This window comes from Triticum aestivum, chromosome 7D (assembly GCF_018294505.1).
Source record: "Triticum aestivum cultivar Chinese Spring chromosome 7D, IWGSC CS RefSeq v2.1, whole genome shotgun sequence".
Classification (NCBI taxonomy): Eukaryota; Viridiplantae; Streptophyta; class Magnoliopsida; order Poales; family Poaceae; genus Triticum; species Triticum aestivum.
In genome coordinates this window covers 614728594-614800536 of record NC_057814.1, presented here as the reverse complement: position 1 = coordinate 614800536, position 71943 = coordinate 614728594, and the positions used below count along the sequence as shown (strand labels likewise).

At 44.5% G+C, this 71943-nt stretch overlaps 3 protein-coding genes across 5 annotated transcripts; all 3 read right to left on the bottom strand.

Annotated features, from left to right (window-relative positions):
* Positions 1 to 30521: 30521 nt before the first annotated feature.
* On the bottom strand, positions 30522 to 33270 carry LOC123170129 (MEIOTIC F-BOX protein MOF-like). The gene is made up of 4 exons (XM_044587972.1): positions 32281 to 33270; positions 31984 to 32184; positions 31626 to 31908; positions 30522 to 30789 (listed from the first exon to the last, which is right to left on the bottom strand). Exons 1-4 carry the CDS (start codon positions 33235 to 33237, stop codon positions 30752 to 30754), a joined length of 1479 nt encoding a protein of 492 aa, XP_044443907.1. The 5' UTR covers positions 33238 to 33270; the 3' UTR covers positions 30522 to 30751.
* A 4363-nt stretch (positions 33271 to 37633) lies between these two features.
* Positions 37634 to 41237, bottom strand: LOC123167134 (formamidopyrimidine-DNA glycosylase). Of its 3 annotated transcripts, none has more exons than XM_044584965.1 (10): positions 40888 to 41237; positions 40528 to 40579; positions 40370 to 40427; positions 39667 to 39735; positions 39425 to 39550; positions 39249 to 39299; positions 38785 to 38862; positions 38595 to 38694; positions 38350 to 38490; positions 37634 to 38269 (listed from the first exon to the last, which is right to left on the bottom strand). In XM_044584965.1, exons 1-9 carry the CDS (start codon positions 41117 to 41119, stop codon positions 38372 to 38374), a joined length of 885 nt encoding a protein of 294 aa, XP_044440900.1. In that variant the 5' UTR covers positions 41120 to 41237; the 3' UTR covers positions 37634 to 38269; positions 38350 to 38371. The 3 variants fall into 3 exon arrangements, with proteins under 3 accessions (XP_044440900.1, XP_044440901.1, XP_044440899.1); XM_044584966.1 differs by having other exon boundaries at positions 38350 to 38400; positions 40888 to 41236; XM_044584964.1 differs by having other exon boundaries at positions 38350 to 38384; positions 40888 to 41231.
* A 27892-nt stretch (positions 41238 to 69129) lies between these two features.
* On the bottom strand, positions 69130 to 71586 carry LOC123171426 (MEIOTIC F-BOX protein MOF-like). The gene is made up of 4 exons (XM_044588934.1): positions 70705 to 71586; positions 70415 to 70612; positions 70056 to 70332; positions 69130 to 69167 (listed from the first exon to the last, which is right to left on the bottom strand). Exons 1-4 carry the CDS (start codon positions 71584 to 71586, stop codon positions 69130 to 69132), a joined length of 1395 nt encoding a protein of 464 aa, XP_044444869.1.
* Positions 71587 to 71943: the final 357 nt, after the last annotated feature.

Genomic DNA, 71943 nt, shown 5'->3' with positions numbered 1-71943 from the left:
TAAAAACAGGGCATGTTCAGAATAATGCCACAGCATGTTCTAATTAGAATCTGTGATGTGTTAAGACATAATAAAGCATCAATGCCACACAGACCCACCATATAGCCTGTATCAATCTCCTCAAGCCGCAGACCAGGAAGTATATTAAATGGAAAAGGAGCATAATGCATCGTCTGGTCACAAGGCAACAATTTCGCATGTCCAAACACCCAATTATTGGGAGCAACACATCCACAAGCAAACACAGGAAAGTCATTTTTGAATAAAATACTGCACTAGTTTTCTTTCTTTTTCTTCTCTGGGGTGGGAAAAGACCACACTTTGCTGCACTAGACGGCAATACAATAGGCAAAATGATTACTATCTAATACACAGCTAGGAGTTTCAATGATGAGTGCAGCATGGCCTGGGAAAAGCATTGTCAAAGACCCACTTACATCAGGAGGTTATACATACTTTCCCTATGTCATAAATGAATTTCAAGACGAATCTATTCGCAATCATTTCTAAATGCAGTACTAAGCACATGAGGACCTGCAAACTACTAAACAAAAAGCATCTGAACTTAGACTGCACCTGACTATTATATTTATAAAAGCATGGGAGAAAAGCATTTGTACTTCAGCGCCACAGATTAGATTAAATTGATGACCATCCTCTGATCTCACTGCACTAAGCAGTAGCAACTCAGACTACAAGTGGATGCCCGTGGTGCCCACATCCAAGCCCGCAAAAATTGTCAGGGTAAGGTGCTAAAACGATGTGGGTTGTGGCTGTCCCATGGGTATCGGCCTGTTGGGGCTAGAAGACCATGTGCTTCTGATAGTTCAACTTGTTATGATCCAAACTGACAAAGGAACATGTGGACAGTGTTAGAAGATATTTCACTTCTATGGTTAATTTTGATGTTTTCATATTATACGAGAAAATGCAATATGGTTTTGCACAAACTACTGTGTTATCCGTATGAAGTTCATCCATGGTCAAAACTTTATACCAACTTATAGGAACACTTATGCAAGATGAGTTGTGGCAATTGCGGGAAGGATGTAGGCAAATTAACAATTACCTTTTTTGAATTAACTTGCTTATGACATGTGCAAGGTAGGATCACCATTAAGCACCTGACTTGCTACTGCTCAGGGATTCAGAAACTGAGAAGATTTCTATGTACAGTACACAAATACTGTTAGGATCGAGGGTGTATGCACATAAATTAATTTCAAATAGATATCATCTCTTTAAATGGAATATCTTGAAGCTATCCCTCCCCACTAAAAAACTGCATGAAATTTATCTCATGAATGTTCGCTTGTGATAACCAAGAGAAACTATCTGTGCATACAAGTGTTTTAGAAGCAACAATATAGTAGTGGCAAGCCAGGATATAGGTTCCATTCGTTTAATCCATCACTATACATTTAAATTTCCATGGTTTGACAGTATTAACCACAATTCACATGCAATACACTATGTAAAAACTGCAAATATACTTGGAATCATACTTGATTGAATCTTTACGACATATTTCTAGACTTATACCATGGAAATAAGTAATGGGGTGTATATTGTGTAGGGGCAGAGTACATATGATGCACTGTAACCCATATGACTCATGACCAACTGTTCTTTACGACATTCAGACAAAATTCTTTTGCAGAAATAATCCAAACCAACTCCAAACTGAATGAAAAAGGGTTTCATTAGCATCCATGTCAAGGACAACAAACATATACGAGTATGTTGGCAATATTAGATTAGTCATCCTGTACCAAATATTACAAAGTTTAGAGATGTACCGACATTTTTTCCTCATCACGCTTCTTTACAGCTTCCTCTCTGTGTTGCCGAATCAATCTGTGGATTTAAAAAGGATAGGTAAAATTGATTGTTTGCCAATAATCAAACAACTATGATCTAGTAATAGAAATTATTTTAATGAGGGTCTAGGAAGATGAGTGGTTCTACTGCAAACTGATGAACAGGGATCTGAGGGAATTAAGATAAACAAGACATGCCTACAGTTGCACATCAAAATTTGAAGCAAACGGGAAGGACTCACTGGTTAGAGGTACGGGTCGAACGGCGCAGCCGCTAGGAGAAAGGTGACGCAGTGGGCAGAGCGCCACCACCGGGTGGGACGCGTAGTCGCCAAGAGTGAACGACCAGAACGAGCCTCTACCTGGAGCGCGAGGGCAGGGGCGGCGGTCTGGCTGCAACAAAACAACATGGCAGTGTGGGCCGTCGCGTGCGGCGGTCGGGGGATGAACAAAACAGTGCGGTAGCCACCGGTGCCCGGCGCGTGGGACGGACGAAGGGATGGCAGATCTATGCCGTGTGGGCTGCTAGCGCACCATGCTGAGGATGCACGCGAGAGGGGCGCGCCCTCCATCTCGATGGCTAGACGCGCACAGACCGACGGCCGCGTACCATTTCCTCCACTTCGGGGTGGAGCTCGCTTGCTTCATGTGTGCAAATCGACGGGGTGATGAGGCCTTCCTCCACATCGGGGCGGCGAGACCTTCCTCTACATCTAGGCGGAGCTCGATCTGAGGAAGAGAAGTGGAGGAAGGCGATGGGAGCCGCCGCTCAGATCTGGAGAGAAAGAGATAAGGGGGACGGGTGGGATTGGGTGGGCTGCGGCCTATGGGGGCAAGAGGCAAAAATTCGGATTGCTCGCGTGCTAAGTTTGCCAAGCACGCACGTGGGGGGGGGGGGATATTTTGGGCGGCCGAGTTGGCGACCCACGGTCGGTCGGCATTATTTTCTGACCAACAGTTGGATGGTAGCGCAGTTTTTACCGACCGACAGTTTGATGCTATACATTTCAGCATTTCCGACCGACAGTTGGTCGTTACACATGAGTATTACCGACCAACGGTTCGATAGAAGTTTTCCCAACCAACAGTCGGTCCACGAAAAAGACTTTTGCCAACACACGTCCGTAGGGAATGCAGTGTCGTGGTGTAGTGCCACCATTAGTCATTAAATATCTAGGGACTCCAAACCTTGGGAAAAATAACTTCTTTAAGCATTTTAATGGAAGTGTTGTGATCAGCACTACTAGTTGGAATAGCTTCTACCCACTTAGTAACATAATCAACAACAACCAAAATACGACTATACCCATCAGAGGAAGGAAATGTCCCATATAATCGAAACCCCAAACATCAAATGGTTCAACAGCAAGTGAATAATTCATAGGCATTTCTTGACGCTTACCGATATTACCAATTCGTTGACATTCATCACAAGATAAAACAAACTTACGGGCATCTTTGAAGAGAGTAGGCCAATAAAAACCAGATTGCAATACCTTGTGAGCAGTTCTATCTCCTGCATGATGCCCTCCATAAGCTCTGGAGTGACATTTTCGTAGGATTTGTTCCTGTTCGTGCTCAGGTACAAAATGTCTAATAATACCATCTACTCCTTCTTTATAAAGATGTGGGTCATCCAAAAGTAATGTCTTAAATCAATTTTTTCTTTAGTTGGTATGTGAAACTAGGTGGTATGTATTTAGCAACAATATAATTAGCATAGTTAGCATACCAAGTAGTATTTTGAGAAACATTTATTGCAGCTAGTTGTTCATGAGGGAAGCTATATATCATTAATAGGTAGTGGGTCATCAAGAATATTTTCTAACCTAGACAAGTTATCAGCTATGGGGTTCTCAGCTCCCTTTCTATTAGTGATATGTAGATCAAATTCTTGTAGTAGGAGAACCCATCTAATGAGTCTAAGTTTAGCATCTTTCTTTCCCGTAAGATATTTAATAGCAGCATGATTAGTGTGAACAATTACTTTGGGATCGCCAATGTAGGATCTGAATTTATCACAAGCAAACACAACTTCTAAAAATTCTTTTTCACTAGTAGCATAATTTCTTTGGGCAATGTCTAGAGGTTTACTAGCATAATAGATAAAATTTAATTTCTTATCAACTCTTGTCCTAGAACAGCACCAACAACATAATCACTAGCATCACACATGATTTCAAAAGGCAAGTTCCAATCAGGTGGTTGAACAATAGGTGCAGAAATTAAGGCTTTATTAAGTGTTTCAAAGATTTGTAAGAGACCTAAAACTTTTAGAGAAGTCTTTAATAAATCTCCTATAGAAACTAGCATGACCAAGGAAACTACAAATACCTTTAATATCTATAGGACATGTCATTTTCTTGATTGCATCAACTTTAGCTTTATCCACCTCAATACCTTGTTCGGAAATTTTATGGCCCAAGACAATACCTTCATTAACTGTAGCAACCCGACCTCAAACGGTCAAGTCTCTGTGCTTCAGTGTCATCCCTGGATCGGTAATGCTGACACACACAGTACTCGAAGGATTTATAACAGAGTAGCAATCACACACTTATTACATCGAATGTCTCAGAAGAGAACTTATTACAATAAATATGGCTTAAGGACATTTAATACGATAACAACGGAAGACTTGGAAGATAACGTGAGTCCATAAACTCCAACGACATAGCTGAGCTGCACGGCAACGACCTAACGAAACTTACTCCTCGTCTGAAAAGTCTGCAACATAATACGTTGCAGCCCGAAAACGGGTCAGCACATGGAATATGCTGGCAATGTAACACGGTAGAGCAAGAACAGAAATAATTCTACCACTAGATGCATATTTGGCTGGTGGAAAGCTCTATGGTTATAGTTTTGCGAAAAGCCAATTTTTCCCTACAACAAAGGAATAAGTTTTAATTTAACTATCATGGTAGTTGAAACATCATTGAGAAGGTTCCTCCAACTCAATCCCAATTAAAAGTAATTATCAACCCAACAATATTAAATTAGAGTGATGAGATACTTAGGATAATCCAAGTACTAGATACTCAAGATGTCCATAACCGGGGACACGGCTAACCATGATTAGATTGTACACTCTGCAGAGGTTTGCGCACTTTTCCCCACAAGACTCGATCTCCTCCGCTGGATTTCTCGCACTACATGGTGTTTGAGAGACGGATGACCGAGACACAGTCTTTCAGAAACATTAACTCTTTACTCCGGGTAGACTATACCAACCTACATCCCTCTACATCTGCTAGTCCACCTCTTCAAGAGCTCACGCAACTTACTCAACTATGCTAGAGCCCATAATAGCTTGTGGCTGCACACGGAAGTTTCTAGCATGAAATATCTCAGTTCCCTTTGAGCCTGGGTGGCGGACCTTAGGATGATCACACGGGTACTCCGGGATATCCTAGGACAACACTGGATTCTCCTGGTGCCCGGCAAGAAATCCACCAAGATATGCATTTAAGTTGCCACCTTAAGTTGAACCATTAATTAACAATCTCACATCTGTCATGGATTCACTCACCCAAACTACGTCTACGAGCATAGCATAGCAATATAAGCAATACGTAGAAGTAACTCCCAAGGGTTTGAATATAACAGGGCAATCGGTTCTACCTCATCAACTACTTCCCAATACCCACAAGTTAATCACATCCACGCAGTGTTTGAGGATTGGAGCTGATGCATAAAACTGGGTATGAAAAGAGTATGATCAATGTGTTACTTGCGTTGCTGACGATCCGCAAAACCTAGGGACTCGTAGTAGCACGCTTCGCACTCCGGGAATTCCATCGCAAGCTAACAATAGCATACATAAGCAATCAATCACAGATGCACGGGCAAAACTCAAATAAGAAGAATCGACCAGAAAGTTCAACTTAAGAACTCCGGTTTGCAAAAAGAATCAAATCAAACGGAGCAACGAAACCCAAACTGCAAGAGAAACAAGATCCGTTTACTAATCTGAACTAAAGTAAAATTTTACAGTACCAAAATCTTGTTCAAGTTGGTTAAACAGAAAGAGGGTTTCGAGATGAAGATCTAGGCGCTTGAATCGCCTGATTCCGATAAACGATCGAAAAGATAAACTGAAACGAAAATCGGATCAGAAATCACGATCGTAAATAATCGCGAAAAACCCGAGGAAAAGAAAAACTGACGAACAAGCTAATGAACGAACGTTCGTTGTCTGTAACTAACGAGCGAAAACCGTTCGTTAAAACGAACGTATGGATGAACGTCCGCTAAATAACTAAACCGAGAAATCGGTGAACCGATCTAGAAAAAAAACAAAACTAGCGTTTTATAAAAAACCGACGGTTTTTACCTAAACTGAAAAAAAACCGAACGGCGAGATCGGATCGGATCGGCAGTGGCTCCGGCAGCTTCCGCGACGGCGCGGCGAGGCGGGGCAGCGCGGGGTGGCTCGCGACGGCGGCGGCTCCCGCTTGGGGCTCGAGGGGGGCCTCGGGTCGGCTTTTAAAGGGGGGTGGCGGTGGCTTGCGGGAGGGGGCAGGGGACGTGGCCGACTCGGCCACGGCGACGGCGGCGTTGTGGTCGCGGTCTCCGCGAGGGAGACGGCGGCGCGGGGCGGCTGGGCCAGCTGGGCCTCGGCCCAGTTCGGTCCGGCGGGGTTTTTTTTAACAGATTCCGATGAAAATAAATCCTAGAAAAATAAATAAATACTTAAAAATGCCAAAACTAATTTTCGCCTTCTAAATAAAATATTTAGAACATGATGAACATTTTCTTGGCCCGAAAATGCCATTTTGAAAACATGCCATTTTTTCTAATGCAAATAAAATAGCAATAAAATCTGAATAAAATCAAATATTTGATTTTAATATTTTTTCCTCCAATATTTCATTTATTTTGGAGAAGTCATATTATCTCCTCTTATATATTTTAATATGAAATATTTTCGGAGAGAAAAATAATTAAAACAAATAATCCTCGTTTCAATATTTGATAAGATTCAAATCTGAAAACAGTGAAATCCCCAACTCCCTCCGAGGGTCCTTGAGTTGCTTAGGATTTCGAGGATCGCGAAACAAAATGCAACAAGGATATGATATGCATGAATGATCTATGTATAACATTCCAAATTGAAAATTTGGGATGTTACAAACCTACCCCCTTAAGATGAATCTCGCCCTCGAGATTCGGGTTGGCTAGAAAATAGGTGTGGGTGGTCTTTGCGACGATCATCCTCTCGTTCCCAGGTGGCTTCATCCTCGGTATGGTGGCTCCACTGAACTTTGCAAAACTTGATAACCTTGCTGCGGGTGACTCGGCTGGCAAATTCAAGAATCCTGACTGGCTTCTCCTCATAGGTCAGATCACTGTCCAACTAAATTGCTTCCAAGGGCACTGTATCTCTTAGTGGTATATCGGCCATCTCAGCATGACACTTCTTCAACTGTGAAACATGAAACACATCATGAACTCCTGACAGTCCTTCAGGTAACTCCAACTTGTAGGCAACTTCTCCCATACGTTCCAAAACACGATACGGTCCTACAAATCTCGGGGCTAACTTTCCCTTAACTCCAAAACGTTTCACTCCTCGCAGAGGTGACACTCGCAGATATGCTCTGTCTCCAATTTCATAGGTTACCTCCTTGCATTTCGAATCTGCATAACTCTTCTGCTTGGACTGAGCTACCTTTAGTCTATCGCGAATCAACTTAACCTTCTCTTCAAACTCCTTGATCAAATCTGTTCCAAACAACTGTCGATCTCCAACTTCATCCCACATCAACGGTGTTCTGCACCTTCGTCCATACAGGGCTTCGAACGGTGCCATCTTCAAACTGGCCTGGTAGCTATTGTTGTATGAGAACTCTGCGTAGGGCAAATTGTCATCCCAACTAGATCCATAATCTAGCGCACAAGCTCTCAACATATCCTCCAGAATCTGGTTGACTTTTTTGGTCTGTCCATCTGTCTGCGGGTGAAAAGCTGCACTGAACTCCAGCCTTGTACCCAAGGTCTGGTGCAGCTGATGCCAAAACTTGGAAGTAAACTGTGTTCCTCTATCTGATACGATGGTCATCGGAACTCCATGCAGACATACAATCCTGGTCATGTATATCTTGGCCAACTTCGCACTTGTATAGGTGGTTTTCACTGGGATAAAGTGAGCCACTTTGGTCAATCGATCAACTACTACCCATATAGAATCATATCCAGATTTGGTCCTGGGCAATCTGGTGATAAAATCTGTGCCAAGTTTATCCCACTTCCATTCGGGTATCGGCATAGGCTGTAACAATCCTGCTGGCTTTTGATGCTCTGCCTTTACTCTCTGACATACATCACATACGGCTACATACTCGGCAATATCCTTCTTCATACCAGTCCACCAGAAACGTTCCTTCAAATCCAAATACATCTTGGTGTTTCCGGGGTGTATCGAGTATGGTGAGTCATGAGCCTCCTGAAGTATTAACTTCCTGATCTTTGTGTTATTGGGCACATAAACACGGTCCTCAAACCATAAGGTGTTGTGCTCATCCTCACGAAAACCTTTGGCCTTTCATTTGCTCATTCTCTCTTTTATCTCGGCAATCTCTTTGTCATCCTTCTGAGCTTCTCGAATCTTTCCTACCAATGTAGACTGAATCTCCATTGTTGCAACAAAACCTCTAGGAACAATCTCCAATTGAAGTTCCCTGAGATCCTCTGCTAACTCCTTTGGCAATCCCGTGCTTACTAGCGTGTTAGCATAATTCTTCTGACTCAAAGCATCTGCTATGACATTGGCCTTGCCTGGATGATAGTGAAGCTTCATGTCATAATCCTTTATAAGCTCCAACCATCTCCTCTGCCTAAGGTTCAGCTCCTTCTGTGTGAAAATGTACTTCAAACTCTTATGATCCGTGTACACATCACAACGGTTTCCAATAAGGTAATGTCTCCAAGTCTTGAGCGCATGCACTACAGCTGCTAACTCCAAATCATGCGTGGCATAATTCAATTCGTGCGGTTTTAGTTGTCGTGAGGCATACGAAACAACTCTTCCGTCCTGCATAAGCACACTTCCAAGTCCTAGGCGAGAGGCGTCGCAATACACTTGGAAATCCTTGCGTATATCCGGCAGAATCAGCACTGGGGCTGTAGTCAAACGTTTCTTTAACTCCTGAAAACTTGCCTCACATTCTTCTGTCCATTTAAATTTGGTATCCTTCTTCAATAACTCCGTCATTGGCTTCGCAATCTTGGAAAAATTCTCAATGAATCTCCGATAGTATCCTGCGAGTCCAAGAAAACTGCGGATCTCGCTAACTGAAGTGGGTGCCAACCATTCAGTGACTGACTGAACCTTGGTGGGATCTACTGCTATACCTTCTCCTGATATAACATGTCCAAGGAATCCAACTTCCTTCAACCAAAACTCACATTTGCTGAACTTGGCATACAACTGATGTTCCCTGAGTTTCTCGAGAACTAAACGCAAATGCTCCTTGTGCTCCTCCTCATTCTTCGAGTATACCATTATATCATCAATGAACACCACAACAAACTTATCCAAATATTCCATGAACACCTTGTTCATCATGCTCATGAAGTAAGCAGGGGCATTAGTCAGTCCAAATGACATGACCGTATAATCATACAACCCGTACCGTGTGGTGAATGCTGTCTTTGGTATATCCTTCTCTCGAATCTTCAGCTGATGATACCCTGATCGCAGATCGATCTTCGAAAACACCTTAGCTCCTTGCAACTGGTCAAACAAATCATTGATCATCGGCAGTGGGTATTTGTTCTTAATCGTCACTTCATTCAACGCCCGATAATCAACAACCATTCTCAATGATCCATCCTTCTTCTCGACCAAGAGCACCGGGGCTCCCCATGGTGATGAACTTCGTCGAATGTAACCTTTCTCCAATAACTCCTTGATCTGCTTCTTAATCTCCTCCAGATCATTTGCGGGCATCCGGTATGGTCTCTTCGATATAGGCCCGGTGCCTGGCAATAGTTCTATCAAAAACTCGATGTCTCGATCTGGCGGCATGCCTGGTAATTCCTCTGGAAATACATCCGGGTAATCCTTTACGACAGGCACTTCTTCTTGAACGACTCCTGAGAGGGAATTTACTTGGCTCCTCCTAGGCGCGTGCCTAGATACATACTTGATCCTTTTTCCCTCCGGGGTGGTGAGATAAATCGACTTACTAGCACAGTCAATGCTTCCTCCATACTTTGACATCTAGTCCATGCCTAATATCACATCCAATCCTTGTGACTCCAAAATTATTAGGTCTGACGGGAAAACATGGCTACCAATGGTTAAGGGTATCTGATCGCACCATCGGCTAGCCATATACTCTGCTCCAGGTGAACTCACTAACAGAGGGGTCCTAAGGGTTTGGGTTGGTAGTTTAAACTTATCCACGAATCCCCTTGATATGTATGAATGCGATGCACCAGTATCAAAAAGAACAAGGGCGGTAAAAGACTTAACCAAAAACTTACCGATAACCGCGTCTGGCTGCTCTTCAACCTCCTCCACGTTAACGTGGTTCACTTGTCCTTTGTTGAATGGATTGGGCTTCTTCCCAGCGCTCCTGTTACCGTTTCCATTCTTTGCTTCAGGGCACTCCGTGGCATAGTGTCCAGTCTTCCCGCACTTGAAGCAAGTAATGTGACTTAGGTCTCTCTTGGCGGGTGTGGCTGGATTGGAGCGGTTCTGATTGTTGCTTGTTCCGTTCCCGGTCCCATTCTTAGAACCATTGTGGTTATGCGAACTTCCTCCGGTGTGGTTATGACCTCCATGGTTATGAACAAGTCCTCCCGAGTTCGGGGTTAGACGAGGCTTCTGCTGAGCTCCTAAGTTGTATCTTCCTTGCCCATACTTCCTCTTACGGCTCTCAATCTGCTGCTGCTTCCCTTCAATCATAAGAGCCTTATCTACCAACTCCTGGTAGTTGTTGAATGTTGCCACCATCAACTGCATGCTCATCTCATCATTCAGCCTTCCATAAACTTCTCCTGCTTCGCGGCATCTGTGGCCACATCATCAGGGGCATAGCGAGATAACTTGCTAAACTCATCCACGTACTGAGCTACAGTACGGTTCCCCTGGCGTAAGTTGCGAAACTCACGCTTCTTCATATTCATAGCTCCAGTTGAGACATGGGCTGTGCGGAAAGCTTGCTGAAACTGATCCCAAGTGACGTTGGCTATGGGGAAAGTGGCCGTATAATTCTCCCACCATGAGGCTGCTAGTCCATCCAATTGATGTGCGGCAAAGCGCACCTTCTCAGCGTCTGTGCAACCTGCGATGGTCAACTCCCTTCCAATATGGCGTAGCCAATCATCAGCAACTATAGGCTCGGTGCTACTGGAAAACACCGGCGGCTGCAACCTCAGAAAGCGAGCTAAGTTGTCAACTGGAGGCGGGTTGTTGTTGTTGTTGCCTTGGTTCTGGACTAACAATTGCATCAAGGCATTCTGCTGCTGGATCAACTGAGTGAGCTCTGGCGGGAAGGCAAATCCGGTGTCACGTCTCGGAGGCATCTGATGGGTTTAGAGGGGAGAGATTAGAATAGAAAAGGGGTCTAGTGAGAAAGCACTACCCATATGCACATGAGACAAACACAATCATTTCACTCAATCAATCAAGCAAGGGCATACAAACGGTCTAGAACTATCGTTGAAAGTGCTCAACTACTACTATATACATGGGGGAATACTACTAATTATTTGGTGGTCATCTAGAAATTTTGATCGGTGGAAGACTCCATAATGTCTGCTCCAGCTTCGTCTTCAAAGTCATCTTCACTGGGGTCGGAGTCGGTGTCGTCGATGATGATGTAGTTCTCCGGGCAAGTGGAATCGTCGTCCTCTCCTCCTGGCGCGGGGTCTCCCATGAATACTCCGATCTTCTTTATCAGGTCGTCATTCTTCTCCAATAGTGTGGCAATTTCCTCCTCATATCCATCGCGTGTAGACTTAAGTTCTTCTTCCAGCTCGATGATCCTTGTCTTCGCCTTCTTCAAATCTATCATGTCTGCGCACATCTGATTCTCCTGGCCTTGAATGTGCTGGTTTAACTCCTGGATGAAAGCCGCAATGGATCGGTCCTTCTTGGTGCTGATCATCTCCCATTGCTCATCTCGGCGCCCACATATCTGATAGATAGTGTCCTTAAGATCCTTGTTGTAGACTTCTCCAATGCGTCCCATGGCAATGTGGGCTGCCATGCTCTTGCCTAGACTCCAGGTTGGTGCATCAAAAGAAAACTCTATGGGCTTAGTGGTTGGCGAGAACGTCCTTCCTGGAACTTGAACTTGAATCATCCAGCGCTCCTCTTCTGGTAAAGTGGCGTTGTAAGTCCCGGTGAAGCTTGGTATTCCGATGTTCAGGTACCTAGTGACTTCCTTCAAGTGGCGTCCAAAGGGGTGTCTTCATCCGGTTGTGCAAACTTGTTCCTCGAATCCGCCATCCTAAGAGTAGAAAATGGAGAGGAGTCAGAAATGAGTAGAGAAGAGTGACCTATGGCTTATCTTAGTGGTCGTGTCCTACACTCAGCGTGTGCTCTGATACCATCTTGTAGCGACCCGACCTCAAACGGTCAAGTCTCTGTGCTTCAGTGTCATCCCTGGATCGGTAATGCTGACACACACAGTACTCGAAGGATTTATAACAGAGTAGCAATCACACACTTATTACATCGAATGTCTCAGAAGAGAACTTATTACAATAAATATGGCTTAAGGCCATCTAATACGATAACAGCGGAAGGCTTGGAAGATAACGTGAGTCCATAAACTCCAACGACATAGCTGAGCTGCACGGCAACGACCTAACGAAACTTACTCCTCGTCTGAAAAGTCTGCAACATAATACGTTGCAGCCCGAAAACGGGTCAGCACATGGAATATGCTGGCAATGTAACACGGTAGAGCAAGAACAGAATAATGCTATCACTACATGCATATTTGGCTGGTGGAAAGCTCTATGGTTATAGTTTTGCGAAAAGCCAATTTTTCCTACAACAAAGGAATAAGTTTTAATTTAACTATCATGGTAGTTGAAACATCATTGAGAAGGTTCCTCCAACTCAATCCCAATTAAAAGTAATTATCAAGCCACCAATATTAAATTAGAGTGATGAGATACTTAGGATAATCCAAGTACTAGATACTCAAGATGTCCATAACCGGGGACACGGCTAACCATGATTAGATTGTACACTCTGCAGAGGTTTGCGCACTTTTCCCCACAAGACTCGATCTCCTCCGCTGGATTTCTCGCACTACATGGTGTTTGAGAGACGGATGACCGAGACACAGTCTTTCAGAAACATTAACTCTTTACTCCGGGTAGACTATACCAACCTACATCCCTCTACATCTGCTAGTCCACCTCTTCAAGAGCTCACGCAACTGACTCAACTATGCTAGAGCCCATAATAGCTTGTGGCTGCACACGGAAGTTTCTAGCATGAAATATCTCAGTTCCCTTTGAGCCTGGGTGGCGGACCTTAGGATGATCACACGGGTACTCCGGGATATCCTAGGACAACACTGGATTCTCCAGGTGCCCGACAAGCAATCCACCCAGATGTGCATTTAAGTTGCCACCTTAAGTTGAACCATTAATTAACAATCTCACATCTGTCATGGATTCACTCACCCAAACCACGTCTACGAGCATAGCATAGCAATATAAGCAATACGTAGAAGTAACTCCCAAGGGTTTGAATATAACAGGGCAATAGGTTCTACCTCATCAACAACTTCCCAATACCCACAAGTTAATCACATCCTAATCATGCAGTGTTTGAGGATTGGAGCTAATGCATAAAAACTGGGTATGAAAAGAGTATGATCAATGTGTTACTTGCCTTGCTGACGATCCGCAAAACCTAGGGACTCGTAGTAGCACGCTTCACACTCCGGGAATTCTATCGCAAGCAAACAATAGCATACATAAGCAATCAATCACAGATGCACGGGCAAAACTCAAATAAGAAGAATCGACCAAAAAGTTCAACTTAAGAACTCCGGTTTGCAAAAAGAATCAAATCAAACGGAGCAACGAAACTCAGACTTCGAGAGAAACGAGATCCGTTTACTAATCTGAACGAAAGTCAAATTTTACAGTACCAAAATCTTGTTCAAGTTGGTTAAACAGAAAGAGGGTTTCGAGACAAAGATCTAGGCGCTTGAATCTCCTAATTCCGATAAACGAGGGAAAAGATAAACTGAAACGAAAATCGGATCAGAAATCATGATCGTAAATAATCGTGAAAAACCCGAGAAAAAGAAAAACTGACGAACAGGCTAACGAACGAACGTTCGTTGTCTGTAACTAACGAGCGAAAACCGTTCATTAAAACGAACGCACGTACGAATGTCCGCTAAATAACTAAACCGAGAAAACCGGTGAACCGATCTAGAAAAGAAACGAAACTAGGGTTTTATAAAAAAACCAACGGTTTTTACCTAAACCGGAAAAAACAGAACAGCGAGATCGGATCGGATCGGCGGCGGTTCCGGCGGCTTGCACGGCGGCGCGGCGAGGCGGGGGCAGCGCGGGGCGGCGGCGCGGGGTGGCTTGCGGCGGCGGCGGCTCCGGCTTGGGGCTCCAGGGGGGCCCCCGGTCGGCTTTTAAAGGAGGGGGGTGGCGGTGGCTTGCGGGATGGGGCAGGGGGCGTGGCCGACTCAGCCACGGTGATGATGGCGTGGCGGTCGTGGTCTCCGCGAGGGAGACGGCGGCGTGGGGCGGCTGTGCCTCGGCCCAGTTCGGTCTGGCGGGGTTTTTTTTAAACAGATTCCGATGAAAATAAATCCTAGAAAAATAAATAAAAATCTAAAAATGCCAAAACAAATTTTCCCCATCTAAATAAAATATTTAGAACAAGCTGAACATTTTCTTGGCCCTAAAATCCAATTTTGAAAACATGCAATTTTTTCTAATGCAAATAAAATAGCAATAAAATCCGAATAAAATAAAATATTTGATTTTAATATTTTTCCTCCAATATTTCATTTATTTTGAGGAAGTCATATTATCTCCTCTCATATATTTTAATATGAAATATTTTCGGAGAGAAAAATAATTAAAACAAATAATCCTCGTTTCAATATTTGATAAGATTCAAATATGAAAACAGTGAAATCCCCAACTCTCTCCGAGGGTCCTTGAGTTGCTTAGGATTTCGAGGATTGCGAAACGAAATGCAACAAAGATATGATATGCATGAATGATCTATGTATAACATTCCAAATTGAAAATTTGGGATGTTACATTAACCATAAAGTGGCACTTCTCCCAATTCAAGACAAGATTTGTTTGCTCACATCTCTACAAAACTAGATCAAGGTTGCTCAAGTAATCATCAAAAGAAGTTCCATAAAAAGGAAAAATCGTCCATGAAAACCTCAACAATATTTTCACAAAAATCAGAGAATATAGCAGTCATACATCTTTGAAAGGTAGCAGGTGCATTTCATAAACCAAAAGGCATACGTCTATAAGCATAAGTTCCAAAAGGGCATGTAAAAGTGGTTTTTTCTTGATCAGGTTGTGAAACAGGTATTTGATAAAAGCCAGAATATCCATCAAGAAAGCAAAAGTGTGTGTGCTTAGATAGTTTTTCCAACATTTGATCAATAAAGGGCGGAGGGTGATGATCTTTTCTAGTTGCTTTATTTAATTTTCTAAAATCAATTACCATTCTATAGTTAGTAACAGTTCTTTGCGGAATGAGCTCATTTTTATCATTAGGAACAACAGTAATACCTCCCTTCTTAGGGACACAATGTACGGGACTTACCCATCGACTATCAGCTATTGGATAGATTATACCTCCTTCCACAAGTTTTAATATTTCAGTTCTTACCACTTCTTTCATCTTAGGATTCAAACGTTATTGATGATCAACAACGGGTCTAGCATCAGGTTCCATATTAATCTTGTGCGGACAGAGAGTGGGACTAATGCCTTTAAGATCATCAAGGGTATATCCAATAGCAGCTCGGTGCTTCTCCAAAATTTTCAATAATCTTTTTTCTTCATGTTCTTAAAGGTTAGCACTAATAATAACAGGATATATCTTTTTCTCATCAAGATAAGCATATTTCAAAGTGTCAGGCAGTTGTTTTAATTCAAACACAGGATCACCCTTAGGTGGAGGAGGACCTCCAAGAGTTTCAATATGCAAATTGTGTTTAAGCAGAGGCCGTTGTTCAAAGAATATTTTATCTATTTCATTTCATTCATGCATATGCATATCATTTTCATGGTCTAGCAAATATTGTTCTAGTGGATCAGTAGGAGGCATGGCAATAGAAGACAGACCAATTATTTGATCTTTGCTAGGCAATTCTTTCTTATGAGGTTGTCTATTAAACTTGCAGAAATTAAATTCATGAGACTCATCACCAAAGCCAACTCTGGCAGTTTGTTTATGACAATCTATAGTAGCATTGACAGTGTCGAAGAAAGGTCTATCAAAGATAATGGGACAGAAGTCATCTTGTGGGGAACCAAGAACTAGAAAATTAGTAGGGTATTTTATTTTAGAAAAAAGTCCATTTTTCTCCCTTGAATAAAATGGGTGGTTCATATAATCCCCCGAACTTTTTCGGTTCACTTAACCCCCTAATCCCAACCCGTTCAGAATTTTTCATTGGCGGGTTTGCATGGTGGTTTTAGTGACATGGACGAGGTCAAAGCGGTTTGTTGACCAGTGGGGCCCTCCTCTGCCCTCCATCCCACATCTTCAGCCACCTGAGAGGGCCCGAGCTTTGGTCGGCGGCCACCGTCATCGTGCACGTGGCCGGAGGAAGCACCAAGCCACGCAAAGATGTCCGCAACATCTGCCTCATGGCCCTCTTCAACTATGCCATATTCATTGTGTCGAGCCACCCCCAATCGACCCTGGCATCCTCGCCTTCCTCGCCGCTGCTAACGACCGCACCAACATTCACCATCACCGGCGTGCCCCCGAGCTCCACGACCCCTTCCTTGACCTGGGACCAGCTTGCACAACTTCTGGACAGCTTCTCGACGAGGCCCGTGACCCCAAGCCCCTTCCCCCATGAGCCTGCACTCTGCTCCCCGCCTTGAGCATCCATGGCATCGCTGCAGAGCACCCCAGTCTCCCTTCATGCCCTAGCACCCCCTAGGTGAGCCCCTGCTCCTCCAGAGCCTCTCTGTTCCATCTCTCATCTCTATAGCTTACTTGGTTCGTGCGCTGCCCATAGCCGCAGTGGGGGCTGAGCTTGGCCATGTGGGGAAACGTTCTCAAGGATGTGCGGCTCCAAATGGACGGGCTGGTCAACTTTAGAGGAGCAACACTGTGCTCAGAAAGTAGAGAAGGAATAGCGGGGTCGCCATAGGAAGAGATCGAGGCTGTGACGATCGATGCCGGAAGCGGGGAAGAAGACATAGGCGGCGGAGATTCACGCCGACTCGGACAAAGCCGTTTAGCAGGAACATATAGTAGAGGGAGGGGAAGCTCAAGGACATGGCTTTAAGGCGAGGGGGAGGTGTTGGCTGCGTGGGGGAAGAAAAAACTACAGCGTCGGCGGCGTAAACTGAGCGTCGACTATGCTCTCAACGTACAGGAGGGGAGTGGGGTTGCGGCAAGAGGGCCCCACTGGTCAAATACCAGCTTGACCGTGTCCAAGTAAAAAAATGAGCTCAGAAAAGCAGCTAGATATGATTTTTGAACAGTTTGAGATAGATGAGGGGGTTAAGTGAACCGAAAAGAAGTTCAGGGGATTATGTGAACCACCCATTTTATTCAAGGAAGTAAAATGGACTTTTTTCTTTATTTTACCACACAATACTTCAACATCTCTAACAATCACAAGTAGTTGTGATCGACGCGCTGATCACAACTTCGGGTTCGCGAAAGCGATCCCCCCTACCTGGCGTGCCAAAGATGTCGTGGGTGGACACTATCACCTATGGGATCACGGGCCCTTGTGGTTCGGCAGTGGGGAGATCACGTTGCACAAAGAGTGGAAGCCATGAGGCAACACGACGACAAGAATCTGGTGGTTTTTACCCAGGTTCAGGCCGCTGTGAAGCGTAAAACCCTACTCATGCTTTGGTGGATTGGCTAGAGGAACACGAAGACACGCAACGCCCAAACCCGGCAAGGTGTCCTTGGGGAGATCTGCAACGCGAGTACAAGTGTGAGAAGATCTGAATCCTTGTCTAGGTTGCCTTGGACCTCCTTTTATAGATCAAGGGTGACCACAATGGCAAAACAGACATTATCTTGCGATTAGATAGCCAACAGTGCTATCATACCTAACTCTGGCACTTAGGACAAAATTCCATAAATGCTACCTTAGGTGGCATGCGAGGATGCATCCCCGACAAGCTTATATCGCCGCTTAGCCAACTTCTGCTTATCATCTTGACACACCCTTGGACGGGTGTCAAACGGGTGTGATATGCCTCCCAACAAACCGCCACGTGCTTCGTGAGAGCCACTTAGTTGCTTGGGGGGCTCGACACCGCATCGACAAGTGACTGGCGTTGTGGTGCGGTGGTAACTGGCCTGCGCCTTCCAGGGCAAGGCTTGCCGGGCCTTCTTGGTGGGGTCCGTGCATTGGTCTTCGGCTGTCCCAGAAACACGGCTGGCGCGGCTTGATCTTGCTCTTGTTTATTGCATCGACCTTGCAGGCCTTGTCTGACCCACTAGTAGAAAACCGGGCTTTGGTCCAGGCCTGAAAAGCCCGTTAATCTCGGTTCACTCACGAGCTGGGACCAATGGGTGCATCGGTCCCGGTTCATGAGGCCAGGGCGCGGCCGGGCCTCGTGGGCCGTTGGTCTTGGTTCGTCTAACCCCTTTGGTCCCGGTTCCAGGCACGAACCGGGACCAATGGGCCTCGCTCCTGGCCCACAACCATTGGTCCCGGTTGGTGGCTGGAACCAGGACCAAATGTGGTCCTTTAGTCCCGGTTCTAGCCACCAACCGGGACTAAAGAGTGGCCTATATATACCCCGAGCCCTGCCCGCGAGCAGAGCCATCGCTCTATTTTCTTGGCCGGCCATGGGAGAGCTTTGTGGTGCTCTAGCTCACCTCCTATGCACATGAGGTGTTCGATGAAATGCCCGAGCCACACTTAAGCTTTCTCCTCTCAAAGCTCCTTGTCCAAGCTCCATTTTCCTCGAGATTTGTCTAAGTTTGGCGGTCCGTGTCCTGTCCCATCCCCGTCCTCACCGCCCTCGATCACCCGCGTCGAGCTCATCGCCGGCACCACCGTGGTGAGCCTCTTGTTCTTATCTTCTTTCTAAAATAAAAAAGCTCTTACTTGTATGATTAGATAGATACTTGTATAATTTTCTTACTTTTATTATTTTTTGTTATTATATAGTGCGATGGTTTTGGTATCTGCCTCCGTCGGCCCTCGTCCTGTCTATGATTCAGATGTGGTATATATTATCTTTTATAACTATTTGGTTCATTTAGTGTATATGACAATTATGCCGACCTACGTCACATGGATGTTTTTATCTAGGAGGTATGTGAACCGGAAATTCCAACCGACCCTATTATCGAGAGATTGAATTTAGTTGAAGAAGAAAACAATTACCTGAAGGAAAAATTGAAAAGAATTGAGGAGGAGAAGATGAGATTGGAGTTGCATGTTGCGGATGTCGTCGATGATCACAAGATCAAGATGGATGCAATGCGCTTGAAGACTAGAAAGATTAGAAAATATGCCATTCATACTGAGGCTTGGTATCATTAGGTCGTTGGATCAATTGTTACCTTAGTTGCGATTATGATCGCATTTGTTGTTGCATTGAAATGTTTTACATAGTTTCAATGTATGGTTTAATTAGATGCTCTAGAGAGCTATAAATATGTTGTTCAATGAGAACTATATATGTATGAACTTTTTTTTTAGTAATAACATTTGATCATTACTATACTTTGGTTTTAATGATGAACTTCTATTAATTTGGTCACTTCTGTATTCATGATGTTCTGTAATGGTTTTTGACACACTTAATTGTATATAATGCACACAGATGAACCGGCAATGGATGTATGGTGACAGACGCACCTACGAGTACATTAAGGGTGTGCATAATTTTCTCGAAGTGGCTGAGGCAAACAAGCAGAATGGTTTTATGTGTTGTCCATGCCCTATATGTGGGAATACGAAGTCTTACTCTGACCGAAAAATCCTTCACACCCACCTGCTTTATAAGGGTTTCATGCCACACTATATTGTTTGGACCACACGGAGAAAGAGGCTTTATGATGGAAGACAACAAAGAAGAAGAGGATGATGACAACTATGTGCCCCCTGAATATGGTGATGCTGCAATGGGGGAAGCTGAAGATCAAGAGGAACCAGACGATGTGCCCGATGATGATCTTCACCGGGTCATTGTTGATGCAAAGAGACAATGCGAAAGTGAAAAGGAGAAGTTGAAGTTCGATTGCATGTTAGAGGATCACAAAAAAGGGTTGTACCCCAATTGCGAAGATGGCAACACAAAGCTCTCGGTACCACACTGGAATTGATGTAGTGGAAGGCAGAGAATGGTGTACCTGACAAAGGATTTGATAAGCTACTGAAAATATTGAAGAAGAAGCTTCCAAAGGATAAGGAATTGCCCAGCAGTACGTATGCAGCAAAGAAGGTTGTATGCCCTCTAGGATTGGAGGTGCAGAAGATACATGCATGCCCTAATGACTACATCCTCTACCGCGATGCGTACGAGGATTTTAATGCATGCCCGGTATGTGGTGCATTGCGGTATAAGCTCAGACGAGATGATCCTGGTGATGTTGACGGCGAGCGCCCTAGGAAGAGGGTTCCTACCAAGGCAATTCAGATATGGTCCATCTCTCAAGCCTCTGGAAAAGTTACCATACGAGAGGACCGAGAAGGAAAACACAGAGATCTGTGCGGCCCAAGTGAGGGACTTTTTTGCAAAGAAACCTCCACCTTCGAAGGAGATGATAGATCCGGTGAAAGTGAATCGCACTATCGATGCACTGAAGCGACCACCACCACCTGCACCGGATTCCAACTATGTTTGCTGTCTTAAAAAGACATATGAAGATGTGCGGCGGTCGGGAAGTACTTCGAGTGATAAAAGGTTAGCAGAACGAAGAAGTGGGAAAAAATTCCTCAGCTCGGCGAACAGGCGAACCAATCGTGCCCCCCGCTCAAGGTGTCTAGCCATATCATCGCTAATCAGCCGGGGATGGTGCTCGGTACCAATCTTGCTGATTACCTGAGTGATGATATAGAGTTTGAAACAATGGAGGTGGAAGAATTCAGATACCAGCACGGGAAGCCTCTCATCAAACCTGGCCATCCTCCTTCAACAACGATGATGCGAAGATTCCATGAATGGTACATGGAAACCTGCAGCGAGTCTGGGAAGGATACTTTGGCGCTGAGAATTAAAGAGGAGCACGACCTCGTTGCAATGGATCTGTTGTCTATTGAATTTAACGAGTTATTCTAGTTATACAATCAAAAGGCCCTCGACAAAACACTCATGACTTGCTACTGTCTGAAAGTACTACTTCTGTAATTAAGTCTCTATATATAGCTCAACTCTTTCATTGCATGTGTATATATAATTATCCTCAGTATATTATGCAGATTGAAGATCGTCGAATGCAGAAAAGCACAAATCTATGACATTGGGTTCATTAACCCAAATATCATACATGAATGGACGGTTCAAAAGAATGTCACGGAAAACGAGGACAACTTGCTACAATTGTTGCTCAAAAATCAAAACAAATCTAAAATACTCTTTCCTTACAACTTCAAGTGAGTGTTACTGTCTTGTGCATATTCGGTTTCCCTTATTACTCGAGGTTATAGTAATGTAATTGATGAGTTATGCATGCGTGCACAGGTTCCACTTTATTCTCCTAGAGATTAAGCTTGACCGGGGAGTTGTAACCTTCTTAGACTCGAGACGAAAAGATCCCGAGGACTATGCGGACATGGCTGAAATGCTCGAGAAGTAAGTTCAATCGATCATTATCGCACCATATCGGCAACTTTGTTCATTTCCTGATATCAAGCAATTATTTTCTTTGTCTGGCAGGGTTTGGAAAGATTTCACCGTAATTGCCCCGGGACTGCCGAGGGAGCTGCGATTTACACGCCCGAAAGTAAGTACTACTACCTAGTTCCGCGTATCTCCCATTGATTCTAGCTAGTTTCATCAATACCATTTAGCATGCTTGCTTATCAGTTTGATTGACCTCTATTTCTTGTGAAGTGCTTGTGGCAGGAAGCCGGGAATGATTTTTGTGGATACTACATTTGCGAGTTCATCTACAACACGACGGCCTCTAAGCGGGGCTACTCTGAAAAACAATATGAAGTGTGTAAGCAAAAATAGTCACAATTTTATTTTATTACCATCATTTGTGTTGAGTTTCATTCATATACATGTATTGACCCCCTTCTTCAGATTAGATCTGCAGATGCGGGATGAACTCCCACCACATGATCGCATACGAGCAATTCAAGAGGAATTGGCGGGATTATTTCTTGACCACGTCATCAATAAAGCCGGAGAATACCATGTGGAAATTGACCTTAGATGTTAGGGATTGTAAGAGATCTTATATTCTATATATGTAGCTAGTAGCATCGGATAGATATACGAAAACTTGTTGTTCGACAAATCTCTCGGAGAAAGAGAGGTGCACTCCTCTATGTATATGTTCATGAAGATCTTGTGTAATTAATGGTTCCTTCATTTGCTTACTAGCTAGCGTGTCGAGTTCTCTCTATATGTATAGTAGCTAGCATCGACCAAGCACGGAGATAAGAGAGGTCACTTCTCTCTATTAGCTAGCTAACACAATATATGAAACCCCTAAATTAACCCTCCAAAACCCCCTAACCCCCCCCCCCCTTCAAAAAAAAACAAAAAACCCTGCTCCTGCCATCTGCTGACACATGGATGCCTTTTGGTCCCGGTTGGTGTTACCAACCGGGACTAAAGGTACTCGTGCCTGGGCGCCCCGCAGCGGCAACGTGGAGCCCCTTCTGTCCCGGTTCGCTTACGAACCGGGACTAAAGGTTTTGGGCTTTAGACCCGAGCCTTTAGTCTCAGTTCCTGAACCGGGGCTAAAGGGCCTCTGGAACCGGGAAAATGTGTCGTTTTCTACTAGTGACCAGCAAAGGACACTTCCCTTGGAATCGTTGTCTTGTATGTTGGCTTGGTCTTCTTGACGCGCTCCTTGATCTCATGAAGAGCAGCTTTTCTGGCTCGGCCTTGCGTTACACACTAGTGCTGGATGTATGAATGTCAGCACGCCTGTGTATGTGTAATATCCCAAAATTCTAAATTTTGGAACGTTATATTAAATAAATAGTTTTGATTGTTTGTTTGATTGTGGTGTGGTTGCATGTGTGAAATTGAGTGAAATTTGAAACTTTTGAAAGTTGAATGAGAGGGAATGAAATGACTTTCCCAAATTTTCACCTTGCATTTATGATCTCCATGAATTCAAATTTCATTTCATCACAAAACCCTAGAGAGAAGATGATATGACTTCTTCCATTTAATTAAATGAAAAAGGGGTTTTGAAAAAGGTTTGAATTCTATTTGAAAATATTACAAATTCAGAAACTTTATGCAACTCAATGATTTTCATGAGAGAAGATAAAATGACTTCATCAAATCATACGAAATATGAGTTGGAAGTTTAAAAGAATCAAATTTAAAGTCCCTTTGAAATTATTTTCAATCTGGAGTTATTTTGGTTTTATTCAAATTATTTTTCTCCGAAAATAAATTATATGGAAAATAGGGTAAAATGATTCCCTACAGTAGAAAAGTGGAGAAAAATGAGTTTGAAATCATGTTGGTATTTTAAAATATTTTATTTGGTTTTTAAATAAATCAGTAGCACTGTTTGTTTATTTTAAATTTGTGTGGATTTTATTTGATGATAGAAAAATGTTCATGATGTAGAAAATAATTTTCTGAAAATTTCGATATATTATATGTCTATGGTATATTTTTATTGTATTTTGGTTTCCTTTTATTTTCTGTAAAATTGTTTAAAAAAGGAAAAGCCCACCGACTGCGCCAGGCCAGGCCCCCGGCCCAGCCCAGCAGCGGCCTCCTCGCGCCCGAACCAGCTCCGCCTTGCCCGCCCGCTCTCTCCTTCGCGCGCACGCCGCCACGCTCAGCCACCGACAGGTGGGACCCACCTGTCGGGATCGTCCCCGTCCTCCAGCCGGAGTCGATCTCCAGCACGCAGTCGCCGGCCGACGCCGAGTCCTCTCGGGACTCTCCTCCCGCTTTTCCCCTTATATGCACGAAAGCCCGCATATAAATAGCCGAGGCCTCGGCCTCGTTTTGCCTCAAACCGCAGCGCCCGAGACCCTCCCCATGCCCCTCGCGAACTCGCCGGAGTTCGCGAGCTCCGCCGCCTTGTCCCGCGCTTCACCGCCGCCCACGACCGACGCCGCCACCGCCATCAGATTCCCCCCATCGCGCGGCACCTCCCCATCTACTCTGTCGTCGCCGCCGACCCCGGAGCAGCCGATGCCCTCGACGTCCGAGCCGCCGTCGCCAATTTCTCCGGCGACGTCGACACCCACCGCCGCAGTAAGCCCGCCTCCTCCCTCGTCTGTTAGATCTAGGATCAACGATTAGGATTAGGTCGCGTTATTATCATTATTTTTATTTTATTCAAAATGTTTTTGTTTAATTAGTGAACGTTCGTTAGCTTAGGCTCTGGAGCGAGCAAAGTTTGTCGGTTTAGGTTCTGTAGCGAACGTTCGTTCGGTAGTTTTCTCTTTTTATTTTAGTTTTCGGCCAGGGACCCTTATGTGATTACTTTTCTCTACATATTAGCCCCTGGTTTTCAATCGATCACAACTTTTTTCCCGCTTATCCAAATTCAATGAAACCAATGCCCACTTCTTCGTTACGATCCCCTCTATCCAGATAAACAACTTGAATATGTTTTTGAAAATTTAAAATTTGATTTAAAACAGATTTGAATTTGAATTTCTTTTGTTCATAACTCAAGTTTTATAACTCCGATTTAATTGATTCTTTTTGCAAATCGAAGCTCTTGACCTAAACTTTCTGATAAGGCCAAATTCACCCAATTTTTGTACTGTTGGAAATTGTTTTCTGTTGCAAGAGTTAATTGTTTGTTTTCGAAGTTTTCCGAGATCTTTTCTTCGATTCTTTTGCATGATTGCTTATGTGTGGTTACTATTGCTTGCTTACGATAGATTGAACAGAGTGTGACGAGTAGACCTATTAGGAGTTATGAGTGCGAATCATCTTCATCAACAGTACAAGGCAAGTTCACACTTTGATCATATCCCTTTGTTACCTACTTTTTATGCATTAGTTTCAACCCCTCAAACATTGCATGGTTAGGATTTGATAACACGTGGGTATTGGGAAGTAGTTGATGAGGTAGGAACCTATTGTCTTGCATTCAAACCCAGGGTGTTACTCCGTTATGCTTATACGGCTATGCTATGCTCGTAGACGTGGTTTGGTTTTGAGAGAATTCATGAAAGATGTGAGAGTTATTATATCAACTAAGGGAAACTTAAGGTGGCTATTTTAATACACATCTGGTTGGAATGGTTGGGGCACCCTGGAGCACCCAGTGGTTTGCCCGGGCACCTGGAGAACCTAGTGCTTGCCCAAGGGAATCCCGGAGTACCCGTGTGATCACTCTATGGAATGCCACCCCGGCTCAAAGGGATCATAAGATTATTCTTGCTAGAAACTTCCGTGTGCAGCCACAAGCCATTAAGGGCTCTGGCATAGTTGAGTAAGTTGTGGGAAACCTTTCCATGATAGGCTAGCAGATGTAGGGGATTGTAAGTGTACCGGCCTATCTATCGGTTAAGGGGACCTCTTCGGAAAGACTGTCTCGGTCATCCGTTTCTCAAACATCATGCAATGCGAGAAATACTACGGAGGAGATCGAGTCTTGTGGGGGAAAGTGCGCAAAACCTCTGCAGAGTGTACAAACTAATCATGATTAGCCGTGTCCCCGGTTATGGACATCTTGAGTATCTAGTACTTGAATTATTGATTTGATCTCATCACATTACTTAATGAATTTGTTGGGTTATAATTATTACTTTGGGGTTGAGTTGGAGGAACCTTCTCAATATTTCAACCAACTTTGTAGTTAAATAAAATCTATTCCTTTGTTGTACGGAAAAATTAGCTTTATGCAAAATTAAACTTAGAGCCTCCACCAGCCAAATATGCATGTAGTGATAGCCATTATTCAGCATTGCTCTACTGTGTGAAATTGCCAGTACATTCAATGTACTGACCTATATGGCTGCAACATCTCATGTTGCAGGAATCTTACGACGAGTAAGTGATACGTTAGGGTTACGATTTCTACACTCAACTTTGCCGTTGGTGTTGATGGGAATCCACAACCTTGTTACTTCCCCTATTTGGATTAAGGTAATAGTATTTACGTTACTTTATACATGTGATTTACATGTGTTATAAATCCTCGAGTACTGTGTGTGTCAGCATACCGATCCAGGGATGACACTTAAGCACATAGACTTGACCGTCTGAGGTCGGGTCACTACAATATGAGTCCGGTCATCAAACGCGGATGTTTGTTGCACCGACAGTGGAGGAGGGTGAGGCACTGGGGCAGGAGGCATCAGACACAGAGATGGTGGAGGAGGAAGGCGGTGCGGATCAGGCACCTTTATATGCGGAATCTACATGGGCGACGCGCTGGCCGAGTTTGAGGTGGCCCAAGCGGAGGAGGCAACAGAGAAGTAGGCCATCATCAACTCCTTCCGGTCAGAGCTCGCCGCTACCTCCGTCGGACGGACCAAATATGAAGGAAGTCTTTGTGGATCTGGACTCTGACAAGGAGACGGAGCTGTGGTCTGTCTGGCACTGCCGGCACGGAGGTCATTGACATCTCAGACAACAAATAGTAGTAGGGTTGTTTTATCTATGTAGTATGTAACTTTTTTGTTGCATGGTGTAGTATGAATTTAGGGTGTGATATTTGAGGTATGTGGTAGCAGTGGATGAAAAATGAGGGGTGACCGGGCCCTGTCCATGGACGCACCAAAATGCGGGCATATCACGGGTCAATTTTGGGTATGCGGATGTACGTGCTCCAAGGGCATTTCTAACTGATCGACTATCCGGCGTTAGAGGAGTAAAAAGTATATTTTACTCCTCTAACGCACACCTAACCGATCCCCAATCGGCCGTAAGGGAGTAAATATTATCCTCCCGTGCCAACTTTCTCCCTAAATATACTCGCCGTTATGGCTCTGAGTAAAAGTCGTGCCTCTCCCTCTCGTCGCCCCTGCCACCACATCTTCACTGGCGCGCCTCCCGGCAACCTCCCATCGGTGCTACTACTACCTCGTTGCCTTCCTTTGCCCCCGCCAACCTTCTGACCGACGTCGAGCCCGATCGGCCCCCACCGCCATCGCCGGAAATAAGGTGAAACGCCACCACCATCGCCATAGCTGATTCGTCGGATTGCTTCAAAACTTCTTCATTTTTTGTCGGCAGTCGCATCTCATCTTGCTTGCACACCGCTGCAGGTCATACGCACGCGTCGCCGCCAGCCGGGTTGGTCTAAACGACACCAGCCGGCCGATTCACCACTACCGCACTGCAAGTGTTCAACGAATTGCCTAGGTGAGTTTTTTTTGTGCTTTGCTTTTCGAACCAAGCCGTTTGGATTGAACCTAGCGGTTTGAATTGTAGATGAATAGGTTGAGTTAGATGGTCTTGGAGGACTCCATGATCGCACGTATTGATGGTTTCTTCTGCATGCAGCAGGGTCTCGTCAAATCAGGCGGTTGCCGAGGCAGCGTGGGGAAGCGGAGACGCCCACGTACAATCAGTCGCCACGCGTCGACCAAGGACGCGAGCGGTTGGGGCCCGCGGCGCTCCACACTTGCCCCTTGCCTTCGCCTTGAAGCCAAGTTCGAGCGCGCCTTGGGCCCGGGGGCTACTGTCGGCGTCTTGGGAACAGGGGTACCCAGACTTGCCTGCGTGCGGCCCAGGACGTGGCTCCCTCGACCGCCTGGTACGGCCCAACATCGACAACAACAGCTCAAGACCCTCACAAGGTGGACGACAACAAGACCTCCCTAGGGGCAGTCTCACTAGGCTGGCTCCCGAGGAGCGGAGATATCCATGCAAGGTGCACCTCGCGAGGTTCACGTGACGTGAGCCATGACGACCAAGGCCAGGCGGGCGCCAGCGGGCGCAGAGTACCCATTTCCCCTTTGGTGCCAAGGGGGCAAGCGCAAGCGCGGAGTCTCGAGGAATCAGGCAAAGATTTCCATATCGGTGCAACAAGACCAAGGACCGCTAGGACGGCAGGATGGAGGTCATCGTGGAGCCCCGTCCAGCGCCACCACCAGAGCCTTTGGCATGCGAAGACTACTTTTGTCAGGATAGCTTGTACTAGTTGTCCCCCTTCAAATCTGGTCGTTGTGGGATCCCTTCCCGCCTACATTTGGGAAGAGGACCAGGGCCTCTATAAATAGCACTAGCCACCACCATAGAGGGGAACAAATAGACAGATGGAGGGGGATATCTAACCTTGGACTGGATCCATTCCATCCGAACCCTCTCCAGCTCATCGAGCCCAAGAACGCCTCTCCTCCTGAGGCTGTTCATCCACTTTACTAGTTCATCCTCAGCCCTCAAGAGGCAATCCACCACCACACACTGGAGTAGGGTATTACACCACACGGTGGCCCGAACCAGTATAAACCCCCGTGTCCATTGTTCTTTGAGTTCGTTGAGCTAGGCCGTGGATCGTTGAGCGGGCGCGCGGGGGAGAGAGTGTTATTCGTGCGCACCCCAGAGTTCGAACCTCTCTAGGGTCTACGAAACCCGAAATGCGACAAAGACACCCAGAGGCTGATGACAGAGAGTGAAACAAGAGGATGGCCAAGGATGCTTGGATCACTTGACTGTATGCATTGGACATGGAAGAATTGTCCTGCGGGGTGAAAGGGTTAGTACAAAGGCCACTGCAATGAACCAATGATCATTGTTCAGGCAGTTGCAATGAATGATCTTTGGATATGGCATTCATTCTTTGGTTTTCTTGGCTCTCACAATGACTTGAATGTGCTATCGAGATCGCCACTGTTTTCTACGCTTATTACAGGAGATGCTCCTGCTTGCAACTACTCGGTCAACGGCCACAACTACTCAATGGGTTACTACCTTGCGGATGGCATCTATCCAACATGGGCCGCCTTGGTCAAAACAATTCCGCGCCCAAAAGGTAACAAAAGCATTCACTTTGCCCAATGTCAAGAAGCTGCTAGGAAAGATGTGGAAAGAGCCTTCGGTGTGCTTCAGAAGCGCTTTGCAATTGTTCGTGGCCCTGCCAAGTACTGGAGCTCCAAGGTTCTATGGCAGATCATGACTTGTTGCATCATATTGCATAACATGATCATTGAAGATGAGAGGGATATGCCTGAGAACTTTCAGTACGTCACCAACGGGACTCAGGTTGAGCCAGAGTATGATATGAACAGGATCCTGGCATTCCTTGAGGAGCATCGCAAGTTCGAGAACCAACAAGTTCATGCTCAACTCCAACAAGATCTTATTGAGCATCACTGGCAACGTCTTAGCGAGTCCTAGTTGAACTATCACATGCTAGTGGAGTAAATATACTCCACCGGGGTTTACTCGGCCAGATCCTCCACTATTTATTAGGGATCGGTTGGAAATGCCCTAAGCTAATCTAGCCAGGACCGTGAATTACCATGTGCAGAGAGGCATCACTACTGCACTTTTTTTTTCAGAATTACATTAGAGCTTCATTGCCTAATGATGTTCATAGGGATACACAAAGGATCTGGAGGATCCGAAAGCCATACTTGACGGATTCATCATGCTTCATGCCAAACATACGTTCACAAAGAGAGGCACAACCAGACTGCCCACAGCGTTACAGCCGCTCTGACGAACTCATCTTACCGTAGTTCCTCACTCAAGCCGAATATCCACGGCCATACATATCTCCCACTCCCTTCAAAAAAGAGAGCTACAGAATTTTACACGGCCTGATGGAGGAATCTTGGTCCTCTCCTTCCTGTCAACTTAAGCATGGGCCAACAGCATAGATTGAAATTCAGCTTCATGAATCGGTCGACGCCGAGTATGCCAGACTGCTGGCAATGGTGTTACAACCGCTTTGACGAACTCATCATGCTGCAGTTCCTCACTCAAGCCGAACAGCCAAGCCTTTGCCACCGGCGTTGTTTCAGCAATCAGAGCTTCTCGCATAGATTGCACTCAAGCAAGGAGTGTCGCCAGGAATCAACTATCACCCTGCATATCTCACACTAGCTCAGCCCCTGAGTCGCCGCAATGCTCCTGTTGCATCTACACAAGATGATACAGATTCTGCTAAAACAGAAGTGACACAGAGATGCGTCTTCAATCCATCATATAGGGTGCAATAGTTAGAAAAGAGAGGAAACAGAGGTTAATTCACAGAGCCGCTTGGTTCATCTAACCATAGCTATAAGCACAAAGAGCTGCAAGGTGATCATTTCACTCCCGCTGAAAACAAAGAGCTGTCGTCGTCACAATGAAACAGCTCAAAATAGGAACTGAAACCATAGGCTTAACATGATAGTCAGCTTCGAGTAATTGACTCACGATTCACGACATAGGTAGAGTGCATTAATTCAATAGTCAAATGTCACAGAAACCACACAAACATATAACTGTGCACCTTGTATATAGCTAGTACAGTACACTGGCAAAAGAACACGCCAGATGATCAGTTCAAGCAACAAAGCAAAGTCCCGAGACCCTGTCAATGCGCAGCGCGCGACGAATCCACAGACCAAAGGATGATCTTGTGAATGTGCACCACGGATCGACAGACCTAAGGTTGACAATCATGTCGAAGGGCAATTTTGGCTGCTGTACATTATCCCTGCAGACGAGACAAATTGAAACAAGCTCCGGTCAGTATGACAACAAGCAAATGTGGAGTAATATGTGTAGGAATGATGTCAAATAAAACACAATATGCTGAGAGCAGAAAGAAACCCGAAGGCCAATGAAATATTTAGATGAGACAACAAACTTTAGGTTATCTGGGCACTGTCTTTCTGCTACTGAATACAGATGCAAAACCGCAAATAAAACATAATACACACTGACAACAGAAAGGAACAGCAAAGTAATTGCTGCATAAAGTTTAACTGGAACCAAAATTTGTTCCAAACCCCAAGGCCGATGAATTCAGATGGGATAACCTCAGCTAACCAAGAAACTCGAATACAGATGCAAAACAAAATGGCAAGACCAATGAAGAAGATTGTGAAATGCAAAAGAGCAATTTAGGTAAGGAAGCCTGAGTAAAAATACTGAATTTTTCTTATCATCCAATCCACCATTCAGTTTCAGTTTCTATAAAAAATATGAGCGTCTGAGCACACAAATTCGACAGAAATATAACATGTTTAATTAGCTAATAAATTGGAGATGCACAACCAAACTATATAATTAGCATGTCAACGACACATATTCGACAAATCTTACACAATGATTAACAGTTATTCTCTCCGTCTCCCAAAAGAACGCCTACAATTTTATCTCAAGTCAAATGGTGCAAAATTTGAACAAACTTGCATAAGAAAAATTATCAACAACTACAATACAAAATGACTTAAGAGAAAATTTATAAGACTTCTTTTCGGAAACGGAGGGAGTATATCTGTGCTTCATTAAGAAGATACTAATAATGCATGCCAAATATGTACTCACCCGAGCTGTGATAAACATTACATTCCACAGAAGAAGATGCCTGCTTGAAGATGTTGACTATCTTTGCGCATCCATCATTACTTGCCGAGGTCTCCTCGGACAGCTTGACAATCATTCTTTTTAGCATCGGTGCACATCCAAGTATCAATTCCAATAAATCAAACTCATGATCCACTCCGTCGAATCCATTGAACTCCACTTCCTCGAGAGCATCCAAGGAGATAGTTTGGGACCTCCAGTTCGGAGACTCACAAGGACAGTGTGTCGGGCATACTTCTCTCAACTAAAACCAAAAATGTATATCTGAATAAAACCACACAATGTATTATTGGGGTATATAATAAGAGCAGAGAATTACCTCTGATCTATGTAGGACGACCTTAAGCCTCCGAGTAGCAGTACTAATTCGATCCATCCCAAGGAGATGATGAACCACAAACGCTCCGAAAGCATGCCCCTTGGCTGTGAGATGTAGCTCGAAAACGGAGAAGGCAGCAACCATGTGCCTCTGTATCTCCCGCCTAAAGTTGTGCACCTGAGCGCGAAAAGGAGACGGGTCCTGAAAAAACAATTTGCCAACAAGATATAGATATTGTCATTCGTAAAATTAATTCAGTCAGAGCTTGCAGCAGATTGAACAGTAGAGGGGACGCACGACGCAGGCATAAATGTACAGCGTCGTTGGCTCTCCTTGTCTCTCCGCCGACTGTAGCCGCAGTTTGCTCAGGCTCCAAAGACCAAACACAATATACGGCCCCAAGTAGCAGCACTGCCATGAAATCTTCTCCACCACTGGCGCCAAGACGGTGATGTTAACCGCCACCACCGATGTAAATGAGATGGTCAATTGCTTAAGCTCGGGAGCAACAATGACGACACGCTGTGTCAATCTGGCCTCGCATTCCACGACAAGCTCCTGCAGCAGAGGCGAGTTGACGACCCTAATGACGCAGTCAGGGAACACAGCCCTGCTGAGGCGGAGCGTGCGCAAGCGCGGGCAGCAGGAGAGCAAGCCGCCGAGGTCGGTGATGCATTCCGCCAGGGACAGCGTCTCGAGTGCGGGGAACTCGGCGCCGGCCGGCACGGCGGCGAGGGAGAAGAGGGAGGAAAAGTTGAGCGCGATGAAGGTGGCGCGGGGCAAGCAAGGCAGGTCGACAGCGAGGGCGCGCTCGCTTATGCCGGAGGGGATGCGGAAGTCGAGCTTCTCCGGCTCGAGCCGCGCGGCGGCGCGGAGCAGCGAGTTGATGGGGACGCCGGCGCTGTCTCTCCAGTGCTCCTTGTCCTTGGGGGCGGGTTGATGGGGACGCTGCTGCTTGATGGGGACGCGGATTTTGATGAGGGAAACCGCGGGCAGGGGAAGATCGACGCGGCCGAGCGCCGCCTCGAGCGACGGGAGGGCCACGCCGCGGAAGACGATCTGGCGGAGGCCGGCCCAGAGGCCGAGCCACCGGCGGGAGAGGACTTCGGTGCGGGCGGCGGCGGCGGCGCAGGGGAGGCGGGCGAGGACGTCGAGGAGCAGGTCGTCGGGGAGGGCGCTGAGGCGGTCCGCTCCGTCGCATGGGCCATCCGGCTCCTGGCTGGAACTCCGGCTAGGACCCGAGCTCGCCTCCATCGACGCCCGGATCTCACCTCTCCGACGGGAGAGAGTGACACAACCCTAGAATTATGGGTGGGGAGTGGGGACTGATGCAGTACACTGATGAGTGACCACCAGTCACCACTACTCTGAGTAAGTAGTACGAGGTTCCACCAACATTCCCCTTCCGGTCTTTTCTTATTGTTTCAAGCATAAACCCAGACCAGCGTTGATGTGTGGTATATGTAGTTTCAAATACACATAAGTTGTCATTTTTCTTATATCATAAAAAAAAACTATGAAGCTCGTGTCGCCGTCTTGACTTAGCGCGGCAACCAGTGTAGGTGAATGACAGAGGTGATGAGGGCAAAAGGTCGACACCGACGACCTGCGGGGGTGAGATTGCACAGGGTGGTAGACGGTTAATGAGTGTCGAGACGGCATTCGAAGAAGACCTTATTGGGATGCGACGCTAGTGGGTTCGAGGTCATTGGCAAATTCGGCGGCGGCGGAGGAGGTGGTGAGCTTGATGGGTGTGGGGTGGGGGAGGAGAAGCGTCAAGGAGTCTGGAGGAAGACGAAGAGCAGACGTGGCATCCTAAGGCTTGAGTTTGACATCACGCTGACGTGATGCCCTTAAATACGTGACCATTTTCTACACCTTTGGATCAACATCGAATGGCGATTTGCTGGGTTGACACCTAACTATCATTATCTCGATCCCACTCTGGGTATAAAAGGAAGACGGAAACAAGCAAAGGGGGATACAAGTGATTATACACACCTCACCTCCTCCCCCCCCAGCTCTCGTGACTGCATCGCCCCCGCGGGAGACTGGCTGTGCCCTGGCCCTTCTTCGTCCAGCTCTCCCTCACCCCTCCCTCCCCGCCGCCATCGCCGGTGCTCGTCGCCAGGCTTGGCCCGGGCGACGCTGGCGGCTGCGGCCCCTGGCCATTTCCCTCTCAGTTGTTCTTGGTGCGGGGCGGAGCAGCGCCTAGGGTTGTTCCTAGGCGGCAGCGGTCCGGTGTGGCGGCGTGGTGGCACGGCGGCGCCTACTCGGCCCAGATTTGGGCCCTCTGGGTCTGGGCGGGTTGGCAGCGTGGCTTCCGACAAGCGGGGGAGCAACGGCGCTGGTGCCGCTCTACTGCAGCGTGGCCGGCGCGGCTTAGTGGGCCCGATTCAGGCCTGGGGGGGCCAGGGGTGGCCTAGTATATGCCCTGTTGTCGCGTCCGGATGGCGACCGCGACTGTGCCGGTGGCACGGGCCTCCCGCACGACGGCGGTGGAGGTGGTTCCCTCCCGCGTGGCTACGGTGTTGCTGCTCCCGTCGCCCGACGCTTCTCTCCTCGTGCTCTTGGCCTCGTGGTGGTGTTCTCAGTGAGGCGGCGTGGGTGGCATTGCGACCCGCGGTGGCGCATGCTGGTGGGCGGCGAGTTGGCTAGTTGGCCCCTGTCCGAATTGGGCGGTGAGGTATGGAGGGCGGGTGAAATCCTTGCCGGTTCTTCCAGCTCCGATGCGGTGACGCCTGTGTGTGTCGCCGTTCCTTCCTGGAGGGTGTCGTTGGTCTTCATCCCCACTCCCCTTTGTCTGCCAAGGGAAACGCTAGGACAAGTCTAGGCAACGGCGTCATTGGCGTCGCATTCCTTCTTGGAGGTGTTGCTTGGTACGCGGCGAACCGTAGCCTTGTTTCGTGGTGGGTCGTTTCCGAAGGGCGCGGCGGTGGCGGGTCATCCGCGCTTTTGTCGAGCTGCCGTTGTTTTCATTTGTTTCTTCTTCTTTTTTTCCTTTTGGGCTTGATGTGATGCTCGCCACAGCATTTGCTTTGTGATTGATGTTGGTTGCTTTGGAATACAAAGCGGGGGAAACCCTTTCTCAGCAAACTAGCAACGATATATATTTTCTTAAATTGGAAATTTGCTCATTCCATTAACCAAGGAGCCCACCAGAATCGTTGGCAACCAAAGAGTGCACAAACAAGCGTCGCAAGGCCATACGGCTTGGGGTTCGACCAGATTTTTAAATAAACTCTAGTTAAACGTTTGCAGGATGAGCCAAAGCATTGGTATTGGAACCCTCCTATCCCCATCTGACAGGCTCGGTCGGTCGGCAGCAAGAGGAGCGGGACCCATCTATTTTTTTTATCTTCTCCTTAGGTTTTGTTCCCTAGGCGACGTTGATGAGGTGGTGGAGACGATGGCGTGTTGAAATAAGGTCTCTCTGGCATCTCCTACCTCGATGAAGTCTGATCCGGCCTTGAAGAAGGGTTTGTTAGAGTTCTTGTCGAAAGATCTGTTAGCTGTTGGTTCTCTTTGAATCTTGGCAGTTGGTGTGTCTATCAAGGAGTGCAATTGGCCATCTATTAGTGCGACGGCTTGGATATTTTCTTCCATGTTGTTCTGCGACATGGTCCGCCTTCTCCAACTCTCTGCTCTAGTGGTAATGGATTGCAGGATGTACTGCGTGAGGTGATGCTCCAACGATGTTTTTTCGGCAACTTCTAGATCTCATCTCAAGCGGCAAGCAGCTATTGTGGTCTCTAAATCCTGATATAGCAAGGGCATTTGCAGGTGTCACTTTTCTTTACCATTGCTTCAGTGCAATTTTCAACCTCGAGTGGACAGTGTACAATTAAAGGAAAGAACAAGGCCAATATGATTTTCAATATAATTTTAATTTCATTGTTTATTCTGCGTCCAGTTGTCTTTTTGTTATACTAGTTATTGTTTCTCTCGATATTTATCAGATCTAAGATGCCCTCTTGGGTGTCTTTTCTTAAATAAAAAATTGGTTGGTGCTTTTGTTGATAAGGGTAGCCCTCTTTTGTACATACACTAGTACAAAACAGGGCTTTCGTCACAGGGCAATTTTCACATTAGTCCCGGTTCAGTCACGAACCGGGACTAATGTGAGCATTGGTCCCGGTTCGTGCGGCTAAGGCATTAGTTCCGGTTCACCTGGGCCCTTTAGTCCCGGTTGGTGCCACGAACCGGAACTAAAGGGTGCGATGCCCATTAGTACCGGTTGGTGGCACCAACTGGGACTAAAGGTCTAACCTTTAGTACCGGTTGGTGCCACCAACCGGTATTAATGGGCTTTGAGGCATTAGTACCGGTTCATGGCACGAACCGGTACTAAAGGGCCCATTTTCAAACTCTATCCCCCCCCCCGGACCGCCTTTTCAGTTTTAGAAAAAACAAAAGAAAATGATGGAAATGTCAAAAAAATAAAATAAAATAAGTTTCCCATGTGATATGTGGTCTAGTTGTTGGGAAAATTAACAAATATGAATTTCGACTTTATTTGCAAAAACTCTCTAGAATTTCTTAAAATGGGCATAACTTTTGCATACGAACTCGGATGAAAAAGTTTTTTATATGAAAAATCATCTACTCGAAAAGTTACATCCGAATTTAACAGGGGGAACCTCGTTAAACATTTTCAAAATCCTCAAAAACCTAACAGAAAAAAGATACGGGGCTTTTAAGATCTGGAGAGGCAAAAAAATTCAAAAAAATTCAAATTGTGGTCAAACTGTGGTCCAACAATGGTCAAACTAATTATTCTAGAATATTAGTGTTACTAAATAATTATTTCAGTTTTTTTGAATTTTGGTCAAATCTGGTCAAACTGTGGTCAAACATTGGTCAAACTAATTATTCCAGAAATATTAGTGTTACTAAATAATTATTGTTTTTAAAAACAATAGTTTCAAACTCAAACAGTGAAATGTGTCACTTCATGCTCAAGCTAAATTCCTGAGGGTTAATAGAATTGACATCTTACTATTGTCAGGAAAACAACAAGTGCAGACTTGGAAACGAGGGAGAATAGAACCCGGAAGTTAAGCGTGCTCAGGCTGGAGTAGTGCCGGGAAGTTAGATGATTTGGAATGATGAGGGGTGATTAGAGATTAGAGGATAAATTGAGCAGTGATGAGGGGTGGTGATTAGAGATTAAAGGTTAAAATAATTCAGAAATTTGAAAATAAAAAAAAATAAAAAAAATTCGCAAAAAAAAATTTCAAAATTTTTTTTCATAAAATTTCCTTTAGTCCCGGTTGGTAACACCAACCGGGACTAAAGGTGGAGCTCCAGGCTGCGTCCACGTGGACGGCCTTTAGTCCCGGTTTGTGTAAGAACCCGGACTAAAGGGGGGAGGCATTACTAACGACCCTTTAGTCCCGGTTCAAAAACCGGGACTAAAGGCCCTTACCAACCGGGACAAAAGCCCCCTTTTCTACTAGTGATAGGATCAGTTCTAGTGTATTTTGTATGTAACATTTTCATATTTGCAACATCATATATATATATATATATATATATATCAAATATCACCAAATACTGCAATGAAGGCTCTGTCCAAGTTTATTGAAGACATTGATGGCCAAATTTGAGAGGAGAATCTGACCATTAGATTTCATAATGAACACAGATGGAAAGTTCAAACAGATGCATTTTCTGTTCATACGGTAACACGATACTGCTGCAGTTCAAGAAACCGAGACAAGGTTACGAAATTCCGGGGATTTCAAATGGTTTCATAATCACTGGAATGTAGTATAAAACACATAACCAACATACTCTACACTAAACTGATGTTAGACAACGTGTAACCACCATACACTTTTATCTTCTTCCAGATTAATTATTTGGTAGTCTTCGGTTTATTCTTGGACGAATTTCTTGTACCCCGGCCTGATACTTTGCGCATCTTAGCAGCAGGTTCGTCCAAACCATGCTCATAGTTGCTACCAGCACCAGCTTTGTTTCGTCCTGTAGTCTTCATATCATCTTTGCTGCCATGTTTAATGCTTTGTTTCTTCTTGCCACCAGCAATTTTCCTTGTTATTTTGGAAGGGGCACTTATGGCATCCTTGTTTTAATGTCCCTTGGCAGCCTTGAATGTTGCCACTCTCTTTCTTGGCTTCAAATCATCATCAGCTTCCACTTCTACTTCTGCCCCTGCTTCCTTGGCATCACCATCCTCGCTCACTTGCCCTGGGCTAGCCACTACTTTTTTGTTAGATTGGGTCCCAGTCAGCTTCTGCAGTTGTGGCACATAGGCTGTAGTCTAAATAGAGAGAGTACAAATCAGAGGGTTAGATAGATCTAGGATGGCAGAAAGTGTGATAGTGAAGTAGTGTTGCTCACCCTGCCACCAGCTGTTATGAATTCAATTTTCTTTCCTGCAATAACCAGAAACTGGATAAATCTGACGAGGGCCAAAGGATAACAAACTGGAGCACATAATTACTGGCATTCCTATTTTCCTGCATAATTGCCGCAGTTCATCTTATGAAATGCAAAATTACGATGAGTTCTGTCAGTGGCCAATTTTCTCAAATAATGGATGTGACCGTGTTCAAGACTATCAATTTTTTCCTTTAGAAACTCACCATCGACTTTACCAGGCTTCTTGCCCCAGCGGTGATGAAACAACCATTCCACAGGAAAGCGATCACAATTAGCATCAACATCGACAGCATATGTCACAACCTAATAAATTCTTGGGTCAAGACACAAGTATTCTGCAAGGTATACAGTAGTGCAGTACAGTTACTCAAAACAATGTAAAGTTAGAGTAACCTCTTGGATGCTTTGGTGTAGCGCTTCACAACTCTCCCTTGTTAGGCTAGAAGCAATCTGCAATGGATGGATTTTCGACTACAAATAATAACATGAATTTTGTTATGGCCAAGCCGCACTGAAACACAAGTGCAGAAGATGCAGCAGTTCTATCTATTGAACAGTAGCAGATTTATTTCCTAGGACTCCTAGGTGTGTGTTAGCCGAAATTGTTAGGGATAAGATCAGATTGCTTAGGGTCCATGGAATGGCTATTAATTCCTTTTTGAATTATTAGCTGGAGGGGGGCAATGATTAACAAAATGAAATCCTGGTCCCATCCCCTCTTGTACAATCAGGCCTCTAGCATCCAAGGGCGAGTGTCCAATCCTTAGTCCTAGCGTTCGTACATTTCCAGGCCCATAACAAATTCAAAGTTCGGGTATTTCGTTTGGTGCAAGCCTCACAATTTTTTCTACCAATACCTGGTAAAGCACCTCATCTGCAATCCAATTACCAATGCCTGATATGAAGCTCTGCTCATAAAAAAATGCAAGATGTCAATTATGGTATTATCAGAAAATAGAACAAGTTAATTCTGTATATCATAGGAAAACATAATTGTAGAGCCAATAACTTCTATCGACTCAACAATAATCACCTGATCAAGTAAAAGAGCTTTTATTCCAATCTTCTTCCTGCTCAGTGAGTCCACAAAATTATCAACAGACATCGGCTCAAAGAGCGCATCTGGACCTAACTCAGAAATTGGAGGTACCGTTTCAGGCTGCGAACAATACTTGAGTGAGCAAACTGTTATAAAATTTAAAGGAAAATAACCGAACTCTTGCCTTGGCTCCAGATAATTTAAACTAAACTTGAGAAAGCAATAAAAGCACTTACATCATCAAATAACCGAACTCTTGCAAAGCGCCTCTTATCAGTGAAAGAAAACTCCAAGCCATCATCAAGCTGTACAACGCGTAAATTTTAAAAGGTTGGGCACATCAAAGTTGAAAACTAACTTCAGATGAGCCTTGGCTTCCAGTGTGAACAGGTTAGAGACATCAATGATAACTCCAAGCCGTAGAGCTCCTTCCTAGCCATCTTCAGGAGGGACTAACTAGTGGGGAAATTCTAACGATTGATGATATAATTTCTTTTATTACAAGGGAATTAAGTGTCTTAATCTCATGAGGGCTATTTGTGCCAGGCCGCAGGTTTCCGTGTGCTAGCTCTAGTCCTGGCGAATGAGCCAGGGCCTCCATATCCTATTTTTGCTGGCATTCCCCGGAACACGCCCAATTCTGAAGAGCGGGTGATGAACATTAGAATCTCTGTCCATGAGTTTATTAAGCTTGTTGTGTTGAAAGATATGGGCTACTGAAACATGGCCTTTCCTGCTTATCTACAGCCACGGTTATTCTACAAATTAACCAACAAAAGTTTGCAAGAGAAGTGACTCATGCCACTTTCAACTCGTGAGCTCACACCTGAAGTTCACCATCTTGTACAAGCACTGCCGCAAAAGCAACACATTACCACAGATAACTCCGTGTTTAGAATAACTGAAAAGAATCTGGACGTTGTTTATTGGGCTCCTGACCTCGACGAAGAATTTGGAGTACTTGGAGGGCCACTCGTCCTCGGAGTTGACAGCCGATCTGAAACCATCCATAAGCTTCGTTATGAGCTCCAACTGTACTAGTAATAATCTATCCTAGTGAAACAACAGTGAGATACGAAACGGAAAGGAGCACTTGCCTCTTGTACTTTGTGACGGCAACGCCCTTTATGTAGATCGCACCTGCCATCCCTGCAAACCCAGACCATGTCCATGTCAATCTCGGTGTTTGGTGAAGCCCAAAATATTGCCCCCTTTCCCAACTCTCCATCTCTAGAGGACACTAATCAGCAACAATTGTCATTGGGATATCATCAGCGAGCAATTAAGCAAATTCATCTTGACACTATACGGGATTTCTATGGGAATCGAGCATAAATCGTCGCCAATCAAGCTAATGCACCTCCAGCGAGTTACTGCAGAACAAGACTGCAATCGGCAAAGCAAGCAGAGGCAGGGTAGGTCGGGGAAACTGTCGTGTGGTGGTAGTGGATACTGACCGAACTGGAACGAGGGGAAGGGCGGGGCGTCGAGGCGGAGCCAGAGATTCTTGCCCCTCCGGCGCGCGGCCACGATGGTCCTGCCCACCATGGCGCGCTCGAAGGTCACGCGCCCGGCGGCAGCGACGACGACCTTGGGGTCGTCCGCGACGGCGCAGCGCGTGATGCGGCGGCCCACGCAGTGCGCCTCCAGCGCCCGCCGCGCCGCCTCCACCTCCGGCAGTTCCGGCATCTCCGCTCTCTCTCTCTCCCCTGAGTCCTGTCCGGCGTCAGTGTCAGGCAGGCAGGGGCAGGGGCAGCACGGCGAGCCCCTGTGCGAATGGGCTGAGTTTGGGCGTCTCCTCACGCGTGCACAGGCCGTGCGGATGTGTCCTCACGCGTGCGCGGGCCGTTCGGATGGGCGGGCCCATCGGGACATGGTTGATGTGAACACATTTATTATTAGTTGCAAGCTGTCGTGTGTTTTTTTGCCGAAATCACTAGTTGAGAAGTACTCGTTACAAAGATCATTCCAACTTCTCAGGTTGCGACAAGTGGCGCACAGCACGTCACTTGTCGCAACTTAGGAATTTTCTCTTTTTTCGTAGATCCGTTTATTCAAAACGTTTTATCTCTCAAATTGTGCGTCCAAATCTCAAACCGCTTTCACCGTTGTATTCATCGCGTCGAGATATTCAAAACTAAATCCCATGATAGGTTTTGATGAACTTATTTTTCACAAAAAAACAGACAAATAAACCGGACGAAAAAACCGAACCGGGAGCACGGGTTTTTTCCCTTTTTGAAAGAGGCACGCCCATCCTCTCACGAAATCACAACCGTGCCTCTCGCAGAAGCAAAACTGTGACTCTCGTGGAAGGAAAAAAAAGAAGAGAAAACGCGTTTTTCTTTCGTTTCCGAGGAGGCATGGCCATGACTCTCGCGAAAGCACACCCGTGCCTCTCGTGGAAGCAAAACCGTGACTTTCGCGAAAGAAAAAAAACAAAAAATACGTTTTTTTTTCGTTTCCGAGAGGCACAGCCGTGACTCTGGCGAAAGCACTAGCGTGCCTCTCGTGGAAGCAAAACCGTGACTCTTGCGAAAGGAAAAAAACAGAAAACATGTTTTTTTCGTTTCCGAGAGGCACGGCCGTGACTCTGGCGAAAGCACAAGCGTGCCTCTAATGAAAGCAAAACCGTGACTCGTGCGAAAGGAAAAAAAAAACAGAAAACGTGTTTTTTTCGTTTCCGAGAGGCACAGCCGTGACTCTCGCGAAAGCACAACCGTACACTCGCGGAAGCAAAACCGTGACTCTCGCGAAAGAAAAAAATAGAAAACGCGTTTTTTTCATTTCGGAGAGGCATGGCCGTGACTCTCGCGAAAGGAAAAAAAATAGAAAACGTGTTTTTTCGCAGAAAAAAATTCAATTTTTTTTTCGGAAAGCTAAGACCGGTGAAAAACCAAAATGTCGAAAAAAACTAAAAAAACCGTTTAAATAGCCGAAAACGCGTGCGAAAAAAACAAAATACAGAGGGAACGCCAAGAGCGCGACACGTGACGAATGGCTGAGAGCGCGCCAAGTGGCGCTGATCGTTGCGAGGCTCCCGATGGAGCGCTCGTTAACTAATGGCTCCCTTTTTTGCAGGTTCTCAAAAATAAAAATGCAGGCTGTCATGTCATAAATTGATATCGTACTTCTGATGCACGCACAAGAACTAACTCATGATGAACATAAGTTGCGGCAATTTATGCGGATTCTATGGATCTTATTGTATCCCTGCTGTGTGGAACCTTAAAGTCCCGCAAAAATTCATGTGTTTCATTGGTTGTTCTTCAACAATAAACTAACGACTAGGAATAATCTTAGGAATAATGGGGCACGCTACGCGTCCGTGGTTGATCTTTTTGAAAGATCGGCCGGGCGCAAGCTATCAGATTTGACGCATTGAGCGGCCGAGCGTTCCTATCCACCATTGCAACAGATGTCTTGTTGCGAAAATTTCTTGCAACGGACATCTTGTTGCAGAATTTTTTGCAACGGACATCTTGTTGCATAATATTTTTGCAATTTTTCTGCAACAACCATCTTGTTATATATTCTTTGGCAACAGAGGAGTTGTTGCAGGATTATATTTCTACAAAATGAAGCTGCATCACATCGCAGTAGTCGTTCACCACCAAGATTTGCAACAATACCGTTGTTGTTAAAATAGGTAATTACACTTGCCTTTATGCTGAGGACGTGTGGCACACAATGGAGGCGGCGGACGCACCGTGATTATCAGCTGTAAGTGCATCTAGTGCCCCTTAGTGATTTTGGTGTATTGAAGACTTATAGGTTAAGGGACTAATGTGTTTATGAGTGTACACAGGTCTATAAGTCTATGAGGAGTTTGATATTTACAGAGAAAGTCGAACCCTAAAAATGAAGTTCTTCGTTTGAAGACTTTGGATTTCTGAAGACTTTCTGAAGACTTTGAAAGTGAAGAAATTGGTGTGACCTTGAAGACTTGGTATTCATTTGAGGAACATGAAGCGTGAAGACTTTTGTTTTCGTAGTTTCATTTTCTCTTTCTTTAGTCATAGGAAACACCGTATTATTAAAGGGGGTCGAGGAAATACTGAGGAAAAATTTCCATGTGATGCTCAACTCAAAATCCTACACCTACCAATCCCTTCGAGTGAAACCATTGGAAATCTCATACAGTTCAGTCATATTCTTCAGTGACAGAGACGAAGTTCTTCTGGTCTCTGAGGAATTTGTTCTGATTGAGGAGTTAGGAATTCGCCAGTACGGATTGCCTACACAGTGAGGAACATGATAGCCCTGAGGAATTTGATACTCAAATTTCCGACCGTTGCTGTGCTATGCGCCAGCTGTCCCAAAATATCTACCCACCTAACGGTCATATCATTGAAGGGCATTTATGTCTTATCATGACGGGCTGCTCCCTAGGCTATAAATAGCCGCCCCTACAACCACTAGCTGGTTGGCTGCTCCGAGAGAAACTGACACTTGTCATTTGAGAGCATCCCATCGTCCAAGGACTTTGAGCGAAAATCATCAAGTGAGGAAAATCCAAACCCAAACACCTACAAACCCCAAGTGATTGAGCATCACTGAAGAGATTGATCCTGCGTGGATCCGACGCTTGTTACCTTTGAAGACTGTGCTTCTTCCAGACGGTTAGGCGTCATGGTCTAGAGCATCCAAGAGGAAATTGTGGATCGCCGAGTGACCGAGTTTGTGAAGGTTTGGAAGTCACCTGAAGACTTACCACGAGTGATTGGACGAGGTCTGTGTGACCTTAGTTCAAGGAGAATACGGTGCGGATTGTGTGTCCAGGACTGTGTGTCCTCAGGTTTAAATACCTAGCCGCTCCAACCAGACGTACAACTGAGACAGCCGTTGGAACTGGTCTACCAAATCATTGTCTTCACCAAGCCAACTGGTTCTATTTCCTCAACTCTTTCATCTCTTCATTACTGTGTTGTATGCTTGTTCATATCTGTGTTTGAAGACTTTGACTGAAGACTTTCTCAATTTCCTCAGTTCAATTTCTTCAGTCTGTTTGTCTTCATCCTGTGCTATCCTGTGTTTACGCTTTCTGTACTCTGTGCTTGTTTTCATTTCATCATGATGACTATGCTTGTGTTCTGCTATGCATACTTTTGAGTACTTATTCCACTGCAAGTAGTTCTTCGCTAAGGAATTTCCTCACCCACAAATTCCTCAGTGAAGAATTCATAAAAATCGCCTATTCACCCCCTCTAGTCGATATAACACACTTTCAATTGGTATCAGAGCAAGGTACTCCCTTGTTCTGTGTGATTTTGGTTTAACCGCTTGAAGTTTTAGCTATGTCGACCGCAGGTATGATCAAGGTCTCTGCTGGGTGTCCTACCTTCGATGGGACGGACTACCGCTACTGGAAGAATAAGATGCGAATGCATCTTGAGGCAATTGATAACGATCTCTGGTATGTTGTGGAAAATGGCACTACTAGGAAAAGGGCTATAGATGGAATGGCCACTAATGGCGCACTGTACATGTGGTGCACCATTACTAAATACTAATGGCGCACCATGTGTCGGTGCGCCATTAGTGTGAAAATACTAATGGCGCACCACATCCACGATGCGCCATTAGTAATTTTTTTTTAATTTTTTCAAAACTACTATTGGCGCACCGTGGGATGGTGCGCCATTAGTAGTTCAACTAGTAATGGCGCACCACCCCACGGTGCGCCATTAGTAATTATGTTTCAATTTTTTTTTCAAATTTTTTTTATTTTTATTTTTTAAACTACTAATGGCGCACCTGTGAGTGGTGCGCCATTAGTAGTCAACTACTAATGGCGCACCATGGGAGTTAATGGCGCACCACTCACAGGTGCGCCATTAGTAATTTTGTTACAAATTTTGTTTGTTTCAATTTTTTTTTTGAAAAACTACTAATGGAGCACGGTTGGGGAGGTTCGCCATTACTAGGTGAACTACTAATGGCGCACCACCCCCACGGGGCGCCATTAGTAACTTGGCCCATTCCACCGAATGCACCCCCTCCCCCCCCCCCCCCCCCGCCGTGGACCGCCTTTTCAGTTTAAAAAAAAATAAAAGAAAATGATGGAAATGTCAAAAAAATAAAATAAAGTAAGTTTCCCATGTGATATGTGGTCTAGTTGTTGGGAAAATTAACAAATATGAATTTCGACTTTATTTGCAAAATCTCTCTGGAATTTCTTAAAATGGGCATAACTTTTGCATACGAACTCGGATGAAAAAGTTTTTTATATGAAAAATCATCTACTCGAAAAGTTACATCCGATTTTAACCAGGGGAACCCCGTTAAACATTTTCAAAATCCTCAAAAACCTAACAGAAAAAAAGATACGGGGCTTTTAAGATCTGGAGAGGCAAAATAATTTAAAAAAAAATCAAACTTACTAATGGCACCTGCCCATGGTGCGCCATTACTACCTTCCCGCCTTCAAAATTCAAAATAAATTAAAAAAATAAAAAAAAGTTACTAATGGCGCACCTGCCCATGGTGCGCCATTAGTATCTTCCCGCCTTCAAAATTCAAAATAAATAAAAAAATAAAAAAAAGTTACTAATGGCGCACCTGCCCATGGTGCGCCATTAGTATCTTCCCGCCTTCAAAATTCAAAATAAATCAAAAAAATAAAATAAAAATAGTAATGGCGCACCTGCCCACGGTGCGCCATTACTATGCCGTATATATGGCTGGGCGTGTCCTCTCCTCCTTACCTCTTCATTCTTCTCCTCCACTCCACCTCTCCTCCACTTCATCTCCTTCTCCCTCCTCTCCGGTGAGCTCCTCCTCCCTCCTCTCCGGTGAGCTCCTCCTCCCTCCTCTCCGGTGAGCTCCTCCTCCCTCCTCTCCTCCTCCCTCCTCTCCGGTGAGCTCCTCCCCCTCCTCTCCGGTGAGCTCCTACTCCCTCCTCTCCGGTGAGCTCCTCCTCCCTCCTCTTCGGTGAGCTCCTCCTCCCTCCTCTTCGGTGAGCTCCCCTCATGGTTTCTCCTTCCTCCTCTCCGATGCTCCGGTGAACTCCTCTCCGGCGACCTCCTCCTCCTCTCCGGCGATGTAGGCGAGCACCTCTCCGGCGACCTCCTCCTCCTCCTCTCCGGCGAACTCCTCTCCGGCAAAAGAACACGGCAAAAGAACGTACAAGATCCAAAAACAGGAACAAAATTTGAAATAATATCGTGCAAAAAAATGAGCCAAAAAACGAGCAAAAAATGGGCAAAAAAATCGCGATCCAGATCCAAATTCAAAAATAGCAAAGGATACTAATGGCGCATCACTAAACAGTGCGCCATTAGTATGCCGAAGTTACTAATGGCGCATCCTGTTGTTGTGCGCCATTAGTATGCCAAAGCACCTGGGTATAGATGGCCCCCTGGGAGGCATACTAATGGCGCACTGTTGTATATACTAATGGCGCATCTGGGGTGCGCCATTAGTATACCAGATACTAATGGCGCACCAGTGGTGCGCCATTAGTAAAATATACTAATGGCGTGGCACTAATGGCGCACCACTAATGCGCCATTAATGGCCAAATTAGGTGCGCCATTAGTACGCCTTTTCCTAGTAGTGTGGTGTTCCCTCTGTCTCACCCTCACTGAACGCTACCGATGTGAAGAGATTCAAGCAACTCGATTCTCAAGCGAAGAATATCATATGTGGCCATCTGAGCAAAGGACAGTATGGAAGAGTGAGTGCTTTGGAAACTGCTAAGCTTATCTGGGATAGGCTGTCCAAAGTAAATGAAGGAGTCTCAACTCAGCGTGACTCTCGAGTTGATGTTCTTCGCAATATCTTCAACCGCTTCAAAAGACTCGACAATGAAAATGTTCAACAAACCTTCGATCGTCTCACTGACATCTCAAATGAGCTTCAAGCGCTTGGTGCCACTGACATCACCGACCATGAGGTGGTGAAGAAATTGTAGAGATCGCTTGATTCCTCATTTGATACTCTGGCATTGATGATACAAGAACGTGCTGATTACAAGTCACTTGATCCCGCTAATATCCTCGAGAGGCTAAATACTCATGAGTTCCAGCTTGCTGAAAAGAGAGATCTCTATGGTTCGAGCTATGGCAGATCACGTGCACTGAAGGCCAAGGCAGTTTCTGAGTCTGAAGATGAAGACTCTGACAGCAGCCTTGGTGATCTTGAAGAACTGAGCCATGATCTAGCACTGCTCGTGAAGAAATTCCAGAAGTTCTCAAGACGTAGTCGCTTTGGAAGACCCTCAAGGAGCAATGATTCCTCATCCAGTGACTACAAGAAGAGGCTTTGTCACAAATGCAAGAAACCCGGACACTACATTCAAGATTGTCCTCAGTGGGAAAAGGAATCAAAGAAGAAGAAATACAAGGATTACAGTTCTGATGATGTGAAGAAAAAGAAGAAATCCTCAAAATCTTCATCATCAAAATCCTCAAAGTCTTCATCTCACAAGAAGAGCAGCTCCAAGAAGGCTCGGGCATTCATTGGCAAGGAAATGGACTCTGAGGCTGAATCTGAAGAAAATGAGGAAGAGGAGGCATCTGAGGATTCCGAATCCGGTGTGGCGAGCCTAGCCCTCGCTACTGCATTCGTCAGCAAGTCTATCTTCAACACTGAATAAAATGACCTCACCAACAAGGCCGATGAAGGCAATGATGACTAAGCTCCCATCTATTGCTTCATGGCAAAGGTGCCAAGGTACTCAAATATACCTCCTCTGAATCAAGTGAGAATGAATCTGATGAAAACCTTAAGCCCAGCTATTCTAAACTTGCTAAGATTGCTGTGAAACAACAAAGGGCTTTTGAAAAGGTTCAAAACATGCTAAACAAAAGTGATGATATGTTGGGTGAAGAAATGGATCGCACTAAAACCTTGACTGAAAATCTTCAGAGACTTCAGACTAGGTTTGACAACCTTCAAGGTCATCATAACACTCTCTTGTCTGATCATGAGAAGCTTTCTTATGAATTTCTTCAAAGAAAGCAAGATCTTGAAAAGCTAAGAGTGAGTTATAAAGATCTTCAGAAGGAGCGCGATTCATTACTTGCTCAACAAATCAGCGCTGCTCAGGAAGAATTTGTTCCTCCATGTTTGAAATGCATTGAACGTGAATCTGCTAATTCTTCACCTGAATGTTCAAATGCTTCTAATGCTACAAATTCTTCAACTGTCTCTGCTATCACTAATTCCTCATCTGAGGACTTTGCTAGTATCACTGACGATGCAGGGCTGAAGGAATTGTACATGACAGGCATGTACAAAAGCCTCAAGGGGCATCGGACTCTTTGTGATGTGCTTAAAAAGCAGATCCTCAATAGGAACCCTAGGAAAGAGGGTATTGCCTTTGAGAGGAAACTCAATGCTGATGGTACATATTGGAAGCCTGAGCAGTACCCCAAAACCTCATGGGTTGCTGCAAAGGGACCTCCAGTTGATCCATCTAATTTATCTGGCTTTACATGTGAATATTCTCATTCTTCTGATGAGTTATTTGACTCCACCTATAAACTGTTCAAAAATCAGAATGGTGAAGTATTTGCTAGATATGTTGGCACTAACTGCAGGAACGGTTCTCCTATGAAGAAAATCTGGGTTCCCAAAAAGTGCCTTGAAAGTCTTCAGGTGAATGTCCTCATGACACCACCTGTGAAGAATAGGAACCCCAGATCAAATTCTTCATATGGACCAAATTCTTCATATGGATCCAAGTCCTCATACGGACCAAATTCCTCACATGGATCAAATTCCTCAAAAGGATCAAAGTCCTCATATGAACATCATCGTGCTAACAACTCTGTTTCGCAGGGAAGAGCTAAGGGCTCTGAATATGAGCACTATTCTTCTAATCATTATGTTCATAAGTCCTCGAAGAATTTCTCTGCTTATTCATATGCTTACCCTAACTTCTCTTATGTGAAACGAAATGGATTGGCTTCTATGCCACCTTTTTCGTATGGAGCTCGCAGAGTGATGAACTCTTTGCCACCCCTTCAGATGTGGGTGGTGAAGAAAAAGAACTAATCTTTTATGCAGGGTTAGGTCTCCAGACGTACTTAAACGTCTGAAGAATTTGCTGGAGACCTGAAAAGTGCCTGAAAGGACATAGGCTAATCATGAAGAAATGAACCTTCATTTCTCACATCCTCATACTGTTTTAACTGTTGCATTGCTTGATGAAATTGGTCTGATGAATTGTGATGTCATATTCTTCACTGATGAAGTATATGAAGTTCGTAAGCTGCACTAATTCATCTGCAGGATGATCAACCCAAAGCCACTGAGTGGGTCCTCGATAGTGGATGTACAAATCACATGACTGGTGACAAGAATCTATTGATGGATGCTCCCTTATCACCACCGCATCTGAAGCATATCATCTTCGCTGACAAAGCCAAAATTCAGGTATTGGGTCTAGGTAAGGTTGCGATCACAAAGGATCGACACATGGACAAAGTCATGCTTGTCGAGTCCTTAGGATACAATCTTATGTCTGTCTCAATGCTTTGTGATCTTGATATGGTTGTTGTCTTTGGCAAGTATCGCTATGTTGTGGTTATGGAAGCTGACAATTCCAAAGTCTTCGAAGGCTTTAGGAGAGGAGACTTGTATATTGTTGGTTTCTCTACAGGATCGCAACCAGCCGTGTGCCTACTTGCAAAAGCTTCAGAAGGGTGGCTATGACATCGACGACTTGGTCATGCAGGCATGAGGAATTTGCACACGCTTGAGAAGAAGAAGCATGTCATTGGCATTGAGAATGTCAAATTCCTCAAGGATCACCTGTGTGGAGCTTGTGAAGCTGGAAAGATGACCAAGGCTAAGCATCCAGCGAAGACTATCATGACCACTACTCGACCATTCGAATTGCTTCACATGGACCTCTTTGGTCCTAACCATTACTCAGCTGTCACAAATGACACATCTCTCTATGGCCTTGTTATTGTTGATGATTACTCTCGTTACACATGGGTACACATTGTTTCTTACAAACATGAAGTGCAGGAAGTCTTCAAACGATTTTCCTCGAGGGCTTCAACCAACTTTGGTGTGAAGATCAAGCACATCAGAAGTGACAATGGAACTGAGTTCAAGAATTCTGGTCTTGATGACTATCTTGATGAACTTGGTATTACTCATGAGTTATCTGCTCCTTACACTCCTCAGCAGAATGGCGTCGTGGAGCGCAAGAACAGGACTCTTGTTGAGATGGCTCGCACTATGCTTGATGAGTACAAGACGCCTCGTCACTTCTGGATTGAGGCAATTTATACTGCGTGCCACATCATCAACAGGGTATATCTTCACAAATTCTTCAAGAAGACTGCCTATGAACTCCTCACTGACAAGAAACCCAATGTGAGTTATTTCAAAGTCTTCGGTGCTAAATGTTGGATTAGAGATCCTCATCACAATGCTAAATTTGCACCGAAAGCACATGAAGGTTTTATGCTTGGTTACGGAAAGGACTCACACACCTACAGAGTCTTCAACAACGTTCTTCACAAGGTTGTTGAAACTGTAGATGTGCGGTTCGATGAAACTAATGGCTCGCAAAGAGATCACCTACCCTCTGTGATAGATGAACCAGCACATGAGGAAACTATCAAGTTCAAGGCTACTAAGGATGTCATTCCTACTGAAGAATCTGCTGAAGAATTCATTCCGGAACGTGAAGAACGTCGAGCTAATGCACCTGAAGAAAATGCTGAAGAAAATGGTGCTGAAGAAAATGCTGATCAAATTCCTCGACGACAACCTACTCATCCTCGCGTTGCAAAAGAAGTGCAAGTTGAAAAGATCATCGATGACATTGAAGCACCAGGTCCTCTCACACGCTCAAAAGCTTCACATTTATCTAACTTTTGTGGGCACTATGCTTTTGTCTCTATCACAGATCCCACTAAGGTAGATGAAGCATTTCTGGAGCCTGAGTGGATTCAGGCCATGCAAGAAGAATTACATTAGTTCGAGCTCAACAACATTTGGGAACTGGTCAATCGTCCAGATCCTCGCAAACACAATATCATTGGCACAAAGTGGATCTACCGCAACAAGCAAGATGAAAATGGCCTTGTGGTGAGGAATAAGGCACGGCTAGTAGCTCAAGGCTACACACAGGTTGAAGGAATTGATTTCGATGAAACTTTTGCACCTATTGCTAGACTTGAAGCTATTCGCATATTACTTGCTTATGCTAACCATCATGATATCACTTTATATCAAATGGATGTGAAAAGTGCATTTCTCAATGGTAAACTTGAGGAAGAAGTATATGTTGCTCAACCCCCAGGTTTTGAAGATCCTAAGCATCCTGACAAAGTCTTCAGACTAAATAAGGCCCTCTATGGCCTCAAGCAGGCCCCTCGGGCGTGGTATGATACTTTGAAGGAATTCCTCATGAAGAAAGGCTTCAAACCCGGTTCACTCGACCCTACTCTTTTCACTAAATCTGATGATGAATTGTTTGTGTGCCAAATATATGTTGATGATATCATCTTTGGCTGTACTGACCAACGTTATAGTGATGAATTTGCCTATATGATGAGTGAAGAATATCAAATGTCTATGATGGGAGAGTTGAAATTCTTCTTAGGTCTTCAAATTCGTCAACAGCGCAATGGCATATTCATATCTCAGGAGAAATACCTCAAGGATGTGCTGAGGAAATTCGGCATGCAAGATTGCAAATGCGTCAAAATTCCTATGCCCACAAATGGCCATCTGTGCACTGATGAAAATGGTATTGACTTCGATCAAAAGGTATACCGCTCCATGATTGGTTCTGTATTGTATTTATGTGCATCTAGGCCTGATATTATGCTTAGTGTTTGCATGTGTGCCCGATTTCAAGCTACACCGAAGGAATCACACCATAAGGCTGTGAAACATATTCTTCGATATCTAGCTCACACACCAACACTAGGATTATGGTACCCCAAGGGCTCGGCTTTTGATCTCATTGGATATTCTGACTCTGACTATGCTGGTGATCGTGTGGACCGCAAGTCAACATCTGGTACATGTCATTTCCTCGGACGATCTTTGGTCTGTTGGTCCTCGAAGAAACATAACTGCGTATCACTGTCTACTGCTAAAGTTGAGTACATTGCTGCTGGTTCTTGCTGTGCTCAATTGCTGTGGATGAAGCAAACTCTCAAGGACTATGACGTCAACATGAAGAATGTGCCTCTCTTCTGTGACAATGAGAGTGCCATCAAGATTGCTCACAACCCAGTTCAGCACTCGAAGACAAAGCACATTTAGATTCGTCATCATTTTCTTCACGATCATGTGTTGAAGGGCGACATTTCTATTGAGCATGTGAAGACTGAAGAACAGCTAGCCGATATCTTCATAAAGCCCTTGGATGAGAAGAGATTTAGCAAGTTGCGGTGTGAGCTAAATATCCTAGAATCTTCGAATGTTCTTTGAAAAGGACGCTCATCCTAACACTTATGCAAAATTGATGACTTAGATGTGCAACACATGAAGAAACGTTTTTCTTCAATCAATGAAGAATAACACTCTAGAGTGTGAAAAAATTAATGAAGAATTTGATTCTCAGAACCCTACGACAATTGTACGCGGTGTCTGAAATCATCATTCTTACACGGTGGGTCACGCCACCACAAAAGTTGAAAATCTTGAATTTGAGTTTTTCCTCAGTTTTTGAAATTTCTCAGTTGTTCATTTTCTTCAACTTTGCATTGTCTTCACTGTTTCTGTCGTTTTTCTTCATTGGCTATATATATATATGAGTTTATGTCCTCTACAGCATTCACTTATGGCTAATTCTTCAAGTTTTTTTGCTAAGTGAATTTGATCGGACCCTTCCCCTTCTATGCTTTACTCAACCCAATCTATTCACAGATTCTTCATATGCGTTCTATTTGAAACTCGTTCAAAATCTTCACTGTGTCCTTGTGAGCTGAAGAATTTGCGAACGGGACTTTTAACTTATCTTATCCATAATTTTCGGCTTTGCCGCTCAAACCGTTCTGCATCCCACGATATACTTATCTATTCGCCCACGATCTAACACGATCTCCACTTCTCAGTACGTGGGTGACACATGTCAAGCGAATGAGAAGGGTCAGGGGCACGTTCGTCCAATTTCTTCGGGCGAACGGTTTTTCACCGTGGCTATAAATACCCCCTCTCCCCTTCCTCACTTCTTTTACTCCGCTCGACCTCTCTCCAGCTCAAGCTTCTCAAACCCTAGCGCCGCCGCTACTTCATCGTCGCCGGTGAGGAAGAGCTTCACTGCCTCGACCTCGTCGCCGCCGTACTCGCGTCGGCCGCGGAAACACTCCATCGCCGCCGTAGCCGTCTTCCTCCGCCAAGTTAGGGCGTGGAAGATCTGCACAGACGAACTTCACTTCTCCACATCCCAGTTCGTCGTGTTCTTCGTCCAGGGTAATTAAAAGTTGCTTTTACTGCCCTTTTTGATTCAAATGATTCCTACAAAATCTTCAAAGGTGTTTATTCCTCAAATTTTTCACACACTGAACACCTCACATGTCATCTGTTCTTGATTCGTTTCTCTAAGCATCATTTTTCTTCAAGATTCCTCAATTGTGTGGATCTTCGATCTATACAACTCTGGAACCTAAGACAAAGAATGCTTAGTGAAATTCTTCAAGACTCATCTGTTCAAATTCCTCAAACTTGTTCTTTAAAAAAAAACTTCTGAGAACGCATATGACCTCTCCAAATTCCTCACAACTATACTCTGTTCACAGGTACTCATGTCCGCTGCTGAATCACTGGGTTCTCATCAACTTAACTCATTTGCAGCGTTCCTCGAAGAAAAGTTGCATACTTCTTCAGAAAGTTCAATTGTTCAAATTCCTCAACTGAAGAAAATGGCTGATGGAAAGAAGCCACAGAAAGGAGGAAAGAGGCCTGAAATCAATACTGCCTTTGAAATCCCTGAGGACATTTATGCTGGGTACCACACACCCCCTGAGGAAGATAAAAATCAGTGCAAGGTGCGCATTCAGAGGATAGAAAGGAGATGGGCAAAAGAGTGGAGGGAGTACAGGTATGTGACTCCAAAATACATGAAGAAATTCGTTGTTACTCCTCCATGCTCAAGACCACCATTGGCACCTGGCCAAGAGGCAGATCCCACTAGCATCAAGCACGGTGAGGATTTTCCTGAAGAATGGGCCAAGCGCTAGGCCAAGTTGGCCAAACAGGCAAAAGATGCAGTGAAGAAATTCAACGAAGACTCTACTGCTACTGCTACTGCTGAGGCCTCTGTAAGGACGAAGAAATCCATGGCAAAGAAGCCTGCGCACAAGCCGAGTGGCTCTTCTTCAGTGCCCTCACGGCAAATTTCCTCAGCTAAGCCCTCACGGCCAATTCCTCAAGCCGCTCCTGCTTCTCCAAAGTCCTCAGTTGCTCCGCCCAAATCCTCAGCACCTGTGCGTCTTGCCACGTGCCAAAGGACTACAGGCATCTCCATTGCCTCAGGAGCTTCAGCTAGTTCCTCAGCTGCACCAAATTCTTCAACGGGACCATCTCTGCTGAAGACAAAGACCACTGCTAGACGAGGCTCTCGCCCAAGTCCTCACAAGAGGTAGGTCGCCTTCCAAGTACAGTCTGAAGAAGACGAAGTTGATGATGAAGAACTTGCTGAAATCATCAGAGATAGGCAAGTCAGGGCCGCTAGAGCCAAGGGCACAAATGTGCCACTGCTTTTGGATCCAAAGTTGATCCTCGACTACATTGACCTCTGGCACAAGGACCCAAACACTCCTATGCCTGATTTTAAGCTGACTCCTGGTCAAAATCATATGCTGACTGCCTTCATCCAAGAAGAAAAATGGAAATTTGAGAAGGCCAGACAGCTCAAGAAAGCACAGTACAGGAAGGAGAAATTCCTGAAGAACATTGTCTCTATGACAACTGATGAACTTGTGAAGATCCAATCTGAAATCAAAGTCCTCAGCGATGATTTCAATGCTTACTATGCTGATTGGAAAGGAGCCAAGGTCAGGTTTGTCAAACTGACTAAGATGTTCACCTCAAATGTTGCAGCCCCATCGCAACAAGAAATTCCTCAGGCTGAAGCCTGTGCTCAGCCAACTGAAGAACATGCCAGCACCGCTGATGACAATCAGGCTGCTGAAGAAAATGTGAGTTCCAGGGCTGATGACTGCATTCCAGCCGCTGAAGAAATTGACAGGGCACCCACTAGTGGTGCGCCTGAAGAAAATGAAGAGGTCAGGGCAACTGCATCAGTTGTGCCTGAAGAAAATCAACCACATTACTCTGCTCCTCCTACGCCTACTCCAACTCTAATCCTTCCATCTGCATCAGATGTGAAGAAGACCAAGGCTGCAGAGCGTGCAGCAGTGAAGAAAAGGAAAGCATCAACTCCTTCAGATTCTTCAGCACCAAAGAAGATGAATAGATTGACAAGCTCATTTGCTCGTCCAATTGATGTTGTTCCAGTTTCCTCCATGCCATCAAAGGAAATCATCCCTTTTGATGAAGAATATGTGATCCCTAGCGGATCTGATGAAGAAAATCCTTCTGCTGCTTCGTCAGAGCAGATGGATGAAGAAATTAAAGTGGATAAAATCCCTTCAACCCCCACAGTTTCCTCGCCTATGCCTCAGTTTACTGCTGAAGAGGCTGGCGTTGAAGAAATTGAAGAAGAAGATGTGGACATTGGCTGTACCACACCAGTGATGAATGATGACTTTTGGGAAAGTCAGCACCCCAATTCTCCAGTCTTCACTCCACTGCAGCAAATTCCTCAGTCCCCAGCCACTACAGTTCAAATGGGATCTGATGAAGCTCATGAAGACATTCCAGCCGCTAGTGCTGAAGAAAATGAAAATGAAGATTTGAAGAACCAGGCTGCCACTGAAAAGGAACCAGAAATTCCTCAGCCTGAAGAACCTGAGATTGCGATTCCAGAGGTCATCATGCAACTGACTGACACTCCTCTGTCCAAGCCAAAGGATCCATTCTCAAGGAATCAAAAATTCAAGGCTGATGCCTTCTTTGGCGAGCACGTATTCTTCACTTATTACAACCCTTATGATTCTGCTCGCATAAGGAAGAGGCGTTTCTGGACTGCCAGCCAGGCAAATTTCTATTCCTCATTGCTGTTCAACAAAGACAAAGTCTTCGATCATGAGCACATTCCTCACGTGGATATGGAATCTCTGCCGTGCTTCGGGCCAATCCTCAGTGTTCTCTACGACGCTGGACTGTTAAATTTCTGCACTGACATATGTGATTGGAATGAAGAGCTAATTCTTCAATTTTATGCAACTCTGCACATCACCGGCAACTCTGAAGACGTGAATTCATGGGTGCTGGACTGGATGTCTGAAAACACTCACTACAAAGCACCAGCTACTGAATTGCTTCATGCTTTGCCTCTCAGTCCGCCCCTTGAAGGTGCTTGTTGCGTCTACAATGAACATGAGCTTACAGATCACTATATGCAAGTGCTGATGAAGCCATTGAAGCCAGGTCAGGCCCCAAGAACAAAATTCCTTGTGAAGGAATTGCTGTATGTGCCTCGGACTGTCTATCGCATTCTGACGAAGACATTGAGTCCTATCAAGGGCCACGACTCGAATGAAGAAGAAGTCGTTGGAATCATGAAGAATCTGCTTTTCAATATCATTCATGGCATTCCCGTCAACTTCCATGATTTCTTCATGAGGACTCTGGCCAATGTCGCAATGTCCCCATTTGAGTTGAAGCCTTATGCACCGTGGATTATGAGATTCATCAGAACAAGGTCTTCACTCAACTACAAAGCTGATACACTGAATCATTGCAGCTACTTGCCCCCGATTGAAGTCCTCAAACGGACATTTTCCTCAGCTGATGGAAAGGGCAAGGCTACGGCTGTAATTGATGAAGGCATTCGTCCATTGGATGGTCAATTTCGCAAGGCTGCATCCTACTCCACCAGTGATGACTCTGCCACCCATGACTCTGCCGCAAACGCACCCAAGCAAAATCCTCAAGGCACAGCACCCAGGGTGATGACTGACCGTGAGCTTCTCCTCAGTCTTCACCAGAAGGTTGATCGCAATCACAAATGGGTCAAACGTCAGTTTGGTTCAATTCTTCACAACATGACTGCTACCCACAATGCTGTGAAGAAAAACCATTACTACCTTCATGAAACCCTCAACCGCACCTGGGCTGTTCTGTCGCACATATATGGTGAAGAAGATCTGAAGAAAATGGGTCTCAAGGAAGATCTTGACTGGGATGCACCTCCTCGGAAGAAGTACAAGAAGGTCAAGGTTCCTTCCTTGGTGGACAGCTCCTATTCTTCATCACGTGACACTGATGAACATGAGGACTTGGACGACACTGCAGCAGGCCCTACTACAACAAACGACCCCAACAACGCTGACGCTCCTTCATCACCTTGATATTCTTCAGGGGCGTTAGTCCTCATTTTCGACCCTTTTGGTCATCTGATGACAAAGGGGGAGAAATTTGAGTTAGTCTTCAAGCGGGTCTATCTTATGGGGCGTTTTTTTAAGTTACAACTCTCGTTCTTCTGATGACTTTGTTGGATCGAGTTGTAAACTTAAACTCTATGGTGGCCTGATACTTTTGTTGTTTCTTCTGCATGCTTATTCCTCATTAATGTTATTGCACGCATGCTGAATTACATCAGTCACCATATTTCATCATGCATTTCAAATTCTTCATATATTATGTCAAATGCGTGTATGAATTACAAGATATAGGGGGAGATATCCATGACTTTACTCTTCAAGTGTGCATTGCTTCAAAAGCAAATTCCTCACTATGCACATCTTCAGGGGGAGTTCTTCTATATCTTGCAATCAAATTCCTCAATATCAGTATTTACACTTCATATGTTTATCCCCGTTGAAAACTTAACCTATATTGTCATCAATCACCAAAAAGGGGGAGATTGTAAGTGCATCTAGTGCCCCTTAGTGATTTTGGTGTATTGAAGACTTATAGGTTAAGGGACTAATGTGTTTATGAGTGTACACAGGTCTATAAGTCTATGAGGAGTTTGATATTTACAGAGAAAGTCGACCCCTAAAAATGAAGTTCTTCGACTGAAGACTTTGGATTTCTGAAGACTTTCTGAAGACTTTGAAAGTGAAGAAATTGGTGTGACCTTGAAGACTTGGTATTCATTTGAGGAACATGAAGCGTGAAGACTTTTGTTTTCGTAGTTTCATTTTCTCTTTCTTGAGTCATAGGAAACACCGTACTATTAAAGGGGGTCGAGGAAATACTAAGGAAAAATTTCCATGTGATGCTCAACTCAAAATCCTACACCTACCAATCCCTTCGAGTGAAGCCATTGGAAATCTCATACAGTTCAGTCATATTCTTCAGTGACAGAGACGAAGTTCTTCTGGTCTCTGAGGAATTTGTTCTGACTGAGGAGTTAGGAATTCGCCAGTGCGGATTGCCTACACAGTGAGGAACATGATAGCCCTGAGGAATTTGATACTCAAATTTCCGACCGTTGCTGTGCTATGCGCCAGCTGTCCCAAAATATCTACCCACCTAACGGTCATATCATTGAAGGGCATTTATGTCTTATCATGACGGGCTGCTCCCTAGGCTATAAATAGCCGCCCCTACAACCACTAGCTGGTTGGCTGCTCCGAGAGAAACTGACACTTGTCATTTGAGAGCATCCCATCGTCCGAGGACTTTGAGCGAAAATCATCAAGTGAGGAAAACCCAAACCCAAACACCTACAAACCCCAAGTGATTGAGCATCACTGAAGAGATTGATCCTGCGTGGATCCGACGCTTGTTACCTTTGAAGACTGTGCTTCTTCCAGACAGTTAGGCGTCATGGTCTAGAGCATCCAAGAGGAAATTGTGGATCGTCGAGTGACCAAGTTTGTGAATGTTTGGAAGTGACCTGAAGACTTACCACGAGTGATTGGACGAGGTCTGTGTGACCTTAGATCAAGGAGAATACGGTGAGGACTGTGTGTCCGGGACTGTGTGTCCTCAGGTTTAAATATCTAGCCGCTCCAACCAGACGTACAACTGAGACAACCGTTGGAACTGGTCTACCAAATCATTGTCTTCACCAAGCCAACTGGTTCTATTTCCTCAACTCTTTCATCTCCTCATTACTGTGTTGTATGCTTGTTCATATCTGTGTTTGAAGACTTTGACTGAAGACTTTCTCAATTTTCTCAGTTCAATTTCTTCAATCTGTTTGTCTTCATCCTGTGCTATCCTGTGTTTACGCTTTCTGTACTATGTGCTTGTTTTCATTTCATCATGATGACTATGCTTGTGTTCTGCTATGCATACTTTTGAGTACTTATTCCGCTACAAGTAGTTCTTCGCTAAGGAATTTCCTCACCCACAAATTCCTCAGTGAAGAATTCATAAAAATCGCCTATTCACCCCCCTCTAGTCGATATAACGCACTTTCATCAGCCGACTGAGGGCAATCATTTCCCATAATGAAACCTCTAGATTGTGTTTTCTGTACTAATAAGAAACCTATAACACACATGCTTTTATATTGTGTGGTGGGTTGGTGGCTAAGAATCTTTGGCCTTTTGTTAGAGATTATTTTAAGCTCCCAATTGGGAGTGACTATGAATCCATAGCTAGATTCTGAATTTCAGATACTCCCTTCGTCTAGGTGTATAAGGAAGAGCGGCGCGACCTAAGTGGATTGAGATTGGACGAGGAGGAGCACGGCAAGCAGGGAAACTTTCAATCACAGGGCTGGTTTTAAAACGGAAGTAAAATCAGCATTGAATACATGAGTGCATGCAAAACAATCATCATTCTCTTGCCTAATTAAAGTCCAGCAGCGATGCATGCACTGGCCGTTCTCCTCAAGGTGCCTCCTCTTCCTCCCTGCACATATTCTATGTGGGCAGTAGTACGAGGTTGGGAGGGGAAGGTGAACAAGATTCAATGTAATGCACCTAAGACTTTTGGGAATATCTGATTTTCGTAAGGTGACTTAATACACCTGGCTGGAGGGAGTAATGAGAATTCAGTTGTGAATACTGTTAGTTCTGCAATAATTTGGTGTTTATGAAAATATAGGAACTCTATGATTTTTGACAACACCAAATGGATCTCTGTTATTCAGGTCTGGAGATTGATCCTAATAACTTCAGATACTGAGTTGTCCTATCTCTAGAGTAGACCAAGGAAAGGCTGCTGGATTTCTCAGAATCCCTAGAAAGATTCATACAACAACCTCTGAGAATCAGAAGTGACCATGGTTTTGGGTACCGCCCGAGAAATTCGGATCTCGAGCAAAAAAATCCGAATTATTTGAATATTTTGAATTCAAACGCTCAAAATCTATTAATGAATGTAGCTTCTGATTTGATCAAATAACCTTATTGTGGCGTGGTGGTAGTGATCTGTTTTCCTTGTCCATAGGTAGCTTGTTCGAATCCTCGTTCTAACTTTCTTTAATTATTTTTCAGATTGGGTAAGTAGTAAATGTGAAAAAATGAGGACCAAAAGAATAGAACTCGCGACCTCAACACCGCTTAGCGCAAACATAGTTGATCTTCCACTGAGCTACTACCACTCTTTTGAATAAAAGTAGTTCATGATATTTTTATATCTAATTTAAAAGAATTTGAATCCAAATTCAATTACAAATTTCATCCGAAATTTGTTCGGAATTTCTCGGTAACTGTGGTTACCGAGAATTTCGCCCGCCCACGAGAAAATTTGCCCATTCGGAATCCAAAACCTTGGAAGTGACTGACTGGACTACCGTATGAGCACTCCTGTGCTCCCACTCCAAGATCGCTAATGACACTGCTTGCCTCATGTCACCAACCAAGAAGAGAGACCTGGGAACAAGGCCGCCGTAACTAGTCCAATGTCCACGCTCACCGTCTGCTGGTCTCCTCAAGCGGTGTTTGCACTGCCACTGAAAACCAAGAAAGCTGACCGAGAGATCACCTGCTATGTAGTGTGAAAACATGTGGTATCCTACACTCGTTGTTGGCTGTGTATTCACACCCAACGCTATCATCTTTCCACCAGCTGTCTTGGGAACCTGCTATGTGTTTTAGTTTGTTTATTTTCTGTTCGAACTGCTCCTCTCAGTGAGCTGATGTATGACTTCATGATTTCGTTGTGAGTAATGGAACCGGGGAGAGACCTCCTCGTTATTCTAAAAGAAATGGGTCTTATTGTGGAGATTGAGAACGTCCATTCGAAGCATTGTTTACACGGAACAACTTTGTATGCTCATGAGATTGCTCGATTTAGTTTTGAGAATAAGATTTCTTGTAATGGTCGATGAGCCCCTTTCTTTTATCCTTAACTCTATCTTAAACGATTTAAGTGTTATTTGAGATCATAAAGTAAGCCATGATGGTGTTCCCTCAAAAAAATAGAGGTTTTAAATATAAAAAATACGATCATACTTTGCGGATAATACATATAACATGTTATGTATAGTTTGGCTAGCTTCTTGGTTGTATTTGGCTTTGCATCATGAATTCAACGGTTCATTTGATAAATTCCAGTCCTACCGTGATGAAAGCAAGAGGTATGGCTGCTGAAAAAATTTCACTAAGATGGTCTGGACGGCAATAGACTTACACAACATTAAAAAGTACATGTATAGGTTCCAGTTACAACATACCAATACTCTGTCAGGTCAATCATAGCTTCTAGTGCAAAGTTCTTTAAACTAAATTTAGGGGATCTACTAATAGAAACCATGTTTTTGATGCACTAGCCATTCAGGGGATCTACTAGATAGGTTATAATCCCTTGAAACAAAAAGTTTCGCCTCAAATATGTGACTTTTGAGGACTCAAAACAAAGTTTCTTCTGACAAAAAAGGGTTTCCCCCGCTTAAGATTATAAAGCAACAAAAAGTTCTTCTTGAATATAACTTTTCAGGCATCCGCTAGAGATGCTATAAGAAACTAGCTATCAATACAACTAGCAGCGTCCAAGATAATACATAAATTTTCTAAACAAGTGCTTCACCACCACCGAAATACCTCACTTTCTTCCCAGCAGGCAGTCAACCATCATCGCAATTCTCGCTTGTCCCTTGAGCTAACTCTGTGTAGCTCCTCTTTGGAGCTCTCGAAATTTCATCAGCCAAACACTTGACCTCCTTAAGAAACCGAGCTTTCACTCCAGGTAAAATCCTAAGTTTAACAAGGCAGTCATACATCAAGGAATACATTTTAAAATCAATCTTCTTTCGTGCATCATCTGCTGCAGCAGCTGCTGCATCTATCTTCTTCACCACATCATCTGGGAACCACTGTATCAAAACACAAAAGAACATTCAGTTTATCGACACCACTAATTGGTATATTCAAAAATATTTTATTGGAAACAATAGCTTATTTATAAACGAGCTTGGTCGGAATCTTTGACACAGCTTCTGCATGGAGCTTGTCTTCCTTAATAACTGGACCAATATCAGGAACCAGCTTGTCACATACCTCATGTATCGTCTTGGCAGAATGCTTGAACCTTGTATCACATCGATCCACTAAACCAACAAGGATTATGATGTTTCTATCAACCTGCATTGGATCAACATGAACATGGTTGATAGACAAGCATTACATCAACTTTTTTATTTTCAACATGAACAAAGCATCACATCAACTTGCTCAAGCTGCAAAGGATAATTCAAAGCAGAAACAACTAACAGAAAAGTGCAAGATAAACAAGCATTACAAATTAAAATCCTGGATAATGTTGTAGTCAGTCAGGCAGAAGTTTGAACAAGTTTGGATTGAAGCAAGGAGAGTGGTTAATATATAACTAGCTAAATGACCCAATATACCCATTAGTGCAGCACTAGCATCTGTACACAAAAGGCATAACAACAAGGCACAACAGTAAGAGCAAAAGCAGAAAAATCGAAGCGTACAATTCAGTTCTTACTTCTTCCGTAGGAATATTCATTCCATATTTATGCATGCAATCTATCAATCCTTTGGATAATGGGAGAAGATACTGGCGAGTGATATCTTTCTCGGCGTACATAATCATACAACACATTCCTTAACCCCCACATCAGTTCATGAGTAACCTGTCGTCAAAGCAATCAATTTTCTAGCAAAACTAGTAAGCTTGCATGTGCAACGCACGTCTCGGCCAATGCTCCTTTTAAAGATACACCTACTACGAATCGCACCCGCATAAGTAAACCACGACAAACGTGAATTCAAATATCCAACTAAAGACACTCACAAAGTTTGAACATAAAGCTGGACACCATATTTGGCTTGCTATCATCATGTAAGTTGAGAAACAACGAGGAGTTTTTCAAATTAAAGGAAGATCAATGATGGGCATGCATGTGGTCCAATAAAGTAGACAGAAGATACTATAAGCAGAAAATAAATATAATATAAATGAATAAACAATTGGTAAAAGGAAGACGGCCAAAAATAAAGAGCATAAAATTGTTGAGAAAATGGAACATAATGTATTGGACAACAATGCCGAACTATGTCATGCATTTTTTAGAGTAGCTTTGAAAAAAAATTGCGAGGAAGAGTAATTTCGAATTTAACTGTAAGATATCGTCTGTTCCAAGTTAATAATGCATACAAACACATCGCGGGGGGGGGGGGGGGGGGGGATAGAGAAACGAATAAAATTGGCCATTGCTCTTGTCCAATAAATTTACTTGTACAACGTTGTCCCATCTCCCTTGAAATGTCTTTACTAAGATTATATTCTTTGTACCTCTTTATCAAGATTCTTTACTGAAAAGGCATTTCGGTTGCTAATTTGTCAAAACACAACATGGGAGATCAATAATACATTTTTAGTAAAATACAAAAAACAAAAGACACTTCACATGTCTCATATTGCAATATAAATATAGTACTTGCTGTCAACGTAAGCAAATAACAACAAAAAACAGCGAAGATTGTGCACAAATATGACATATGGTACCATACTTTGCCACTTAGTATTGTTATTAGCTAAAAATCTGAAACTACGGATACCAATTGAAAGAAGATGCGTCTTGTAAAAGCAATCCAAGTACGTATTCAGCCATCTTGACACCAACCATCAAAAAGGGTACCAAATCCCTGACAATTAGGTGAACTGTTTTGTCAGTATATTCAAATCACACACAATGAGTGCATGCTAGCGGATTAAATGAGCCAACCATTTCCACCATAAAAAGTGTAAGAATGCAAGGAAAGATCTTGCCAGCTCAAACATGGGTGAAAACGATAACTCAAGATATCAAAGGGCTGTACTCAATATCCCGGTATTAGAGAATAATTAATGTGAGTTTTACTCTACAAAAGACGTTACCGGTGGTGAAACTCAAAAATATATACAAATCGTTTACGACTTCTCTGAAAGCGATTATATCATCAAACTATATGAGGTAGGAGATCATCATTATGCCGTACCAAATCTTCTCTGGACAGTCAAACTCCCCTGTAAAATATAAACATATAAACCATCCATATTAGCAAACAGTGCACTCATATTCTTTTTTACAGTAAACAACCAAATTCTGGAAACCAAAAAGGCATTACCATATTTTGGTAAAGAAGCTAAAACATAACATCACTGTTTATTCTGGAATAGCACGCCCATGATCACAAGATTCACATGGCGATGAAACTTTTCATGTATGCCTATGTTTCTCTTAATTTTAGACGACTGCATTTTTTGTTTTGCATTCATACCAAGGCAGAAAACATGCCTGTACTCTTAAAAACGATTGTGTAAACCAAGTTAATTTTTTTATACCGTTGTGTCAAATCAGAAGTAATTATAACTATGAATTTCAACAACTAATGTGTTTTGTTTACATGACACTATGACACTCAAGAGGATATACATTTATATAACATCAGAGTGGTAAATCACTTGTTACCACTATATAAACCTGGAAATATCAGAGTCGACTTCAAGACCCTTGCATTTTTATTTTTATTTTGCGAAAGAAGACCCTTGCATATGGCTCCTATATCATAACATCATAAATTGAAAATAACACTTGCTTGCTACTCTCATAACACAAGAAGTCCTACGACTACAAAACAATTCTTGTAGTTCATTCTTTCATAGTAAACGGAATCTGAATTATAGTTGCCAACACTCCTGCATCACAGTGCCAGGAGTCCTGTAAAGTAGCAGGAATATCACTATTTTTTAACATCTGTAGCACAAATACGTACAAGGAAAATAATCTAAATCCCTGGCATTAAAGTGGCAATAATATAGCAGCCTTTTGATTTTCAGTAGAACTGGTAGCAATGACACATGGAATATTCCTACAAAAACGCACACAGATGAAGCACTCCAGAGATAACAATTGGCCAACATGTAGAACAAAATAGCACATCAGAAAACTGAAGTGAGGACACCTGAATAGAGAAAGAGAGGTGACGCTCGATTTCCTTGCTATCACCATGCCATTGCAAGGACGCACAGCCACCATGTTGTGGAGCAAATTGAACAAAACTAAGAACTCACCCATAGATGCATATGAACCTGAGCGTTTGAATCTCTTGTTCGGGCTGTAATGACAAATAGGATAATGCCAAGAGGTTAGGATTTTAGACACCTCTACCGAAGGAGGAGGAGATACAAGAGAATTTGTAGATTTCTTTTGCTGATAATGACAAACCAGAATTATAGAGCTGAGAATATATGGAATCACTCAGAACCCGAGAGGAGGCAGGGCCATCCGGCATGGTGGAGGTGAAGTCCAGCGGGTGAGGCGCGACAAGTTGAGTCGTTGTACGAGGATGGCAAGGCGGCGGCGAATCAGGGCCGCGGCGTGTCGGGTAACGTGGTGGGCGACGACACGTTGGTGCCCGGAAGAAGGCACAACTCCTCCTCGCACGTCCCAGTGGTGGCTCGCGTGGCAACGACAGCCGCCTCGCGCGTCCCGGCGGCGGCATCTCGCTGGCAGTGGCGGGCGGCTTGCACACTCTCAGGGATTTTCTCGCTGGCAGTATAATCATACAACACATTCCTTAACCCCCACATCAGTTCATGAGTAACCTGTCGTCAAAGAAATCAATTTTCTAGCAATAAAAGATGTTACTGATACATTAGCAGTGACCATTAATTCATGGAAAGAGAAAGGCACAGACAAACTACTAAAAAGATATCAGGAAGCCTCTTACCAAGACCATCCTTGAGCGCAAGCGCAACAGACTTCTTATCGACCTTTACGAACTCACGCAAACTCATAACCTGGTAAGAAAGTAACAGAGTGTTATTAGAGAGAAAACTTACAAATGAAGCACAGTAACCTTGCATTTCTCCAACAGATTATTTTGCTGTGTAAGATATTTTGGATGTACCTTTTAGTTGCAAGCTCCCTAACTCTTTAATGCCAGTGATAATATATATAGATTATGATTAAGCCTGATTCCTGAGTGCAAATTAAATAAGAGAACACAACCAAAGCAAACGCTAATCAAAGCATGGTACATAGAGTATCAGAAATACTAACTTTTGTAGCAAAGCTCTTCTTGATAAACAATGACCATATACTCTGTAATAACAAAGTGAAGCATCATAAGAAGCAGAATGGAAGTGACTGACATGGAAGGACGGTTGGAAATGGTTGTATACAAACCTCTGGTCCAGAAGTTGCAGGTCCGTAAACACTGAAGTAGGCAAAACCCCTCGGAGTCTCCAGTATCGTGGTCGAAACAAAACCAGGTGCCATCACTTTTTTGGTCCAGCTAAAAAGAGCACGGAAAAATAAGGGTTAACATAACAGAATAACAGAAAAATAAAAGGAAAATTACTCCAGAATAAATATGTCCAATGCCCTGAATCCCTGGTAGATTCAGGGATGTGCTGCTCACCTAGGGAAACCCTAACTGGTCCTCTTTTCTAGGGATACAGTCGGACGCATCCGCGCAGTCCGCATGCCTCAATGCGTCCGAAATTGCACTAATATTCGTTACTGTAATTATCACGGTAGTTCTAGTTACAAGTTTGATATTTGCTTGTACTTGATTTGTTAAATTTGGCCGAAGACCTAACAGTCGTCTTTTTATTGGATGCAGCAAGCAGAGATCTATCTTCAGGATACCAAGCAGACCGTCAGCAAGACCCCGCCTTCTGCTCAGCCGGCCCCATTGGCTGAACCGACTATGCAGGTTGCTTCCACGGCCCCTTAGGCTGCCGACATTGTTGCACCGGAGGGAGCCGGCGACCAAACACACATGCTCACGAACAAGTCCCACCCCAGCCCATGGACGTGGACCATGTCCCGTCCATGGAGAGAGAGAGAGAGAGAGAGAGAGAGAGAGAGAGAGAGAGAGAGAGAGAGAACCTCGGGGCAGCGCCTGCTGCCCCCTTAGAATATTTTGTTGAACTCCCATCATCTATTGCGACACCAACTGCCCCACCAACTGCTGCCTCACCGGCTCCACCGATTCTTTGGGTAGACTTGATTGATTTGGTGTCTTTTGAATGAAGTATATGTATGTTATAATTTGAATTGTTCAATTAGATAAACTATAATATTTGTAGTTCAATTGTTGGATATGCTGCATTTCAACTATTCAAATAATTGTTGGTGAAATACCATGCAATTGTTTGAAATATGTATGTCACAAAGGATGGAATAATTAGTTTAAAAAATAGAGAGTTAAATATAGAAGTTCGGTTAGGTTCCAGCCACATTTTAACGCCTTATATTTCAGGCATTAAAGTTTGACAGATCATTTGAGGAGTTACAGGATAAGGGTTTGGTTAGAGACGGCCTAAGCAGATGATGAGCTATAAGAAAACAAAAGAATAAGACACTGGAAAATCTCAAAAAAGATGAAACATCCAACCATTCATTAGATAAACCATACTCTCATTAGAGAGCTTCGTTGCCTAATGATGTTCATGCGGATGCACAAAGGATCTGAAGGATCCGAAAGCCATACATGTATCCCTTCACAAAGAGAGGCACAACTAGACTGCCCACAGTGTTAATTACAACCGCTATGACGAACTCATCTTGCTGCAGTTCCTCACTCAAGCCGGACAGCCAAGCCTTTCCCACCGGCGTTATTTAAGCAATCAGAGCTTCACAAACTCCAGAATAAACAAGAGTCCAGATACTTCTTCCCATATATTGCACTCAAGCAACGAGTATTGCCAGGAATCAAGTTGCACCTTGCATATCTACACAAGATGACAAAGATTTTGCTAAAACAGAAGTGACACAAAGATGCATCTTCAATCCATCATATAGGGTGCAGTGCAGTAGTTAGAAAAGAGAGGACAATTCCAAGTTTAAGGTACTGAGCTATCTCACAGAGCCGTTTGGTTCATCCAACCACAGCTGTATAAGCACTAAGAGCGGTAAGGGGAGCATTCACTGCAGATAATTTTACTACCGCTGAAAGCATGCAATGTCTTCGTCACAATGAAACAGTGCAAAATGAGAACTGAAACCATAGGCTTAACATGATAGTCGGCTTCGAGTAATTGACTCACAACAAAGGTAGAGTGCATTAATTCATTAGTCAAACGGCATAGTAACCACAAGATACAACTGAGCACCTTATATATAACCTAGTACAGTACACTGGCAAAAGAACACGCCAGATGATCAGTTGATGCAACCAAGCAAAGTCCTGAGACGATCGACCTTGTCAATGTGCACCACGAATCCACAGACCTAAGGATGATCTTGTCAATGCGCACCACAGGATCAAGAGACCCAAGGATGAGAATCATGTCGACGGGCAATTTTGGCTGCCGTGCATTAACCCTGAAGAGGAGACAAATAGAAACAAGCTCAAGTCAGTATAAAAAAGAATGAGAACAGACGGGAGACTCCCCCTGTATTATTCTTATATGCCGCCAAATAAAACACAATATGATGAGAGCAGAAAGAAACCCGAAGGCCAATGAAAAATTAAGATGGGACAACAAACTTTAGGTTATCTGGGAACTGTATTTTTGCTACTGAATACAGATGCAAAACCAGAAATAAAATGGAATACACGCTGACAGCAGAAAGAAATAGGAAAATAATTGCTGAATAAAGTTTAAATCGAACTAAAATTTGTACCAAACCCCAATGCCGATGAATTCAGATGGGATAACCTAAATAAGAAACTCAAATGCAGGTGCAAAATAAAAGGGCAAGATCAATGAAGAAGATTGTGCAATGCAAAAGAGCAATTTAGGTAAGTGAGTAAAAATACTTAATTTTTATTATCATCCAATCCACCATTCAGTTTCAGTTTCTAAAAAAAACATGAGCATCTGAGCACACAAATTTGGCAGAAATATAAAATGTTTAATTAGCTAATAAATTATACGTGCACAACCAAACTATATAATTGGCATGTCAACTCCACATATTCGACCAGTCAGATCTTACACAACGATTAACAGTTACTTCCTCCGTCTCCTAAAATGACTATAATTTTGTCTCATTTCAATCGGTGCAAAATTTGAACAAACTTATATAAGAAAAATTATCAGCAACTACAATACAAAATTAGTATCACTATGGCCTTTTTACAAACTTGGTCAAACTATGCACCGTTTGTCTTAGGAGAAAATTTATAAGCCTTCTTTTCGGAAACGGAGGGAATATATCTGTGTTTCATTAGGAAGATATTAATAATGCATGCCAAATATATCTCACCAGAGCTGTGATAAACATCACATTCCACAGAGGACCATGCCTTGAAGATGTTGTCTATCTTTGCGCATCCATCATTACTTGCCGAGGTCTCCTCGGACAGCTTGACAATCATTCTTTTTAGTGTCGGTGCACATCCAAGTATCAATTCCAATAAATCAAACTCATGATCTGCTCCGTCGAATTCATTGAACTCCACTTCTTCGAGAGCATCCAAGGATATAGTCTGGGACCTCCAGTTTGACTCACAAGGACAGTATGGCGGGCATACTTCTTTGAACTAAAACAAAAAATGTACATATATGAATAACCACACAAATACACAATGTACTATTGGGTATATAATCAGACCTGAGAATTACCGTTGATCTCTCTAGGACGACCTTAAGCCTCCGTGTAGCAGTACGAATTCGATTCATTCTAAGAAGATGAAACACTAACGCTCCAAAAGCATGCCCCCTCGCTGTGAGATGAAGCTCTAAACCAGAGAAAGCAGCAACCATATGTTTCTCGATCTCCTGCTTAAAGTGGCCTGCCTGAGCGCGAAAAAAGCCAGAGAACTGAAAAAACAATTTGCCACGATAGATAGATATCATTCACAAAATTAGTTTAGTCAGAGCTTGGAGCAGATTGAACAGTAAAAGGGACGCACCGCACAAGCATAAATGCACAGCGACGATGGCTCTCCTTGTCTTTCTGCCGATTGTAGCTGCACCTTGTTGAGGCCCCAAAGACCAAACACAATACGCGGTCCAAAGTATAGGCAGTGCCACGAGACCTTCTCCACCATTGGTGCCAAGACGGAGATGCTGAGGTCCACCGCCGTCAATGAGATGGCCAACTGCTTAAGCGCGGGAGCAACGATGTCGACATGTCGTGTCACACTGGTCTCACAGCAGACGACAAGCTCCTGGAGCGACGGCGAGTTGACCCTAATGTCGCTGGCCGTGCTGAGGCGGAGCGTGCGCAAGCGCGGGCAGCAGGAGAGCAAGGCGTCGAGATCGGTACTGCAACGCGCCAGGGACAGCGTCTCGAGTGCGGGGAAATCGGCGCCGGCCGGCACGGCCAGGGTGATGGGGGAAAGGTCCAGCGCGATGGAGGTGGCGCGCTGGAAGCAAGGCAGATCGACAGCGAGTGTACGGTCGATTAAGCCGGAGGGGAGGCGGAAGTCGAGCTTCTCCGGATCGAGCCGCGCGGCGGCGCGGAGCAGCGAGTTGATGGGGACGCCGGCGGCGGCGCTGTCTGTCCAGTGCTCCGTGGGGACGGGTCCACGCTGCTGCTTGATGGAAACCGCAGGCGGAGTGACACGGCCGAGCGCCTCCTCGAGCGAGGGGAGGGCCACGCCGCGGAAGACGATCTGGCGGAGGCCGGCCCAGAGGCCGAGCCACCGGCGGGGGAGGACTCCGGTGCAGGGGAGGCGGGCGAGGACGAGGAGGGGCAGCTCGTCGGGGAGGGTGCTGATGAGGTCCGCTCCGTCGCCTGGGCCATCTGGCTCCTGGGCGGAACTCCGGCGAGGCCCCGAGCTCGCCTCCATGGACGCCCGGATCTCACCTCTCCGACGGGACGGAACGACAAAACCCTAGAATTGTGCTACCAGGTGGGGACTGAAACTGATGCTGTGGACTGGCGGACGACCACTACTCTGAGCCAGTACGAGGGTTCCACCAACATTCCACTTAGGGAAAGCCTTGTAATCGGCGGACCGGCTCAGTATTGCGCCGGACACAGGCTTCGCTCGGCTCTACTAGTAGCTTCTACGCACGCACCGCTTCCTTATCTTTTTGCCTTATTTCTTCCGTCTCTCACAACCATTCGCTTCTCCTCTTATCTACTCCTTCTCATCTCATCTCTTAACTAAACTATCCCGTGAGCTGTTCCGGCCACCGCCGCC

Coding starts and splice junctions, on each gene's coding strand:
- LOC123170129 (XM_044587972.1), bottom strand. CDS start 33,237: ATGGAGGCGAGCTCGGGTCCTAGCCGGAGTTCCAGCCAGGAGCCGGAT. Junction 31,909..31,983: donor TCGTCCTACATAGATCAGAG/GTAATTCTCTGC, acceptor TTTTGGTTTTAG/TTGAGAGAAGTATGCCCGAC. Junction 30,790..31,625: donor TAATGTTTATCACAGCTCGG/GTGAGTACATAT, acceptor TCTCGTCTGCAG/GGATAATGTACAGCAGCCAA.
- LOC123167134 (XM_044584964.1), bottom strand. CDS start 41,119: ATGCCGGAACTGCCGGAGGTGGAGGCGGCGCGGCGGGCGCTGGAGGCG. Junction 38,385..38,594: donor GAAGCCTGGTAAAGTCGATG/GTGAGTTTCTAA, acceptor TGGTTATTGCAG/GAAAGAAAATTGAATTCATA. Junction 38,270..38,349: donor TCATAACAGCTGGTGGCAGG/GTGAGCAACACT, acceptor CTCTCTATTTAG/ACTACAGCCTATGTGCCACA.
- LOC123171426 (XM_044588934.1), bottom strand. CDS start 71,586: ATGGAGGCGAGCTCGGGGCCTCGCCGGAGTTCCGCCCAGGAGCCAGAT. Junction 70,333..70,414: donor TCGTCCTAGAGAGATCAACG/GTAATTCTCAGG, acceptor TTTTTGTTTTAG/TTCAAAGAAGTATGCCCGCC. Junction 69,168..70,055: donor TGATGTTTATCACAGCTCTG/GTGAGATATATT, acceptor TCTCCTCTTCAG/GGTTAATGCACGGCAGCCAA.